This window comes from Lepisma saccharinum, chromosome 6 (genome assembly GCF_977018435.1).
Source record: "Lepisma saccharinum chromosome 6, izLepSacc3.1, whole genome shotgun sequence".
Lineage (NCBI taxonomy): Eukaryota > Metazoa > Arthropoda > Insecta > Zygentoma > Lepismatidae > Lepisma > Lepisma saccharinum.
The window spans coordinates 8,354,507-8,426,595 of NC_139234.1; the positions used below are offsets into that span (position 1 = coordinate 8,354,507).

The following is a 72,089-nucleotide window of genomic DNA, read 5'->3' on the forward strand; positions in this document are numbered from 1 at the left end:
CACTTGAGCAAAAAACTCATATGAACATGTTGAGCAAGTTTTAAGTGTAGCAAATCTGCTTGAGGGGAGCTCTTCCTTTCGTGAGTTTATCCCACCACAAATACAACTACTGAAATCAAATCCAAGTTGCAGACTTTGGAAGATACAATGACGAACCTACCATCGTCGGACGAACTGCAGGTCATCGGTAAAAGCGTCGCGAACATAAAAATTCAACTGGAGGCTTATCAAGATTTCGAACACATTCAAACCACCATCGCTACGCTTCAGGCGTCTCTGGAGTTGATTAACGAAGAAATTAAAAATATTCACGCTGAAGCAAGTGTGTTGACGAGTATTCAGGACACGTTAAGCACGGTTCAGCAGAAGATCCAATATTTGGAAAATTTGAACGTCGAATCCAATCTTACTCATTTTCATCACGTACTGGACAACATACAGGGTGACTTGGAATCGTTACGGACGAGCGTGCCTTCAAGCGAAGATTTGGAAAAATTGAAAACGGCGGTGACGGCACTATCCGATTCGAGTGACATCAAAAGTTCGTTGAGCGATCTCGAGAGTAAAGTGGCCAATCTCCCCACCTCCAAAGAATTACACGCTTTGAAAAGGAACATATCACGTATGCTGAAACGACTAGAAACGGAAACAGCGAACGTGGAACAGATTCGAGACGAACTTGCTTCGCTGGTGTCGACGCTGACCACTTCGCAGAGCGTTGCCGACCTTCACACGCAGTTTACAGAGATGCGAATCATCGTGAACGATCTTACCGAAAAGAGCTCGAAATTGAATCAAATCGAGAACCTTCAGAACATTGTCGTCAACATCAGAGATCAAGTTGGAGTGCTGGAATCAACGCAGGAATCGACGCTGGCCTCTTTCGGTGCCAAGTTGCAAGAACTCAACGAAAGCTACAAGCAGTTGAACGTGGAAGTGAAAATCAAACCGTCATTTTCTACCGTAACGGATACCATAGTCGAGCATTTGGTGCCCGTACAAAACACACTGGGTCAGCTTCACAGCAACCTTGTTAGCGTCGATACTAAATTCGCTAAACTGCATTCTCTGCAAGCCATCGAAATCAACAGCGTTCCCAATCAACAGAGAATCTCCACCTTCGTCGAAGGTAACAAACTGTACATGCTGCATCCTTATCATCCGTACTACAAGTTTCTCCTCGATGGCACGATTCAGATAAACGAATTTTCGTACTGGTCTCACGGCAGAAAAACTAGCGTTCCCACCATGACTTTGATATCGAATCGTGGTGTCCAGAAGGCAGGAAACATTCCTCTGGCGCGTTGGAACGAAACGCGCAACATATATGAAATACACGAAGACGAAGATCTCACCGTTTTCGACGTGAGTGCCGGCGATAAGCTGATCGTTCAAAACACGAGCGAAGTGCCACCCTCTTTGAATCCCATCACGCTTGTGCTTCTCTTGAAACGTAATCTCTAAGAAAAAATGTCAAGGCAAGCCATCGTCCAAGAATTGCATAAACCTGCACGCCGTAACTACGAACGTTTGGCTGTGGTAACCAAGGGAATCGACGACCTCTGGGAAAGCGACCTCGTCGAAATGAGTAGCGGCAAGTTAAAAAACGTACATAAATTGAACAAGGGCAACAAGTACCTCCTCACCGTCATAGACACATTTTCGAAATTCGCATGGGCTCTACCTTTGAAGGCGAAAACAGGAACGTGCGTCACGGAAGCATTCAAGACAATTTTTCGCGAAAGCGGCGGCAGACAACCTCGGTTTCTGCACACGGACAAAGGGAAGGAATTTTACAACGCCGTATTCCAAAAGTTTATTCGGAAACACAACGTTCAACATTACTCGACCTTCAGTGACGTCAAGGCCAGCATTGTGGAAAGATTCAATCGCACTCTGAAATCGCGCATGTGGTCACGCTTCACGCTTCAGGGAAGCTACAAGTGGGTCACTATTCTTCCGGAACTCGTTAACGACTATAATCACACACGGCACGGAACGATAGGCATGAAGCCAGCTGACGTTACCAAGTCTGACGAGCAACGTTTAATTTCTAGCGTTTACTGTCCAAAGTACACGCCCACGACAAAAAAAGCTAAATACAAAATTGGAGAACAGGTGAGGGTTAGTAAATTGAAGCGAACGTTCGACAGGGGTTTCACACGAAACTGGAGCACTGAACTTTTTACCGTGGTTCGAGTTCTACCCGGGAACCGTCACACGTATATAATAAAGGACAGTGGCGGTGAAATTTTATTGGGGCGCTTCTACGAGGAGGAACTCTCTAAAACTAAATACCCCGACACGTACCTTATCGAAAAAGTTTTGCGCAAGAGAGGCAACAAACTTTTGGTGAAATGGCTGGGACTTCCGGAAACAAGTTGGATCGATTCAAACGAAGTGATTCTATGAGTACGTGGAATGTTGTGAAACGTTTACCTGATTCGGAAAGTCAAACGAGAAAAAAAAAGAACGGCGAGTTGCTCCCCGACAACATCCGCTGTCTGATCGTAGGTCCTTCGGGGTGTGGGAAAACGACACTGCTCGTGGACAATTTTCTCCTCGCACCAAATTGGCTAGATTGGAAGAACAGGCACCTGTACGTGTTCTCGAAAAGTTTGGAGCAATCCAAATACCAGCAACTGATGAAACTGTACGATGGTCTGGACATTGCAACGTTCGCCTCGGAAATAAAACCACTCGACGATTGTCGTGAAAATTCGGTCGTTGTGTTCGACGATGTCATCCTGGAAAATCAAAATGAAATTCGCAACTTTTTCACGCAAGGTCGTCACAAAGGAATGGATTGCTTTTACCTAGCTCAAACGTTTTCCAAAATTCCAAAACAGTTAGTACGCGACAACGCTAATTTCATATGTTTGTTTCGTCAAGATCACACCAACCTCAAGCACGCGTACGATGACTACGTAGGCGGAGACATGAACTACAATCAATTTTTGGAATGCTGCTGCTCTACTTGCTGGAACGGTGACGATTTCGGATTCGCGACGATCGACATGACGAGGAAACCCAACGATGGAAAATACAGAAACAAAATCAACGACTTTCTAAACGTTGCAACGTTGTGAGAAACGACGTGTATAAATAACGTCATGACGAAACGAAAAATTGAAGACGAAAATCTCAAGCTTCGCGATTACCTCGCGAAACGCTTCAAAGGTTGGAAATCCGAGAATCGCGGATTCTACGAAGAGAAGAAACGTCAGGATCAACCTGTGATCGATGCCATCAGCGGTCTAGGTAAAGAAATTAAAAGTGTCACGGAACAAAATAAAAATTTGATTAATGAACTCGTACCGCTCGCAGCTAAAAGTTACGCCGTACCCACGCCCATTTCAAGCATTCCTTCGACGCCGTTCGAACTGAAGGATGCACCGGCACGACGTCGAGCCATAGGCAGCACGTCGTCGTCTTCGGATAAAATCGAGTTGGGACCTTTGGCACGAGACTACCTGAGTACAGGGAAATTCGACAAGGATGAAGTGTTCGGATTGTATCCCAGCATGGAAACCAGCGAAGGCGGCGGTGTGGTGTGGAAGATTGGGAAATCGAAGGTGACCTTCGAAGGCAACGACATTAAAGTCAATTTAGGCGACAAGGATAGTTGGAACAGGTATCCGGGTACGGTGGGACTGTGGGAACTCGTTGCCAAAAAGCAGCCGAAAGATTACACCGACGAAGATTACCAAAGTTACAAGGAAATTCTGATCATGACGGATGCCTTGTACCAGAACAACGACGCCTCGCAGAATAGGGTGAAATCGAGCAGCGGCGAGAAGTACAGGAATCTCATCAAACCGATTTGGAACCAGGTCAAAACAGGCAGCGGCGTCAAACGCTACAACACGTTACCCAAAGAATTCGTTTGGGTGGACGACGTGAGGAAACTCGTGGACCGATTGTTGGTGATAGCCGGCGAAGAGAATGCAGGCAACCGTAATTTCTACAACGAGAAGGTTGGCATCGTGGACATGATCAGCACGAAACTTTCCAACTTCATCGTTAACGACGACAAGGGCATAGGTTACCTAATCAAAATCATCAACACGCTGCCTCCGAAATTTTGGAACGTGGCCGAAGGAAAGGGACTTGTGAACGACATCATCAACAAGTTACCTTTCGAGATGCATCTACCTGGCTACCAGTACTGCGGACCGGGTACCAAACTCGAGAAAAGATTGGAGAGAGGAGACAAGGGTGTGAATCCGTTGGACGCCGCATGCAAAGATCACGACATCGCCTACAACACCACTCGCACGGATCTGGATGCACGTCACGAAGCAGACAGAAAGTTAGAGCACGCAGCTTTCGAAAGGTTCGTGAGCAGAGACGCATCGCTGGGTGAACGGGTCGCCGCACTGGGTACCACCATCGCCATGAACACGAAACAAAAATTGGGGTGGGGTATATAAATAACATACAGTAAAAAAAACAACATGGCTTGCATAACTGATTTGCCGCACGAACTACTATCTAAAATATTCAAAAAGGTAGTTAACGGAGATGTTAATAAACTTGTGATCATAGCTAAAACGACGCCGGCATTTCACATGGGATGCGAAATAGTTCTCAAGGACCATCTTCGGGAGATCAGCGGCCTGAGGTGCGGTGATCTCAACATTCTCCTTTTGGGCGCAGGGGAAAAATTAAACGATAGGTTAGATGAATTGCACGAGGCAAGGCAGGGAAGAAGACGGTACACAGTAGATTGGTGTAAGTCTAAGCAGGAGACGGAAGATATCATTACGCTCATCATTGCGTTTTCGGAAGCACGGACTTTCTTCCTCTAACACACACACAAAAATCTTCGATACAAAAATCTCATGAAAAAAAGTATATATAAATAACACACATCGTGAAAAAAAAAATTTCTCTCTAACACTCTGAAATTTTTCTTTGATATGACGACTGAAAAAATGAGTGATCTCCAAGCATTAAAACAAATGCTAAATTTGTCAGTCGAGTATGTAAAAATTCAGGAATTGGAAGTCGACAAACCTTACACGATAACTTCCGGTTCAATCGTTTCTACCCAGTATGGTCCCAAGGTATGCCTGTTGCTCAACGCACAATACAGTCTATTTTTACCAGATCGATACGCTAACATGTTATCCGACGAGAAGCTATCTATTTTAATCGAGAACAAAACTCGAATCGTGTACAAGGGGACAAAGGAACTTCTTGGCAAGAAAACGAAGCACATAATAGAATTTGTGTAACGACTGCGAGCCCTTAAAAATATATAAATAACATACCGTAAAAAACTACACAAGAAAAAATCTCAGAATATATATATAAATAACATACCGTGAAAATAACACATAGAGCATCAACATGAAGCCCAAGGGTGTCGTGTACCAGATACCATATTCGAATCTAAAAAATCTAGGTGCCCTCGATGGGTTACTCACCAAGAAACAACGCGAGAAGAAACGTTCTTGCTTGACGAAAGGACACGGAATGAAATTACTTCTCAGCACACCTCAATTGAAAAGATTGCAGCGTTCGCGGAAACAGCAAAAGATCGGAGGTTTCATATTCAGCATCCCCGCCATCCTGGCAGCATTGGGGGCCGTGGGAAGTTTGGCCGGTGGAAGTGCCGCCATCGCGAAAACCGTCATCGACTGGAAGAAGAACAAGGCCGAGTTGGAAGAACAGAAACGTCACAACCTGGCCATGGAGAAGAAAGGAGGAAAGGGCGTGATGAAGAAGTTTAAAAAAAAGAAACAGAAGCACTCACCAACCGAGACATTGAATCTCTGATCGAACCGTTACAAATCAAACACTTCAGAGGAGTTTTCATGTCCGACTCGTTACCTTCAAGCGTTAAAAGAAGAGAATGCGGAGTAGTCAACTTGGACGGTCAAGAAAATCCAGGCACGCATTGGATATGTTACCACAAAAACGACAATGATAAAGCATTCGTTTTCGATTCTTTCGGAGGTGTTCCACCTACAAATTTAATTCATTATCTGAAAACAAACAAAACCTCTATATACTACAACGACGAACGCATTCAAAATTTCGGAGACGTGAACTGCGGTCATCTCTGCCTCTCCGTGCTCGCGTTTCTCTCTAAAATAAATAACCCTACGATCGAGGATTTCCAGAAAGCATTGTGGAACCTCAAACAGCATCACTAGGATGGGCGTGTTCCATCTCACGAGCGAATCTTCAATCTTGAAACTCACGCTGCACGACGACATCGTCTATCCTAAATCCATGGCTCTGCGTGCATTCTACAGCATGTACCTCATACCTAACGTCACGCAGCACAACAACAAAATTAGCGTCGGAAGCGAACATATCGTCGTCACGCCAGGACAATACAATCTTTCCACTTTGCAAGCTCAGTTACCCAAAGGCACGTACCTTTCTCAAAATTCGGTCACGCACAGAGTGGAAATCCTGTCGGCGACGGAGACCGTGGACCTGGGCACCATAGGAGAACTTTTAGGTTTCGAGAACAACACAAAACTCGAAGCTGGCATCAAGCACGTAGCAACCAACATTCCTAAATTTTTGGCCATAGAGACTCTGAACGTACACTGCAACGTGGCGGAAGGTATGATCACGAAATCTTCGGACGGATTAGGAAGTCACAAGCAGACGGGAATCATAGCCACTTTCAAACCAAGTTCCGAATTCATGGAACCGATCATCTACACGCCCTCTTCGCCGATCTATTTTCCAGTATGTCGCAACCGCATAGACGACATAGAGTTGGTGGTGACGAACGAGAAAGGAGACGTGGTGGATTTCGCAGGTGCAACAACTACTGCCATCGTGGAGATCAACGTATAATAAATAACCATACATAGTGAAAATGGAGCAAATCGAAAGTTACGAATTGCAATCTTTCCCTCCCAACCGTCGCACGTTTGCCAATCTGAACGAAGCGAACAGGGAGATCGAATACGACGTGGACGTAGGCGACGGGTTCATTCATCCTCACAGAGCGGACCTCTACCTTCAATTCGACGTAGTGAAGAAAGAAAGCGGAGACGCGTTTCCCGCAGCAGCAAACTTGATACTCGTGGACAACTTCGTGCCTCACCTGTTCTCGCAGGTGGAGGTGAGGAAACACAACACCGTCATCGACAGAATAGATTATCCAGGCATCACGTCGACGGCAGTGGGAACTTTGAAATTATCCAAAACAGACGCAGCGTACTACCAGGCCGGGGGATTCGAAGCGGGGACCAAAATATCGACGAGAAGTCACACAGTGCTCTTTCCCATGCGTCTGCTGCCTGGTTTCTTCTCCGATTACAAGGAGATCATGTGGAAGGGAGGACTGAGAATCACGTTTCGAAGAGCGGCCAACGACAACGACGCACTGATGCGATACGCTACTTTGGGTCCGGACGGCACCACGCCGATAGCCAACACTTTACCCGAAGCAGCGAAATGCGTCATCCGGAGCATGGAATTGAGAATGCCGGTGGTGGAATACGAAACGAATTACGCCCTCAAGTACAAAGCGGAGATCTTGAAAAGTCCGCAGGTGCCGATTCACTTTCACGGTTACCAGTGCGTACAGAAGATGGCGTCCGGAAGTCGCATGGAATTCGACGTGACGACGCAGTTCAACAACATACAGTTCGATATGCCAGATTTCGTTGTAGTGCTCTTTCAGACCGGGAGGGACAAGAATCAGGAAAAAGATTCCAGCAAATTCGACGACTGCAAGATCAAGAACATTTATCTCAAGAACGGCAGGAACGAAGTGTTCCCGCGCGAGAATTACAACCTCGACATGACCAAAAACGATTATCTCAAACTTTACGAAGCGTTTTCGGCTTACAAACGCGTGACCGAGGGAAGTGTGGACATGTACTACACGCCCAGCGAATTCAAAGCCCGGAGACCCATGACCGTCATCAATACCACAAAAAGAAAGAAGGTGGTGGTCAACGATCGAACCAACATCAAGATCGTCTGCGAGTTCCACGATGCCTTGCCCGAGGACACCCTGTGTAGCGTCATCCTGATTGCAGAGAAGTCCTTCGCCTACGACCTGAAGAACGAGAGGGTCACAGAGCAGTTTTAACAAGTTTTTAACATCTTTTCTTGCACAATAAGAAATTTTTTGTACTAGCACAATCAGTTACAATGGCACAATACGAATTTCACTAGTTCAGATCAGTTACAAATGTCAATTTCATTAGTTATCAGTTACAATATCTTTTTTTTGCACTATAGCACGAGACAAATCAGAAAATTTGCACAAAAATATTTGTTGTTGTTTTTACACAAGAAAATTAACAATAAAATTTCTTTTTTTATCGTTTCAGATGCTGTCGAAACATCAAAAACACATACACACACTAGAAAAAAGCATGCAACTTTATTTGTAACACACACACATACATTCTCCATCTTCATCAAGAAAATATTAATAATAAACATAATTATTTTTATCTATATCTCACAATAAAACTCTATATCCAAAAATATCACAACATCAAAATAACACTAGAGTCGTTAGTACACGTTGCATGCATTACGGAGGTCCTCTGTAGGGTTTCATGGAAGTTTGGGGGGAAAAAAAAAACACGTGAAACTCTACAGAGGTGCGGTAATCTATAACCGCAGCCGTTAGAGAACCTTTTTTTACTTTTTGGTTGGGCACCACGCACCCTGGCGAGGTTATAGGGGCCAGGTATCCTAAAAAACAACAATTATTATTTTGTTTGTTTGTTTGTGTTACAATACGGAAATAATAAAAGGCATACGCGCACGCGCGCGCGTGTGTATATGCCACATCCTTCCCCCAAGAGAGAGGTTTACGAAGGTCACGATATATAAATATTTGTTCCCGTTGATTCCAGCACTCCAACTTCATCTCTAATGTTGACGACAATATTCTGAAGGTGGAGAGAATAAGAAGATGAGAGGATGAGAGGATGAGAAGATGAGAGGATGAGAGGATGAGAGGATGAGAGCTCATCTTTCACTCATCACTGCTTTTCTGCGCCCGTGAAACATCGTCAGCGCAATAAATGAGGCGCGGAACAGGGAGAGAAAATGATACACGCGCGCGCGTGTGTCTGTGTGTGCCACATCGTTCCCGAGAGAGAGGTTTACAAAGGTCACGATCTACAAACATTTGGTCCTTCAAAAATAAGAGAATAAGAAGATGAGAAGATGAGAGCTCATCTTTCACTCATCACTGCTTTTCTGCGCCCTGAAACATCACCAGCGCAATAAATGAGGCGCGGAACGTGGAGAGAAAATGAGTGTATGTGTGTATGTGTGTATGTGTGTATGTGTGTGTGTGTGTGGCACATCGTTCTCGAGAGAGAGGTTTACAAAGGTCACGATCTACAAACATTTTGGAGGATGAGAAGATGAGAAGATGAGAAGATGAGAAGATGAGAGGTTGAGAGGATGAGAGCTCATCTTTCACTCATCACTGCTTTTCTGCGCCCGTGAAACATCGTCAGCGCAATAAATAAGGCGCGGAACAGGGAGAGAAAGTGAGTTTTTCAACTTTTTGTGGTCGTTTGGTCAAGAAATCAAAACTGTGCTCAAAGGCATATTTACTATCTACTCAGGGTGTTTTGTAAGTTCCTTTACAACGCTTGGGAGGTGATTGTACGAGTGAAAATAAAGTGGAAAGTTCATGTAACGAAATTCCGGAAACGGCTTTGTTGCCGAGTTATTGACGTTTGAAAACGTGGGAAAATGATTTTCCGAAGTGAATAATGGCAAAACGGGTGGAGAGAAGTCGTCGGTGTTGGGCGGTCCACTAAGAAATTGGGTACGCTCTTGTCAAGAAATCACTCGGCAATGTTGTGCAATGTTGGGATTCCCCAAAGGACGCGAACGAAGATGTTGACGGGAGTGGGGTAGGTGTGCGTTCTGCGTGAGCTGGTATCGACGAAAATTGGCATGTGTTGAATGGCACCAAAAAACAAAGACAATTTCCTGAGCGAAGGGCACCATGACGTAAAAACGAAAAAAATGAACTGTCATAGGTTTCATACCATGAAGGGCAGATGGGTGTCCGTGTGATCTGACGTTAAGTACCACATTTCCCGCTAGGGGCGCCAAGAGTGTAGGTTTCCTCATGAAGGAGCGCACGTGGCTGTGCCATTCGTGCTTCAGGTGCTGTGCCAGCAGCAGGTTGTTAAACATTCACGGTTGAATGGAAAGACGTGAGGTTCTTGGACAGTAGTGTTGGGCAAACATTTGACCTAGCAGTGTAACGTGTTAATTCTTAGCCACAGCCCATCGTGTTTCTGTGAAGTGTACTAGTGTTAACGGCCATGAACACTTGTAGCCCGGTGTAAGGGATGGCTGCATACACGACCCAAGAGCTGGCGGACATGCATCTGATTTGTGGGGAGGCTGGAAATAATAGCCGTGCTGCAAGGCGTCTGTATGGGGCACGTTTTCCAAATAGGGTGTTACCACCCCACACCTTATTTCAAACTGTAGACACTCGACTTCGGGAAACAGGATCAGTGTTGCCACCTCGTCTCGAAGTTGGAAGACCGCGAAGTGTGCGAACACGACGGTTTGTGGAAGATGTGCTAACTGCAGTGATGGATCATACAGACACCAGTACGCGCGCACTAGCCCACGAACGAAACACCTCCCATGTGAATGTGTGGCGAGTCCTGGCAGAAGAGGGGATGCACCCGTACAAATTGGAGAAAGTGCAAGACCTTTTACCTCGGAACTTTGGCCCACGTGAGGACTTTTGCCAATGGTTTGTTCATCAAATTGAAACTATCCCCAATTTTCAGAATACGGTACTATGGACTGATGAGGCTATCTTCACGAAAACTGGTGTGTTCAATAGTTAAAACAGTCATGTGTGGGAACATGAAAATCCACATGCACTGCTAGTGGCAAATCATCAGCACAGATTTGCAGTGAATGTGTGGTGCGGGATACTGCATGACCATTTGATTGGACTGTACATTCTCCCTGTTCGCCTATGAGGACCCACTAATCAAGCATTTCTCAGTGAGGTTTTGCCTGAACTACATTGTACAAGATGGCGTGCCCTTCGCACTGAGACAAAGACTGTGGTTTCAACATGACGGTGCACCCCCACATTTCGATCGGAATGTGCGCCATTTCCTCAATACCGTATTCCACAACCAGTGCATTGGCAGGGGAGAGCCTGTGCCATGGCCACGTCGATCGCCTGATATTACGCCCCTGGATTTCTTCCTCTGGGGAGAGATGAAACGCCTCGTTTACGAAGCACCTGTCGTGTCAGCCGAGGACCTCGTTGCCCGTATCAATGTAGCTGCAGCATCGATAGCAGAAATGCCGGGGTTGTTGGGTCGCAATAGACAATCCTTGATTCGCCGTTGTCGCCTATGCTTGGAAGTACATGGTGGACACTTTGAAAACCGTCTGTGATGAGGTTCCCTTCACATCTCCATTAAGCATACTGTGTGCCCTTCAGGGTATGCAACCTATGACAGTTCATTTTTTTCGTTTTTACGTCATGGTGCCCTTCGCTCAGGAAATTTTCTTTGTTTTTTGGTGCCATTCAACACATGCCAATTTTCGTCGATACCAGTTCACGCAGAACGCACACCCACCCCACACCCGTCAACATCTTCGTTCGCGTCCTTTGGGGAATCCCAACATTGCACAACATTGCCGAGTGATTTTTTGACAAGAGCGTACCCAATTTCTTAGTGGACCGCCCAACACCGACGACTTCTCTCCACCCGTTTTGCCATTATTCACTTCGGAATATCATTTTCCCACGTTTTCAAACGTCAATAACTCGGCAACAAAGCCGTTTCCGGAATTTCGTTGCATGAACTTTCCACCTTATTTTCACTCGTACAATCACCTCCCAAGCGTTGTAAACGAACTTACGAAATACCCTGTATAGCGCTGTGGCTAAGGTGAAGATGACAATATTATTATCCGGGAATCCTTTATTTTCAATTTCATATGAACATCATTGGATTATTGAGATGGGTGATGCCGCCAAATCTAAGCGGTGAAAATTAGGAATAAATTGACATCACTTTAAAGCTAACGGTAATAGCAGCGCCCCCACACATCTGATACCTAAAATTACCCTAGGAGGCACTTTATGCAGCCTTCGTTAATCTCGCTCCTTGAAAGTCATCTTTAGCTCTATTAATGGTGAAATGTAGCTCTTTTATGCACATGAGGTTTGGCAACACTGCCAGGATGGCCGTATGAGGCAAGGAGAAATGCATTAGGTTTATGGGACCATTGTCCTCCTCCGTGACCGAGCGGTTTAAGGCACCTTGCTTTGGACGCCATGGGTTCGATCCCGGGTTCAGTCTCCGGGAATTTTCGGCCTGTGTATAGGGCCGGTGGCAACCCATCATCGTGAGGATATTGGGGAGCTCCGAGTGAGTGAGCGTAATCCGGTCGCGACGTCCTACAACGGCTGGGGGTTGGTCGGGCCGACCACCCGTCCCCCTAGTCTGGCTGCAGATCTCCACGCCCACTTGGTGGCCCGCGTGGGACGGAGGCCAGCAGTCGGTAGGTAAGCCAGGGCCCAATATTGGGCTGTAGCCCAATTACTTTATGGGACCATGATTTTATTCGTTCTCTCGGGAATATCGAACATCCAATGACGTAGAAAACTACATGGACGAAAAAGAACACGTTGAACTATGTCATAGTAGAAGGAAAAGTTGAAACTCTCATTTGATTAGCCGTATCTTGAAGTTGAAGTCGATCTCCCTTAAGGAATACATGGGATTCTGTAAATACTTATTAATCATATTTTTCAAACATCGTGTCTAGCTTACTAATCAACTTGAAAAATAGTTTCTACTTGCAACATGCAGAGAAATGCATACTCTCTTGCATTCTAAACCCTTTTTTAAATAGCAGTGCCCAATCCGACGATATTGAAATAAATGCACAACTGGTGCATAATTGTCCCTCCTCGCCTTAAGACGCCTCACCAATGGAACGCGATTCGAGGAATTAGAAGCATTTCGTTGGAACAATAACTCAGGGTATTTTAGTGGTAAATACACTCACACTTCATGTAAATGATACGATTATTATAATATTAGGCAACATGTAATGTGATAGTAACCCACCCTAAGCGCTGTATTGTTGACCCATTCTCTTATGTTAAGTTCTGGAAATAGGAATACGTTGTTCTTGATAGTTTCTTATAGTAAATATCGGAATAAAATTTAATGTGCAATATTGATTATAATAGTTAATTTCTGTTTGTAAATATAACTCACAGTAATTTATGTTTGACTAGATTCACAATCCCCTGGCGATATATTCTACTCTTCGTGTTCAAGATCGTTGTTTTATCACGATGTGCAAATAGACATTGTAATGATTTCCAATCACTGCAAGCGAAATACTGTGGCATGTATGGGAACTACTCAGAGGCTGCAATTGCTGCGATGGGATATCCTTGTGCCACAATAGGAAAGTAAGTGGAGTTAAAACTGTTTTAGTACAGTGGGATCCGTTAGTGTAATCGTGCAAATTGTCCATGACTATTTTCATAAATTTTTCTCTTACATCCTATGTGTTTTTAAGCGATGGATTCTTATGTATGCTGGTGCAGAAGTTGTCAATAGCTTGTTTTGAGTTTTCGTTTAATTCTTGAAGCTCTTATTGGGTCAAATAAAGTGCACGAACATGGTGATGGACAATGTGCACGGTAATACTCATGGATCCCACTGTACGATTGATAAGTCTCTGGTTGTAAGAATTTTCACTTGTGCGATGCACAGTTATTTCTCGGCAAATTGTCCATGACTATTTTTATAAATTTTTCTCTTAAATCCTACACATTTTTAAGGACTTGATCTTTTACGTTTTCTGGTGTACATGTAGTCAGCTGCTTGTCTGGTGAATTGTTTCACTTCTTGAGGTCCTCGTTGGGCAAAACAAAGAAAATTAACATGGTGGTGGACAATTTGCTTGGCAATACTTATGCATGCCACTCTACACGTATGATTTGCTTCTGTGCATGTACTCTCACTCTCTCCTTTCTAGAGATGGTACCGAGATAAGGCATGTCTCGAACTTATCTCGAATTTCGAGACAACATCGATATCACTTTAAGATTTGTCGAGACTAGACCTAGACTTTAGTAAATTAGTCTGTGAAAATTCCATCGTAATCAAAATCGATTTACTATGAAACAATGCTGCTGTATGATTATTTATGGATAGGAAAGCTATACGTGCCCTTTGGTGTCGTGTCGTTTGCGCCGAGTCATTTGCGCCAAGGCTTCTTATCGGTTCATTTCCGCCGCGACTTCCTTGGTGGGTTTTCCCACAATCCAGAGTGTCATCACCGCCGCGCGCACATGTGTTTATGGCCACATGGTGCATAGTGCATAAAGTGGACTTAAAACATAAAATCAAACGTGTGTCTATGACGATGCACAGCTGTGTTTACACTAAAACACTAAAATGTTAAAACTATCCAGAGAGTCAAATATGACTTTTCTTTACTTATTTTAAAAGACGTTACACAGGAGTACTTGTATCAATTTTATTCCACAACAGAAAATACATAAATCAGTATCAGCCCATTAATTATTAATCATTTATGGTTAATCGTATAAAAAATTGTAAATACAGTATTGTTAAAATATTGAAAGCATTCTACAAGTACTATGTAAATGTACACTTTGGAAGCAACATAAATGTGCCAGCTTATTACACTTAATTATTATACACTACATAAAATCGTCAAACACATTATAAATACAGTGTAATTTTTGCAAACATTATAAGTAATAGCTACGTATATATAAACACAATATTTCGATACACTTGCACAACAACAATACAAACGTTATTTGAATTCTTGTAGGTATGCAAATGCTCGAAGGCGTTGTTTCTATCATTTCCATATTCTCAGCCATCTTGTCTCTCTCAAGTCTCAGTTTTACATAAATACTAATTTCCCAATGTATATCCCTCATATATACTTTCATCTTACATTCATTTAACAATCACCTTCCTTTTCAATCGAAGATAAACACAGCTGGAGCTGGGCAACGTCATAAACACACATGCGCGCGGCGGTAATGACACTCCGGATCGTGGGAAAACCCACCAAGGAAGGTCTTGACATATGTCGCGGCGGAAATGAACCGATAAAAAGCCTCGGCAGAAATGACTCGTGCCCTTTGTGCGAAAACTTAAGTTATTAGTATGTTTATATTACTGTACTTCTCAAAATTGTGTAATTTTTTTTTATACACGGTACGAAATCGAGGGTTTCCCTCGAGAACAAAAACTGCACTTCGTATATAGATACAGGACCGAGAATGAGACAAATGTTCTCCTTCGCAACACGTGATGAAACTGTAACAACTGTCGTCTCAATACCATCTATAATTTTGTTGTTATTTCTATCGCTATTATTATGTCGATGGTGTAGTGGTAACGTCGTCGCCTGTAATCAAGGAGTCCCGGGTTCGATACCCGGTAGAGGCGTATTGAAGTGTGGTTAGGATCCCAGTTTAAACTGTAGCTCCAATCCCGATTAGCCTAGCTGTGCATAAAGTGAACTTAAAGCAACATTTCAAACAAGCTATTATTGTGTCATTTGACGTGTTTTTGCTGCTATTTCATTTCTCCATATTCTTGTGTATTTGTCCCTTCAATCGGCAGTATGTTGGATCATTTTGTTCATAACATGTTATGTGTTTTGCTTTTAAAAAAATAGAAACGAGTTTAAAATTATGTGATAGACTTCATAAGATAAAATGATTTCCTTTTTTTCTGCTGACGGTGTACGTGTCCCGTACGTCTTCTATTTAGGTATCCGCGATGTGTGTTTGTACGCTATAACGAGACTATCAGTTAAAATCGGGTGGTTTCGAAAGTATTCGGCAGTGCGGGCACGCCCCAACGAACGGTCGGAATTAGAAGACAGAAAACTCACTTCGAGCGATTCGGTGTTGTGCCACGCATTACAAGTGGGTGAACGCTGAGCCGAACCGAGCCGAACTGCACCGAATAAGACCGATTTGTGCTGTTCCGAACCGCGTTGATCGTTCACGGATTTCCGCGGGGAAACATCGAAAAATCCGGCAACAGAACTTCTGTCGTCTGCTTCTATTGAAATCAAATGGCGTAACGCTTTCTACAGGGGAACGTGCGGAACCGAAGCACGGAATTTCCGGCTAGAATTCTGCAGGTTATCTTCAGGGTTAAGGCCCACTGAGACGACAGAAGCGAAACTGTTCCGTTGTGTTGCCGCGCTTCCGGCGTCTCGTGTGCGTCTCAGAGGATTCAGTCTGGAAGAGGCAACATATAAAGCCCGGTATCCACTTGTAGCAAACCAGCGTATCGCATCCCCGTCCCGTACCAATCATTGATACGATACGGATCCCGATTTGTCGCGTATCATCACTGCGTTCCGTATCATCCACCCTGTAGCATGATTGATACGGGAGTGCGATAAGGTTCACGGTCTGGTCTCAAATGACGATGAGTACACCGCAGCAAGTGGCAGCAGCCGCATATATTTTCATTAATTACGTTTTATCGAAAAAAAAACGAAAAACGCAAATCACCACGTTGGTGGATGACAAACATGTATGCGAACCGTGAACTGTATAGTGGAAGCAGCTTATTGGCAGACTTGCGGTTCCAGCAGATCAGCGGATTATACAGAAACTTTACTTTATATCAACAAATACAATAGGAATTTTCTTATCCCACTCCATAATAAAGAATTGACAACGGGACGTACTGTCATTCACAGAACTCACTACACACTGAAGGATGATGCAACAAGGCAACGGAACGCGCGCATGTCCGTCCACACTGCCCCTGCACCGCGTATCGTATCCTTCCTTTGATGTGACGTGGAAAAACCGCCAAATAAGCGATCGGGTCCGTTGCGTATGTTTTCTCACATTTTGAAACGGAGCGTTGCAAGTTTTCTCGAATAAATTGATACGGAACGGGGATACGTTACGCTGGTTTGCAACAAGTGGATACCAGGCTTAACGCCCCCCCCCCCTTTGCTCCTCCTTCCGGACGTCCGTAAGTCCATGTACGTACAATGGTTGCATTAACAGGAACTTGAAACTTAAAATACTTTAAAGCAAGACTTCAAATGATGCTCGAATACTTCCTACAAACAACTTAAAGAAAAGTTTTTTCTAAAAGTCTCATCTCTGCTTCCAGACATATTTTACAAAATGGCGGAAGCGCCGTGGATGCAGCAGTGGCGGCGACATTGTGCATGGGAGTTGTCGCCCCGGAGAGCATGGGGGTGGGAGGAGGATTCTTGATGACCGTATACATAAGGGACAGACGGAAGGCCTTTGTTCTCAACGCAAGAGAAATGGCACCCCTTGAAGCCAACGAAGCCCTTTATGGTAGCAACAAAGAGTTAGCTAGTAAAGGTACGTAATGTTTGCATTCTTCTCTGGGTTTCGCACTATATCATCCAAAACTTTCACAAAGAATGGGTGTGTGTGTGTGGGGGGGGGGGGTTGGCTCAAGACGAACAGTTACTTTTGTTAAGGAATTATATTTGCAACTAGCTACTTTTAAAAGTAAAAACTCTGTACCAGAGTTACTATTTTGCAATTGAAGTGACGTTATCAGCACTTAACTTTACAGTCACTTCCCGACACTTAAAATGCTAAGGTGAAAGGATTTTCGTCGAACCGCCTAACGCAAAAAAAGTTAGGCTTCGTTGTGTGCCAAGAAGCGGTTGCAAATGGAATTGATGCCACCACATGCACAGTCCCATGGCGGACATACAATTCATTATTCGAATTAAAATTATTAAAGTAAGTTTACCCCTTGTTCCATCATTTTATTTGTTGTAAAAATATAAATATATGAATACTAATATACCAGAAATAAATAAATGAAACACATGTAAGTCTCTATATATTGATTTTTTTAAAAATTAAAGATTATTGCTTGCGTGTAAATTGTCTGCAAGGATTGTCCAGTACAAAGCAACTGTAACTGTTTCTCAATTACTTTTAAAATGTAACCTTCCGAACAGTAGCACAAGTTCACGGTTGCCACTTACATGATTCACGGTTCCCTTTCAATAATGCATTTCTCAACAGGTGTAGACATCTAAAATTATATTTAATTTTCATCAAATTATCATTAGCCTCATAGATTTAAATATGAAAATATAGAGGTCCAAATCATTTGCCTGTAACAAATGTTTACATGAAAATTAATATTTTGATTAGAAGTAACAATAATTATGTTCATTTCTTGTAAAACGCACAGAAAAGTAACTCTCAAATTAACTCATAATTTAATTTTTCGATATCTGACAAAGAAGAGAGTCCCCACCGGGGAACGCATTTTCTTTTTCCAGTCAACATGTGAAAGCGGTTTCATTTCATGCTCTCTGATTGGCTGTTGGAAAGTTACGGTGCTGTGATTGTGAGAATATCTTGTTTGCGCTGTACGTTAGGTTAGGTTAGGTAACGTTAGATTAGATTAGTAAGCAGCAAATTTGCGTTAAAAATAGGAAATAAGACATTCTCACAATCACAGCACCGTAACTTTCCAACAGCCAATCAGAGAGCAAGAAATGAAACCGCATTCACAAGTTGACTGGAAAAAGAAAATTCACCACCAGGGAAGAGGGTGGACCCTAGCCCAGCTTCTGTCCATCCAGAACAATTTAGAGTAGAGCAAGAACCGGAGATAAAAAGAAAGAGAAAACAAAGTAGAGAGAAAAGGGAACAGGGTAACAGACAGAGAGAGAGAGAGACAGAGGAGGAGAAGGCAGAGAAAAAGAACGGCAGGAAAAGTGGCAGAGGGAAATATGAAAACAGGGAACAGGGTAAGAGAGAGAGAGAGAGAGAGAGAGAGAGAGAGAGGAGAAGGCAGAGAAAATGAACGGCAGGAAAAGTGGCAGAGGGAAATATGAAAAGATAGAATGTGAGATATATAGAAATGGTAGAAAAGAGAGAGAAAGAGAGAGAGAGATTGAAATAGGAAAATAAAGAGAAATAGAAAGATCGAAGTAGTGGAAGAAAGAGAGAGAGAAAGGGAAGAAGACAGGAAAACGTGGAAAAAAAGAATAAGAAAAACAGAGAAAGAGAAGCCTAGAGAATCAGATTGAAACTGTAAAGAAATGGTAAGAAAAATAAAAACGTTGAAAGAAAAGAGAGAAGGAAGGAAACTAGTAAGACAGATACCTGGGAAGAAAGAGATTAAGAAAGGAACCTGGAAAGAAAGAGAGAGAGGAAGATCGATAGAAAGGTGAAAGAGAAGAGAGAAAAACTAATCTCACCATTCATGACGACCGAAGCAGAACCTTATGTCAAAAATAGGAACACATGGTGCTGAAACATACCTCGTGCATGCAGCAGCATAAGTCGATGTAACTTATCCCTTTTCACAGGTGGACTTGCAGTTGGAATACCTGGGGAGCTAAAAGGCATGTGGGATGCACACAATCGATTCGGGACACTTCCATGGAACGATCTTGTCCAACCAAGCATCAAGCTCTGCAGAGAGGGGATTCTTGTCTCGGAACACCTTGCAAAATCTTTGAAAGAAGTTGAACGCGATGTTACGGGCAGCGAAACATTGAGGTAAGATCTACAGAGTCACGTCATTGCACTACTTGTTCCTTTGCTCTAATGTAGCTTCCCACTTCACGAACTCTCCCTCAGAGAGTGCCTGGACATAAAACACAAAACAAGGAAACTTTCCACACTGCAACTCCCAGGCTCTCACTCGTTCAAGGTTCTTTATTTCATGGGCTTCCTAATCAGTTTAACAACATCTCAAACCAAATAGATATTTTCAGCCGTCATTCGTCCTTTATCATCAACTTACAAAGAAATGTACATAAGTAATGCTAATTGTGAAACTGGTCTCTGTTTTTCTTGGTTCTGTTTTGTTTTGTCTGTTGTTGTTGTTATTCTCAGCATTAGTTTTACTCTTTTGTCTTTTACTATTCACTCTTTCCGGTTTAAAATGGCTTCTGCTGTACTGGAAATGTCTATGGTGGCCGAACTTCAAACCTTCCACTTCCATTATATAAATTATCATCACGTTTTCTAAAAGTAAGTTTGTTCGTTTGTTTGTTGGAAGTTCACTTTATGTTCAGATAGGCTAATCGGGACTGAATTCACAGTTTAAAGGGAATCCGAACCACAATGTGCCTCTACCGGAAACTAAACACTGGACTGTCTGCCACTGAGTTATACTATAGCAATTTACAACGTAACTCCGTTCGACTTGCATGTGTTAGGCCTGTCGTCAGCGTTCATTCTGAGCCAGGATTCCCTTCCCTGAACTTAAGAGGTGCCGGGTTCGATACATTTCAGTGGTTCATACTTCACCTTTAGCTCTAGGCCCAGCCCAATGTCGACACTCCCCCCCCCGAAATGTCAGCCAATACGTTACCCTACCGCCTTGCAAAGATGTCAGTACTTGATAATCAAATCAATATTGACCCTCAAAACACATTCTCTTTGCTTTTCAGGGAGATATTTCTGAATCCAAGTACGGGAAAAACATGGAAGGAAGGAGAAACAATGCTCCGACCAAAATTCGCCGAATTTCTCGAACGAGTGGCAGATGAAGGAGTAGATGTATTTTATAAAGGAGAATTGGGCAAACAGTTTGCGAACGATGTGCAGGAATTCGGTGGAATCATTACTGAGGAAGATTTGGCTAAGTATTGGTAATATATTCTTACATAGACTCACACACAAATTTATATGCAGGGTGTCCAAAAGCAACTTCACAACGGTTGGCTGCTGGTAGATATCATTAAAACAAGTAACTATTTCTTGTAAACATTATCTCGAAAGCGTTTAGTTTCTGCGATATAAGCGCTAAAAATCTAACCTGTATGTATGCAACCCAACACAGCGAACGACCGCTCTGGCGTTATTTCAAGAGGCGCCTGGCAGGGTTGCCACTAGCATCTTTTGTTAAGACAGAAAATGATATTTTAAACTTTTCTTTTAGTTATTGCTTTCATTATTCATCATAATAAATTCCTGTGTAAGAACGCATAGATGAAGCAATGTGTGACATTCCCCTAAAAAGAAACCTAAACGTTTCAATCACATACTCTTGCTATGTATTAGATCTTTACGTGTTCTTTACATGGAATAATCGATGAAGATTGTAGAACAGCGCATGGTTTTGAACTCATTACTGCGTAATTGTATTATCTTGTACTTCTAGGACAGACTGGCAAACACCGGTAACCACAAAGTTGGGAGATTTCACTTTGTATACAACTCCCCTTCCTGGGTCAGGCCTTATCTTGTCTTTCATGTTGAGAATTTTGCATGAAATAATCCCCGACGAAGACCCCGTCGTTATGTACCAGAGGATTGTGGAGACCATGAAATTCTCGTATGCTAAAAGATCTTTCCTGGCTGATGACGATTTCGCCGATGTCAGTGAGGTTAGTACAAAAGGTAAATACATGACTGATTGAGCACTGTGATTGGTAATTTTCGTGTGACGTAGTTAGAAATCATCATAAATGAACACAAAATGACGATTCTAGAGAGCCTTTTTCACAACTAAAATTTTACAGGGATAGCCTATATGATGTACATGCGAGATCATGATTGTAAAAAAATATAATTAATGATAGTACTTTTCTTCAGATAACACTGGTCAACAAGTTTTAATTTATTTTTTGCGACATGGATGAAAATTCACTTTTCTTTATCAATCCATGATGCTGAACACGAAACTGACAATGAAAATGCCACTCGACTTCCGGTTTAAGAATTATACGAGGTATTGTCGAAAAGTCGGGTTTCCCAATGTTCTAACGTAGTGGAATGACGTATGCTTGTGCATGTGACTTTTACGCTTGAACTGTATTATGCGAACAGTACAAAACGTGGGTACATTTCCATCTGCCTTTCCAAGTAAATTCATGAACCATAGTTTTTACATTAATCACAAAATAAATATTTTCTACTATACTACTGTACGGTGTGTTCTTTACTACTTACGTGGGATTAAATCTGCTTCCTCTTTGCTTCCCTGTTGTAGTGAAGTTCAGGATCATCCCTGGTTACTGTCCAGCAATAGTCGGCAAGCATTCATCTACTCCATTTCCCATGGTATCTTTTCTCCATTACAGATATTTGTTGGTGGAAATGCTCACTGTGTTCATCACTTACCTCCCCACAACTTTTCGGGAAGAAATTGAGATGAGAGTAGAAAATGCAATTTAAGGAACATATTGCAACCTATTTTTTGATACGATGAAACCAAATTATTTACAAGTTTTTCATAGTCTTCAGCACGTTTGATTGCCAAAAGATTGTTGGAGACGCTTCCGAAAGAACTCCATGTACGTTTCTCAACATCACTTAGCAGGTGTTCGAAGATCTCGTCCTGGTGAAGTTGACGAATTTGAGGGCCCACAAAAATTCCTTCCTTGATCTTCTATTCACTGATTTTTGGAAATTTGTTAAGTCGATATTTGAATACCAAAGAGTATCGAACCAACTTTTTGACAAAGTTTTTGATCAGTCCAAGCTTTATATGAAGTGCAGGAAGTATAATATTTTCAGATTCAACGAGAGGTTCATTATGTACATTCATATTTCCAGTTTCCATACTTTGACGTAATGGCCAATCCTTTTTAATAAAATGAGAAGCTCTGTCTCTGCTATTCCATTCGCAGAGGAAACAGCAATTTTTGGTATAGCCTTGTTGGAGTTCAGTTAAAATAGCAAATGACTTACAAATCTGCACATATTTTCCATAAGTATGTACCTAGTTGTTGTATTTAATTGATTTAAGGAGGAATTTTAGGCTATCATACGATTCCTTATTTTACACAGAATAACCAATAAGGATTGACGTCAATTGATTGCTGTTATGAAGCAGTACAGCTTTTAGACTTTATACCGATGCATCTATGAACAACCGCCACTCTTCGCAGATGTGCTTAATGCCCATAGCCCCCAATAAACCATTAATATCACTGCAGTATATCAGATCTCCTTCGGTAGAAAAGTATTCTTCCAACATTTTTTGACCGTCACGATAAAATGACACCTTCACATTACTAGCCAGAAAATTCCATTGTTGAACTCTGGAGGCTAATAGCTCTGCCTTGGCTAACCTTGTGCTGTTCTGTAAGTTTAACATCACCTGCAAAGTCCAGATCTGTAGATGTGGAAGGTTGTGGATCGTATGCTTCGTCTTGTGAGTCTACGGAATAAGATTCAGGGGGTGTTGGAACAGGTAGTTCATTACTATGCGCCACAGGACGAGAAGCAGAACGAATATTTGGAAATATTTAGTATTGGACATACGTTGTATTGATGGGACCATACAAAAAAATAAACAATCGTCTGTATGATTAGTGGGCTCCAGCCGAATCATGGGAATAGCAAATGACATCAATGGTCTTCTGTGATTCATCCAATCCAGCAGATTCGTGTAGCAGGTCTTACAACGGAAATGTTGAGCCCAAGTCTTATCTTCATCTCCGAATTTGAGTATTTACCGAAATATAGATTGTAGGCTGTTTTTACAGCAGGGGTAATATTTCTCCGCTGTCCAGAAAACACAATTTTACCACAAACATAACAGATATTGTTAGCATTGATAATGCATTCACGTGGCATTTTTTTACATCACTCAGCAATTTAATTAAATGTCAATCTTACCAGAAACGGACCACGTAATACGCAAACATGATATTTGATAAATGCACACACTCTACCTAGTTTTATAAAGCCACAATCACGTCTGCACAAATTAACACCTCACAAAACAATGAATAAAGAGGTTTTGTGGCTGATCTTGAACTGTTCCCCCTTTCCTTACAATAAATTAAAAAAATAAGATAAGAAAATAAAAACTCAACATTTACTTCTTACAGCTATGCAATACCATATATATAGGGAACTTCTCCAAATCAACAATGCCCTGTAACTCAATTATAATTAGTCAATTGCGATTTTTAATTACAGTTTCGTATTTAGGAGACCAATATTGACTAGAAATTGTATATATCACTCATGTCGCATTTTGGCTGTTGACCAGTGAAAACCAACACGTGATGACGTCATATGCCGGAAGTTGTCGAATATACCGGACTAGTCTACCTTTTGTGCGTGGAATATGGTTACTATATAAACAAAAAAATTCTTTGCAACAATGATTTATTCAATTCCTTGACTTACGAAACTTTTCACGGGTTCATGATAAGAAATAAAGTGACGCCAGGGGTCGAATCCCGGCCTGGGCAAGGATGTTTGTGAGTGTCCATTCACCAATTTCATCATATCACCACTCATCCCCATCTTCGCAAATTAGCCAAAAGTGTCACAAAAGCGAAGTAAAATAAAGCAGATCAATCAATCAATCTTTCAGAATTAGAGTAATTTGATGTGTGCATAGTAGTGTATATTAGTTGTTTCAAAGTAGTACTTAGTAGGTATCCTCTTTTTTTATCAATTGAATATCACTTTTTGACATATTTTGACAATTTTTTGTCGATGTTTTAGCGTTTAGCAATGTTTTTAGTACAATTTTTACTATACTCATTTTTCCCCCACTCGTACTTGGTAGGTATATTATGATCTTACGTGATACAACTTAACCTATCCTTTTTTTACGATTATTTAATTTTTTTTACGATCCTAAGTGATATAACTTAACCTATTATTTTTTTTATTTATGCACTGTTTGAACGTCATCATTTGAGGATCATATTTTGTAGGTATTTTTTTTTATCAATCGAATATAAGTTTTTGACATATTTTGACAATTTTTTGTCGATGTTATAGCGTTTAGCGATGTTTTAGTACAAATTTTTACTGCACTTATTTTTTTCCATTTATACTTGGTAGGTATATCACGATCTTACGTGATACAACTTAACCTATCTTTTTTTTTTTACGATTTTTTAATTTTTTTTACGATCCTAAGTGATATAACTTAACCTATCATTTTTTTTATTTACGCACCGAACTAACCTACAAGGGACTCTGTTTGTTTTAATATTTCAGTATTATAAGGTTTTCACAAATTTTATATAACCTAAAATGTGTTGGATGTTGATTTTTAGTATGTGGCAATTTTTTATGAATTTTAAAACTGCTCTGTGACCCTCTCGTTCTTCACGTCGTAGGCGAAGGACTTCTCTGCAATTAGGATGACACTGCATAGGGTATCCTCGGGCAAGGCATCGTGGAACTCGCAAACACCCACTCTACAAAAATTCTACTATATGATCTTTCACTGGCTAAGCTAACCTACAAATAGGAATTGGCAGCACTGACTTATAAACCCACCGGGTCTTCTTGGCATGTTTTTTCATGATGTGTTGCCAGGCTATTGGGCATCTTGGCGTATACAATGTATATATTTTGAGAGGGGGGTTATAGCTTTTTATGCTGTACGAATACTAAAAACTTGACAGTGACAACCAACAGAGTAAATAAACCTACATGCAGAAACTAACAACACTAGTTTCTGACAGTGAATTTGAAATAAAATATTAAACAAAATACATGAGTAAGCACTGTGATTACAAATAATACCAGTGTTATGCCCCCCCAACTCCAACTGGACAACTGGGGAAAATAATTGTACAACAATTTGTACCTAATTGTACAATACTTGTACCTAATTGTACAACATATACACAGACATAAAAAAAAGAGCCTTCCCGTAACTTACTTCATGCACAATTTATATGATTTTACAACTGTGAAAAGAAAGCATATGTGTTCTGTATGCACACATTCATTCTTATTTTTCGAAGTTGAATGGAAGCACATGTTTTTACGCTCTCGTAATACTGACCTTGCCCCAGTGATTTTAAATTGCTTCCATCCGTTTTTTTTTCTGTGTTATTTCCGCATGCACGCAACATTCGCTTTCAATAGTTTAATGAAATACAGAAGGAGTGTTAGTTTAGCAGGTTTTGAGTTTACAATTTATTAAATTAAACAATAATTTATGTAAGAATATACTTGTACTTACCGAACACAAAATAATAAAAAGCACATGTGAATCTTTGCGTGTGTTCATGTTATATGACGACTGAGTAAAAAAATAATGTTGACTCCCCGAAAGATAAAAGTTCCTGGTTCGACATCAGATGCATGCAAATTTTATGTTTTGCTCTCCAAAATCTTGATTTTTATGTTTGTGCTATTTGTCATACAGCAGAGGAGAAGAGGGGAGAGGGGAGGGGAGGGGGTACTATTAGCGCCATCTATTAGCAAACAATAGAAATAAAAAAGTAGGGTCAAACTTTTTCAACACCCAAAAATTTTAAACGTCCTCGTTTAGTAATACGATCAGCAGAAGACGTTTAAAGGAGTACTCTTAGTCGAGAAAGCTAATTGCTAGGGCCCATATATTGCTAAAATGTTCTTTGATTTGCATATTTCTCATACCGCCATATGTTGTTCTAGTTGACTTCTTCCAAAAAATTGCTAATTAGCGAGAGTTAATTAAGCAAGGCAAGTAAAAGAAGCAAATAGGGCAACATGTGCCGGCGTGAGAATATGTAAAAATTCGATTCAAAGGTGGATCGAATTAAAATTGGGGGATATTTTGCATTTTTTTCCTATAATGTACAAAACATTTACCGTACATAATCTTTTCCATTTACAACAGTATAAAATAAGAGGAATGTGTGACAATATCTATATTAATTAGGAATGTGTGTCGTATGCTAGGTTAGCTAATTGTGTCTTCTACAGCTTCACTGTTTAGAGGAAAGATGGAAAAAGAGAGCTCTACAAAAACTAACGCTCTTAACAATATTGTACGTCCGTGAAAATTATATATATAAATAAGACTTAAGCGTATTATCTGCTTTCATGTCAGATTTTGCCAACCTGTTAGCTGTAGTGTTTAGGTGACAAGCGACCTGCTCAAATATGATACTGTTGGTCAATCATTGTCGTGATTAAGGATTAAAAAAGAGGGGGCGGGTGAAGTCAGATTCAAAGAGAATGCCACGTGATCACTTTGATTCAATAGCTCAGACTAGTTCGCTGCACTTTTTGACTGCACTCATGCGTCTAGTTGGTTACACGGTGCATCCTACCTCGTTGATTTGGTGTCACGTAGTGTATTTGGTGTCTGCACCACGTCCTGGAGAGGTGTAATATGTGGTGTGGTGTATGACCACGTGGTGAGTGCTTAACTAATCAAATGAACGTTTAAAGCAGCGGACAGGCATTTGTTGAATCTTCTGAATTTGAACACTGCTATTCGTCTACTTGGTTGAATGTTATTTTCTTTCACCAGCCTGACACCGGGATACACCTGCACTGCATCTAATGTCAAAGAAGTGCAGCGTACTAGACGAGGATATTAAATTGCTCTGTTGTAAATGAGATGCATGATGTTCTCTCGCAAGTTGTTAATATGAATTGATGTTAGTGTGAAGAAACTGAAGGCAGAATAATGCTAATGCTATCTGGACTCGCTTAGTTAATTCAAGATAGTCGCGACAAACGTAAACGGGCTGTGCAGGACTTGGAAAATTTTTTCGATTGATGAAAATTTGGTTCTATGATGATGACCTATACTAAATTTTTGGTATGGGAGGACAGAGGATACCGAGACTCGACCAACACACTAAACCCCAGACCTCTCTATGGCTACATGTTCGGAAGTTACGAGTGATTAAAAGTTTTGGGAGGGTGTGTGCAAACATCCCTTACCCTTGAACTCAGGACCACCAAACTTTGGCATACATACGCTACATCCCCAAAATCGACAAGGGGTGGTGTTTGGGGGAGATTTTTCGATTTATTTTCGCGCAATATCTCACCGTTTTCGAGTTATTTGCAATTTTTAATGCCGGACTTGGAAAGTAAATAATTATCTACCTCATCAATAAATTGAAATATAAAGGAATAATCATACTACATCTACGAAATGTCAATATCATGCTGCTGCTTCAACTATGATAACCTATGTTTATTTTGTTAGGAGCCAATGCTAGTGCATGTCTCTACGATGATCCTATCGAAAAGAAATTGACAATTGGCCCACCCTTGACCTCCAAATTTCGTACACGTACTCTACATCACCAAAATCAACAAGGGGGTCGACCCTATCTTCTGCACAAGTCTGACGTGTACGTCCTGTTTCGCGAAGAGTCGACAACCTTCCACAGCTGTTTGTATTATATTACATCAGATATTATATTGCATGAGTGAGTTGGCTGTGTGTATAAAGACTAGTTTCAGACATGGACGCGAATATAATGCCATGATAATTAGCTGCTGTCCAAAGTTATTGCATAACTTAAAATATTTATATATAAAAAAGGATATTTATTGTACTGTGCTTTCTAGCGAAGGTATTATTGTAAACGATATTGTTTGTAAATGTGGAAAGTTAGAAGCTCAATCCCCGGCCTATCAATGATAAAAAATTTCATCACGGACAACAACCAAAAAAAAGGGTGTGCACGTCACAAAAGCATTGTCATATGGACTGACGATTATTATTTTTTTTAAAAAAAAACAGACCTAGTTATGATGGGTTATAACCTGTGATGTCTTGCAATTGTTTTTGCTTATTTCAATGTCAGCGAGCGTGATATGAAACATGCATGCGAAGAAGGGAGGGAGATCATAACAAAATAATTCACACTTCGATTTCATTACTTTCGCTAGTCATGTTTCACCTCCTATCTAGAAGGATACTGGATGCTATTTTATTTGAAGATGGCTAAAAGCGAGGGAAGGAGAGAAATGTTACTTTTTACTTTTTTGCCTGTGTGTGACGAAAATAGTTTTACATGCATACGGCTGTATCGTGATCTGCTTGAATCATCATCACATCTGTGAGTTTTCAGTATTGCTGAATATATTTACATATCAACTAACGGTTATGAATTACGTAGAAATTGGCTTTTGTTAACGGTCCAGTGGCGAAGTTGGAAACAGAGAGCGGTCACATCAGACAGGTGCTCCTGGTATCTAAAGAAATGCCCCCCTCTTACAGAAAAAAAATGGAGTGTTAGAAAGGAAAGATGTTATACCCGAATGAACGGGGAGTCTCGAGCATATTCCAATCCTCATCTTCGCGTTCAGCTAACGAGGAAAAAAAAGAAACTTTACATATGGGGGACTCAACAGCTGCTGTACGGTATTATCCATGGATGTTAAAACTTTTGTTTTTTTCTGAATAGACGGACATATCAGTGTTGCAATCTCCAGATGAGACCGGAGCTTATTATTATTATTATTATTATTATTTTGGACAAGGGGGATCAGATCAATGTATGGACTAAAACTTTTCTTTACATCAAAATAAAACAGAGGATTTTTTACTCCACTGCTTACTTATTATTGTAAAGAATGAGGTGCCGCGTCTTATTGTATAGTCTTCCAACAGCACACCTCGGGGCGTAAATTTCTGCTTCTTCATGTATGCAAAATGCACTTAACTTCTGTTGTGAAGCGAATGGAGAGTTTGTTTTGCTGCTGTGATTAAATACTAAACCAAAATCTTATTACATAATTTTGAAGTATATTTGTTAATACGATCTATATTATATGTCCTCCTCCGTAGTTGAGCGGGTTAAGGCGTTCACTCGTCTTGAGATCGTTCGCTGCGGGACGGCGTAGGTTCGAATCCGGCTCTGGTTGGAATTTATTCGGCCTATGTATAGGGCCGGTGGCAACCCACCATCGTGAGGAAATTGGGAAGCTCCGAGTGAGTGAGCGTAACCTGGTCAAGAAGACCTACAATAACGGCTGGGGGTTTGTCGGGCTGATCACTCGTCACCCCAACACTGGTCTGAGACCTCCACGCTATAACAGGTGACGGCGGAACAGTGTGGGAGGGAGACCAGCAGTCGGTAGGTAAGCCAAGGCCTGCCATGGTGCTGTAGAGCTGTAGGGTTATGTTATCTATATTATATCATCGCTATAGGTGGTCCATATTATGCGCAGGAGAATTTAAAAAATGTCTTGTTTCTCGAACCTGTGACCTGCAGATTTGCTTTTGCTGGCAACAGAAACAGAAAATGGCACTATGTTATTCTATACTGATACAGGTATACTGTAATCATAACAATTTTCTAGTAACAAAACAACAACTATGTCGGAAAGAAATGGTGGGGGGTTTGTCTGTGTGGGGTCTTATTAACTACTTCACATCTGTACCCGCACAACTCATCGACTACAAAGCAACAATGTTAGGAAGTATGTGCATGGCCCCAAAAATACAAATTTAAAATCACTAATGAGACATGAACTCCCTTCACTGGTGTATATTTGAATATGCGAAAATGAGGTACTTTGAATAACCACAAAAAAGCTTGCAACGGTATAGAGAAGGGTCACAACTTCAAATTTTAGACGATTTTTCGTTAATCTGCAAAAGGCCAGGGCATTCGAATTCAAGGACGGAAAATATGAACAGCGAATGAATGCTTTAGAGTAGATGTGATATTTAAAGGAGGTGATCATTTTTTTTACTTTCTCAATTCAAACAAAAATTCATGAATATTATTATCATTGAATGGTTGGTTAGGTGCTCGGTTTATTTTGTTCCTCCGAACGATAGATGGAATGTATACAAGCCTGTGCCTCCTAAGTTTATCGCGGCTATGAGGATGAATCGCGAAATGAAACGAACTGGAAACTTTCAATATATATATATATTTTTTATAACATGCTTCACTAAGGAGGTCAAATGACAAGTTGGATTGCTATCCTTTTTATAACTTGTTAATTTTATTACGAACGAAGAAAGAATGCATGGCACTTAATGCTGTAATGTTATTGATTAGATCATTGTTTATCTTGTCCGCATCGATTAATCTCCTTATGTTCTTCTTCTTCGTCTTGTCGTCGCGTCCATCTCTTCTGTTATCACAATCGAGACTTCTAGATTATCATTTCTTCTCCCTGAAATTTTAGAAATGTAATTTTTCATGATCATCCAGCGAACGCCTGAGACATTTCAGCAAAATGTCGATTATTCAATGGATGTTGTAAGGTTCCATGTTTTGTTTTTTTCACTATCTCTTGTTTGGTCGATTTTGAATTTGGGAGTTATTTTTTTTATTTTGCCTTTCGCGACATGTTCGACTAATCGTGACAATACGTTTCAACCTTTCTGCATAAACGTTGAAACGTTTCAACGAACGTTCGTTGAAACGTTTCAACGTTTATGCAGAAAGGTTGAAACGTATTGTCACGATTAGTCGAACATGTCGCGAAAGGCAAAATAAAAAAAATAACTCCCAAATTCAAAATCGACCAAACAAGAGATAGTGAAAAAAACAAAACATGGAACCTTACAACATCCATTGAATAATCGACATTTTGCTGAAATGTCTCAGGCGTTCGCTGGATGATCATGAAAAATTACATTTCTAAAATTTCAGGGAGAAGAAATGATAATCTAGAAGTCTCGATTGTGATAACAGAAGAGATGGACGCGACGACAAGACGAAGAAGAAGAACATAAGGAGATTAATCGATGCGGACAAGATAAACAATGATCTAATCAATAACATTACAGCATTAAGTGCCATGCATTCTTTCTTCGTTCGTAATAAAATTAACAAGTTATAAAAAGGATAGCAATCCAACTTGTCATTTGACCTCCTTAGTGAAGCATGTTATAAAAAATATATATATATATTGAAAGTTTCCAGTTCGTTTCATTTCGCGATTCATCCTCATAGCCGCGATAAACTTAGGAGGCACAGGCTTGTATACATTCCATCTATCGTTCGGAGGAACAAAATAAACCGAGCACCTAACCAACCATTCAATGATAATAATATTCATGAATTTTTGTTTGAATTGAGAAAGTAAAAAAAATGATCACCTCCTTTAAATATCACATCTACTCTAAAGCATTCATTCGCTGTTCATATTTTCCGTCCTTGAATTCGAATGCCCTGGCCTTTTGCAGATTAACGAAAAATCGTCTAAAATTTGAAGTTGTGACCCTTCTCTATACCGTTGCAAGCTTTTTTGTGGTTATTCAAAGTACCTCATTTTCGCATATTCAAATATACACCAGTGAAGGGAGTTCATGTCTCATTAGTGATTTTAAATTTGTATTTTTGGGGCCATGCACATACTTCCTAACATTGTTGCTTTGTAGTCGATGAGTTGTGCGGGTACAGATGTGAAGTAGTTAATAAGACCCCACACAGACAAACCCCCCACCATTTCTTTCCGACATAGTTGTTGTTTTGTTACTAGAAAATTGTTATGATTACAGTATACCTGTATCAGTATAGAATAACATAGTGCCATTTTCTGTTTCTGTTGCCAGCAAAAGCAAATCTGCAGGTCACAGGTTCGAGAAACAAGACATTTTTTAAATTCTCCTGCGCATAATATGGACCACCTATAGCGATGATATAATATAGATAACATAACCCTACAGCTCTACAGCACCATGGCAGGCCTTGGCTTACCTACCGACTGCTGGTCTCCCTCCCACACTGTTCCGCCGTCACCTGTTATAGCGTGGAGGTCTCAGACCAGTGTTGGGGTGACGAGTGATCAGTATTTGTAGGTCTTCTTGACCAGGTTACGCTCACTCACTCGGAGCTTCCCAATTTCCTCACGATGGTGGGTTGCCACCGGCCCTATACATAGGCCGAATAAATTCCAACCAGAGCCGGATTCGAACCTACGCCGTCCCGCAGCGAACGATCTCAAGACGAGTGAACGCCTTAACCCGCTCAACTACGGAGGAGGACATATAATATAGATCGTATTAACAAATATACTTCAAAATTATGTAATAAGATTTTGGTTTAGTATTTAATCACAGCAGCAAAACAAACTCTCCATTCGCTTCACAACAGAAGTTAAGTGCATTTTGCATACATGAAGAAGCAGAAATTTACGCCCCGAGGTGTGCTGTTGGAAGACTATACAATAAGACGCGGCACCTCATTCTTTACAATAATAAGTAAGCAGTGGAGTAAAAAATCCTCTGTTTTATTTTGATGTAAAGAAAAGTTTTAGTCCATACATTGATCTGATCCCCCTTGTCCAAAATAATAATAATAATAATAATAATAAGCTCCGGTCTCATCTGGAGATTGCAACACTGATATGTCCGTCTATTCAGAAAAAAACAAAAGTTTTAACATCCATGGACAATACCGTACAGCAGCTGTTGAGTCCCCCATATGTAAAGTTTCTTTTTTTTCCTCGTTAGCTGAACGCGAAGATGAGGATTGGAATATGCTCGAGACTCCCCGTTCATTCGGGTATAACATCTTTCCTTTCTAACACTCCATTTTTTTTCTGTAAGAGGGGGGCATTTCTTTAGATACCAGGAGCACCTGTCTGATGTGACCGCTCTCTGTTTCCAACTTCGCCACTGGACCGTTAACAAAAGCCAATTTCTACGTAATTCATAACCGTTAGTTGATATGTAAATATATTCAGCAATACTGAAAACTCACAGATGTGATGATGATTCAAGCAGATCACGATACAGCCGTATGCATGTAAAACTATTTTCGTCACACACAGGCAAAAAAGTAAAAAGTAACATTTCTCTCCTTCCCTCGCTTTTAGCCATCTTCAAATAAAATAGCATCCAGTATCCTTCTAGATAGGAGGTGAAACATGACTAGCGAAAGTAATGAAATCGAAGTGTGAATTATTTTGTTATGATCTCCCTCCCTTCTTCGCATGCATGTTTCATATCACGCTCGCTGACATTGAAATAAGCAAAAACAATTGCAAGACATCACAGGTTATAACCCATCATAACTAGGTCTGTTTTTTTTTTAAAAAAATAATAATCGTCAGTCCATATGACAATGCTTTTGTGACGTGCACACCCTTTTTTTTTGGTTGTTGTCCGTGATGAAATTTTTTATCATTGATAGGCCGGGGATTGAGCTTCTAACTTTCCACATTTACAAACAATATCGTTTACAATAATACCTTCGCTAGAAAGCACAGTACAATAAATATCCTTTTTTATATATAAATATTTTAAGTTATGCAATAACTTTGGACAGCAGCTAATTATCATGGCATTATATTCGCGTCCATGTCTGAAACTAGTCTTTATACACACAGCCAACTCACTCATGCAATATAATATCTGATGTAATATAATACAAACAGCTGTGGAAGGTTGTCGACTCTTCGCGAAACAGGACGTACACGTCAGACTTGTGCAGAAGATAGGGTCGACCCCCTTGTTGATTTTGGTGATGTAGAGTACGTGTACGAAATTTGGAGGTCAAGGGTGGGCCAATTGTCAATTTCTTTTCGATAGGATCATCGTAGAGACATGCACTAGCATTGGCTCCTAACAAAATAAACATAGGTTATCATAGTTGAAGCAGCAGCATGATATTGACATTTCGTAGATGTAGTATGATTATTCCTTTATATTTCAATTTATTGATGAGGTAGATAATTATTTACTTTCCAAGTCCGGCATTAAAAATTGCAAATAACTCGAAAACGGTGAGATATTGCGCGAAAATAAATCGAAAAATCTCCCCCAAACACCACCCCTTGTCGATTTTGGGGATGTAGCGTATGTATGCCAAAGTTTGGTGGTCCTGAGTTCAAGGGTAAGGGATGTTTGCACACACCCTCCCAAAACTTTTAATCACTCGTAACTTCCGAACATGTAGCCATAGAGAGGTCTGGGGTTTAGTGTGTTGGTCGAGTCTCGGTATCCTCTGTCCTCCCATACCAAAAATTTAGTATAGGTCATCATCATAGAACCAAATTTTCATCAATCGAAAAAATTTTCCAAGTCCTGCACAGCCCGTTTACGTTTGTCGCGACTATCTTGAATTAACTAAGCGAGTCCAGATAGCATTAGCATTATTCTGCCTTCAGTTTCTTCACACTAACATCAATTCATATTAACAACTTGCGAGAGAACATCATGCATCTCATTTACAACAGAGCAATTTAATATCCTCGTCTAGTACGCTGCACTTCTTTGACATTAGATGCAGTGCAGGTGTATCCCGGTGTCAGGCTGGTGAAAGAAAATAACATTCAACCAAGTAGACGAATAGCAGTGTTCAAATTCAGAAGATTCAACAAATGCCTGTCCGCTGCTTTAAACGTTCATTTGATTAGTTAAGCACTCACCACGTGGTCATACACCACACCACATATTACACCTCTCCAGGACGTGGTGCAGACACCAAATACACTACGTGACACCAAATCAACGAGGTAGGATGCACCGTGTAACCAACTAGACGCATGAGTGCAGTCAAAAAGTGCAGCGAACTAGTCTGAGCTATTGAATCAAAGTGATCACGTGGCATTCTCTTTGAATCTGACTTCACCCGCCCCCTCTTTTTTAATCCTTAATCACGACAATGATTGACCAACAGTATCATATTTGAGCAGGTCGCTTGTCACCTAAACACTACAGCTCACAGGTCGGGAAAATCTGACATGAAAGCAGATAATACGCTTATGCCTTATTTATATATAATTTTCACGGGGCGTACAATATTGTTAAGAGCGTTAGTTTTTGTAGAGCTCTCTTTTTCCATCTTTCCTCTATACAGTGAAGCTGTAGAAGACGCAATTAGCTAACCTAGCATACAACATACCTTCCTAATTAATATGGATATTGTCACACATTCCTCTTATTTTATACTGTTGTAAATAGAAAAAATTATGTACGGTAAATGTTTTGTACATTATAGGAAAAAAATGCAAAATATCCCCCAATTTTAATTCGATCCACCTCTGAATCGAATTTTTACATATTTCCACGCCGCCACATATTGTCCTATTTGCTTCTTTTACTTGCCTGGCTTAATTAACTCTCGCTAATTAGCATTTTTTTGGAAGAAGTCAACTAGAACAACATATGGCGGTATGAGAAATATGTAAATTAAAGAACATTTTAGCAATATATGGGCCCTAGCAATTAGCTTCGTCGACTAAGAGTACTCCTTCAAACATCTTCAGCTAGATCGTATTACTACGCGAGGACGTTTAAAATTTTTGGGTGTTGAAAAAGTTTGACCCTACTTTTTATTTCTATTGTTTGCTAATAGATGGCGCTAATAGTACGCCCTCCCCTCCCCTCTCCCCTCTTCTCCTCTGCTGTATGACAAATAGCACAAACATAAAAATCAAGATTTTGGAGAGCAAAACATAAAATTTGCATGCATCTGATGTCGAACCAGGAACTTTTATCTTTCGGGGAGTCAACATTATTTTTTTACTCAGTCGTCATATAACATGAACACACGCAAAGATTCACATGTGCTTTTTATTATTTTGTGTTCGGTAAGTACAAGTATATTCTTACATAAATTATTGTTTAATTTAATAAATTGTAAACTCAAAACCTGCTATACTAACACTCCTTCTGTCTATTGAAAGCGAATGTTGCGTGCATGCGGAAATAACACAGAAAAAAAAACGGATGGAAGCAATTTAAAATCACTGGGGCAAGGTCAGTATTACGAGAGCGTAAAAACATGTGCTTCCATTCAACTTCGAAAAATAAGAATAAATGTGTGCATACAGAACACATATGCTTTCTTTTCACAGTTGTAAAAACACTGGTACTATTTGTAATCACAGTGCTTACTCATGTATTTTGTTTAATATTTTATTTCAAATTCACTGTCAGAAACTAGTGTTGTTAGTTTCTGCATGTAGGTTTATTTACTCTGTTGGTTGTCACTGTCAAGTTTTTAGTATTCGTACAGCATAAAAAGCTATAACCCCCCTCTCAAAATATATACATTGTATACGCCAAGATGCCCAATAGCCTGGCAACACATCATGAAAAAACATGCCAAGAAGACCCAGTGGGTTTATAAGTCAGTGCTGCCAATTCCTATTTGTAGGTTAGCTTAGCCAGTGAAAGATCATATAGTAGAATTTTTGTAGAGTGGGTGTTTGCGAGTTCCCTATGAAAACCTTATAATACTGAAATATTAAAACAAACAGAGTCCCTTGTAGGTTAGTTCGGTGCGTAAATAAAAAAATAATAGGTTAAGTTATATCACTTAGGATCGTAAAAAAAATTAAAAAATCGTAAAAAAAAAAGATAGGTTAAGTTGTATCACGTAAGATCGTGATATACCTACCAAGTATAAATGGAAAAAATGAGTGCAGTAAAAATTTGTACTAAAACATCGCTAAACGCTATAACATCGACAAAAAATTGTCAAAATATGTCAAAAACTTATATTCGATTGATAAAAAAAAAATACCTACAAAATATGATCCTCAAATGATGACGTTCAAACAGTGCATAAATAAAAAAAATGATATGTTAAATTATATCACTTAGGATCGTAAAAAAAATTAAATAATCGTAAAAAAAGAATAGGTTAAGTTGTATCACGTAAGATCATAATATACCTACCAAGTACGAGTGGGGGAAAAATGAGTATAGTGAAAATTGTACTAAAAACATTGCTAAACGCTAAAACATCAACAAAAAATTGTCAAAATATGTCAAAAAGTGATATTCAATTGATAAAAAAAGAGGATACCTACTAAGTACTACTTTGAAACAACCCAATAGCACTACTGTGCATACATACATACATACATACATACATACACACGCACACGCACATACACGTAGCCAACGAAAAAGAAAAGGTATTTTTCGTTCGCTACGCACACACATATATGATATAAGGCATTGAACATATTTTTCGATTAAAAAGAGTAGCAATTTAATTTCATACAGAGGCAATAAATTCTTTTATCCTTAAAATTCAGATAAAAACAAGAATTAATGCATAAATTAATGTGATCACGTGTGCTGAAATCTTTGCTCTTTTAGCTTTAGTTCACACCAAACATCGTCAAAATCGGCCATTATCCTTCACACCTTTATATATAACTCTTATGACAGCTTGCTACGACGCCATGGCCGAGGGATCCAAAGGCGAATCTCGGCCTGGGAAAGGGTGTTCTTTATGGGTATCCCTTCATCAATTTCATCATATCATTACTCATCCTCATCGTCGAGACTAGCCAAAAGTGGCAGAAAAGCGACGGTAATTAACAAATTAAATTAAATGTGTGAAACGTTAATTCGCGTTTTGCCGATTTTCTTTTTTACGTGCAATAACTTCATAGCCTATATACTTGCCTTTCTTGGATTCCTAAATGCTATTTTCTAATTAATTTACCCAATATATTGAAGTAGCGAAATTGTAGTAAATGGAAGTAGATTGTCACTATGTTGAAGATGTTTCTAAGTTTAAATATAGAAAACTGAAATTCGGTGGGTGTAGTGTTCATGCTAAATAGAATATGTTCAAATAACGAACTACTAGAAAACTTAAATTAGACCGTCACCATTTTGAACTCTTAAAACTTTGAATATGGCGAACTGAAATTTAGTGTTGCCAATTCACATTGAGAACCCTTGTTCATTTCAGATTGTTGCCAACTTGACATCGTCTGACTTTATCAGAAGCATCATTAATGACATCAGTGACACGGAGACACATAACGACCCAAGTTTTTACGGAGTGTACTATAATGCAGAAGATCATGGGACAGGACATGTGTGCGTGCTTGCTCCAAATGGTGACGCGGTGTCCATCACAAGTACCATTAATCAGTTGTAAGTATCTGCAGTGTCGGGGCGTGGTGGGCCATTCGATGTCAAATCGACAAGGTCCTCAACCTTACATTTTTGGAAATTTGGTAAACTGAATGCCGATATAAATTAACTTAGGTTAGATATGGGTTTTATACTCTCCATGACTGAACCGATATGGATTGGTTTAGAAAAGGATATTACTTGCCTTACAAATAGATGAAGATTGTTTCTACACTTGTCCTCTCAAATGTCACTTGTCTGACCTCCCTGTCAGACATCGATCCAATCACACACCATCGTCCAATAATCGTTCTCCACTTTTCTCCTCTCTCACAATCCGCTCACCTTACTCTCTCTCGTATTCTTGCCAACTGATCACACCTCCTGACAATTCCAACACTCATGCCACATACCCTTCCAAGTCAATCACCTGACCTTTGCCTGATTACTTATTCAGCATTCCTTTCTCTGCTACCTGCTATTCTAAGACTTTATACTTCTTACCCAATATCTTGTGTACGATACGCTATCTATCTATTTCTCTCTATCTCTCACTCTTCCCTCTCTCTCTCTTCTCTCTCTCTATCTCTCTTTCTCTCTAACTTATATCTTTCCTCTGTTCGTGTGTGTGTGTGTGTGTGTGTAAGAAAGAGAAAGAAGGACATTCTCATCTTCGCCTTTCAACATCTTCTTTTTCCCAGCTCTCCCTTCACACTCTTCAGAACTCTCTTCCCAGTGTGTGTGTGTGTGTGTGTGAGAGAGAGAGACAGAGACAAACAGTAATTCTCTGACTTTCCCTTCCGTATTTGTTGGAAAGTAACTGCCTTACCGCAACAGAACAGCTCTCCCAAAAGTAACACACAAATCATGATTTATTGCCGAAAATACATAGGAGTAAATAGCTTAAACTGACCAACTGTAAAGTATTTGTGGATTTATATTGTGGATTTTACAAATTTTTCAGTCAAAAAGGATCTTTCATTCCAAACCTCTGACAAAGAAGAAATTTTTGGGCATCTTGTCGTAGAAGGATCTGAATCTGTTTTGCGATGGCTTCTCCAGCGGGTACCAACCAAATTTGATCAGCTCGACGGTCACTGTGATTATGTCTCCGGCACTGAAATTCAGAGGATCTGATAGTCGGAAGCGAGACTCGGACCCCCAGCGGCAACGCTCGTAAGTCGGGAACCAGGTCTGCACCGTGGCGTGGTTCTTCTTCAAGCTCAGGATGAGTGTTTCCTCGTAGGTGGACACGTCCTTGCCAGGACGCAGCTCGAGGAGAGCCTGGAACTTGACTTCCTGGTTGGGAAGAGTCACCGTTTCTATCTGTCCATCTTCGGAGGCCGTGAACTGTTCTTCGATTTCCTGGCTTCCACGTCTCGACTGATGAAATGGGGTTCCGACGTCCGGAAACATGGCAGCGATTTCCTCCAACTTGAAACCGAGGAATGCCTGGTTCGCGGGCTTACCTCTTTCGGTCTCGAGTTTGCAGATCTGCGCGTCTGGCTTACCCACGCCGGTCATTATGCTGCTGTAGATGCCGTTCAGTTCCTTGTCGGTCAGCAAGCCGTTCTGATCTGTGAGGGGCTGCATCTCTTCGCTTTGCAAAGTCAGGAATCTGATCTTCCTGATTCCCTCCCCGAGAACCATCCTCTGATTGTTTCTGTCGGGGTCCATTCCTCTCCTTCCGCACTCCTTCGAGCACCATCTAACCACCGCATTGTATATCTGCAATTCCGAGTCGATGTTCAGAGACTCCTGGTCCAGCAGTAGTTCCAGAACCGGGAGTGATACGCCTTCCATCTCACTACATTCCAAAAGCTCATTTGTTCTTTGCTGTACAATCTGCACGGAACGAAACATAAATCTCATCATGAATTACAATAAGACAACTTTATTGCGCTTTAAATTTTACATTCGACTTTTTTAATGCCCAGCATTGTAGTTTAATCTTTGAGGTCCACTTTGTGCACAGATGGACTAATGGGGACTGGATCTAAAGTGGGATCCGAACCACTGTGCAATGTGCCTTCACCACGTATCGAACCCGAAACCCTTTGATTACAAGGCGATGACGTTACCACTACGCCTTGGGGAGACCTATGTGTGTATGTGTGTGTGTGTGTGTGTGCATACCACATACACACAAGGTGTTGCAAAAGTCGGTATAGCTACACTTGCTACTTGGAAATAATGTGTAACTGCATACATACTTTTGCACCCCCTGTAAGTTCCTCTACATACAAACAAAAAACGAATGTCGAGATATACGTATTAAATAAGCTATACCCCGACATGACAGAATGAATTCATTTGCTAATGAAAGTCATAATATGTTTAAACCTCATTTTCCATCTTTACCTTAGATGTGAAATTAGTTATGTAATATTATAGTGTCACTGAAATGTAATTTTCGCCTAACATTCACTTTCAAAGGGGGAGGGGTCCCTCCTAATCCCCACTCTCCCACAAGTCAACACCTCTTAGTGTTTAGCGTTTTATTAGACAAAAAGGACTCATGGTTATGACGTAATAGCCTCCACTTTGGACAAACCAATGGCTTCACTGGCCATTTTAACCATTTAAAAACCTAGCAAATAAGCAATCATATCCATGATCCAAACCTGGAATCCATAACGTCGTGCAAACCTATAAAAAATATGGAGGGGAACTTAGATCCCCCCCTGCATCCTTAGAAAGTTTTCTTCGGGAACTCATGTTGACTATATACCTTCTCTGGGACCTGGAAACAGTTGTGAATCTACTTTCTCGCGCTGTTCGACGCCCCACGTGACAAACATGGACGCTAAGCCTAAGAACAAACATGGTCTCCTTAACACACAAAAGCATATAACAGCCTGAGGTAATTTCTTCACACAGTAAATAACCCAGCAGTGAGAACCCACAAAAAGAGTAAACTCAAGATTTTATACACAACGTGCACAACTGCCTAGTTCATAACCTTAACGTCTAAGTATCGTATCACTAATTACCTGCATCATTGGCTCAATTAATACTTTGTCCTCATAGGACACACCACATTGAAGAACTTTCCACACATCAGGCAGTTCTACATTTCGTAGAATGAATTCCACGCATATTGCCTTCAAAGCAGGAAGTTTAAGGCTGTCTGACAATTCGTAAACATCGATTGATTCTTTTATGGTTGAAAACTCGATTGCCTGATCATACACAAATCTGTAATGCACGTAAAATACAATTAAAATATATACATATATACTCAGCTTGCAGTCAGGATTTTATTTCGGGGGTGGGGACTCATCCCTTATCAGCACGGGCGTCGCGAGAAATATTTGGAGAAGGGGATCAAGTCATTGATGAAACTTGTTTAGTAGAAATAAAAATGAAAATAATAATTATTGCTACAGGTATATTTGTCATTTTACAACAATAACTATTATAAGTTATTGAAAATAAACCAATTTTAATCCACATTTATTATTATTATGCTGTTCGATCTGCCTTGTGAGTGAATAACCAACATAACTGTTGCCCACTATTTTCTTACATTTTGTGCAGTTTGTGTAATGAAATTCATAGTTATTGTATTTTGCTTTTAACTTTTACACATTCCATTAAAAAAAGGCTTTAGAAAGTGAGGGGCAAATTTTACTCATGAAATTTATTACCCCTCACAAAGAAAACTGTAAATTTTGGAAGCTGTGGATCCATTTTTCATTTGAATTAAATGGTAGAATATATACATATATATTTCACTCTATTATACACTACACGTTTTTCAATCTAATGTTTAATTCTGCTAAGGAAGTAAAATTAATTACCGATATATGATTATGGGAGTACGGTAGACTTATGGACTGGAGAGTTCTGCAAGCGAGTATGAGAACCTGATTTTATGCCTTTGCCTGGCTTCACTTCTAACCTTCTTGCATGTCTGACTACATGTGTAGATTAGAAAAATTGGGTTTGGTGACCCGTGTGTCCCGTTTCAGTGCTCCGCTCAAAACAAAATTTTGATCGATTGAAAATTATCCTAAATTAATACTATATATATATATATATATATATATATATATATATATATATATATATATATATATAAATTTTCCGGGAACAAGCTTGCTGTTCTGAAGAAAATCGTCAGAAGCAAATGTAGGACACCAAAATATCCACCCATTTCATTGCTTACCGGTTTGTAACAAAAAATCATGTAATCTGCCTTCCTTGAGTTTATTACCCTTGCCCTAAGTTGCTAAACCAGATATTCGAACCTCTTGTTGGAAATGACGCATATAATCAAAGTCTCTGCTGAGCTTGGTCGAGAGATACATTCGAGTTGCTGTAGGTGCGGCCAATGTATGTTTGTTCGTTCGTGGGAAGATTTCTTAAGTGCTTTAGTGCGTTTTCATTTTTAATGGATAAATTCCTATACTTTTGTGGTAATTTTTACATAAGAATCAATTATCTTGGACCTGGCAAAAATAAATCATACTAACGCTTATGCTTTTGTCCGTTAATATAGTAAAAGTAAATCGTTTCTAGTAACAATTCCATAGGAACAAATTTCAGATTTGCCCCCCAAACTGAATAACCTAATTACGTCCCTGAGATATAGTCTTACCATAATGAACTTTATGGTGTTACCTATCATGGACAGGTTCAAGCTGCGCATTAGATAAGAAATTCCCCCAACCGAGTTATAGGAGTAATTTGATTTGAAATATTCTAGGAAAACATTGCAACATTATACAACAATATCAAATCACCCTTAAATATAGACTGTTTCAATTACAACGTCCCAGGTTGTATCACAAATATGCGAGTTAATTATGATCCAATGACTTCTAGCACAAAGACAAGGAAGCATATATCAACAAAAGATATGCTCTACAGTGCGATGACATTTATCCTTGGGGGAAGCAGCCCCCATAAAAATTAATAAAGTAAAAAATCCTTAAGGTCTTTCTTTCTACAAAACGATGTTTAAATTAGTGGCTATTTGAAGGTGAAAAGTAGCCTTTCTCTGCCTTTGCATTAGTCATTTCTTGATAAAAGAAAATGTCCTTTGCTTTCAATGTTTGCAAGAGTTATTTTTGAATCGACCAACCCTCATGCATAACATATTAATCTTATTTCCATATTTGAAGAAAAATCATAGTTTTGTGTGTCTACTGTGCTCCAAAGCTTTTAATATATATTTTTAAGAATGCTTCGCTGATCTGTCTCAACGCTGGTAGCGTCCGAGTGCATTCGGTACATCTCCAGCTGACTGCGCGAGTCTAGCCAGCGAGTTTACGAGCAGTGTACAGCAAGAGCAATAGAGGTAGCTATAGGCTCAGAGTAGAGATGACGCCAGCGGTTCACTTCTTGATTGGAGGCGTCGGGAGTTATGACTCGCTCCCAAGGTGCAAGTGCAGAACGGCCAGAGCTGTTACGGAAATAATCTCACTCTAACAGCATTTTATACGGTACAGAAAATCCCTGTACGTAGATATTTAACCGTACAGTTTGCAACACTATAGATACAGCAGTAAACATTACTGATGTACTGCGACTGCATTTCAGCCCCTGCTGATTGGGGGGTAAATATATCGTGCATAGAAGCTAGCCTGTTGTGAAGTGGTGCAAGGTCACCATGTCCTGGGTCTGGGGTGTTGGACGAAATACACATTTTGTCATATTGCCACAAAGTGATGGCAAGTGTTTCCACCTCGAAAACGAACGGACTGGGAGTTCTTTTCAGATGGTAAAAATTAATATTATATAGAAAAGATAAAAGTAAAAGAAAAAGTGTTTTGCAACTGTAACGCTTTGGGCCAGCACTGTTGGTCTTGCTGTACTAAAATTCACGCTTGAGTTACTTTAGAATAACTATTTTCAGCAAAATAATTGTAACTCTAACTCAGCTACCATAAGAAATAACTTTTCGGAGCGGATTGTCTCATCTTTATTGATGATCATTCAAAATGAATTTTCATTAATTTTTGTCATAGACTTCATATGCTTAAAAATTAAAACATAGGAGTAAAAAATTCAAAGTAAACACTTATACTGTTCGGAAATTAGATACATAACGCAAATCAATCGCTCATAACAAATATGTACTGAATGAAGGTTACCATTTTCTTCATATACATTATTTTATCAAAACATAGTATTATTTATTAGTTATTACTATTGGAACGTCAATGTAAAAGTAACGAATAATTTCAATGCCTGTTACTTGAACAACATAACTGAGTTAAACTTACTCTTTTCAAAATGTATTTAATTAAAGTTACTGTTACTGCACAAAAAGTAACCGTTACTTGCAACTGCATTAAGAGTAACTAGTTGCTTCCAAGCACATTTATAAGAACAATCTTGTCACGTTGATACCTTCTGGTTGAGGGATCGTAACTAATACATGCAGGTCTAGGTCTATATAATATAATTTACCTGAGAAACTGCTCAAAGATATCCGGTTTTATCGTGTCTATTACAATTGGTCCGTCGCTTGGTTCCGGATTTGAAAGATACATTTCGAAAGCAGGACAAGTTGTCGTCAACAGCAGCTTGTGAGCTCTGAAGAGCTTCAGTTTTAAAAATAGAAAAAGAAAAAGTATCATTAGTTTTGTGGTCATTCTTGATTATCTTCAATCAATTTTGCTCCGATTATAGAACGTATAGGCCTGCTGTCCAATAACATTAAAGGGAGTGCAAGTGCATGTACAGTGGGATCCATGAGTATTACCGTGCAAATTGTCCATGACCATGTTGGTGCACTTTATTTGACCCACTAAGAGCTTCAAGAATTAAAAGAAAACTCAAAACAAGCTGTTGACAACTTTGCACCAGCAGACATAGAAATCCATCGCTTAAAAACACACAGGATGTACAGTGGGATCCATGAGTATTACCGTGCAAATTGTCCATGACTATTTTCATTAATTTTTCTCTTGTATCCTATGTGTTTTTAAGCGACAGATTTTTATGTATGCTGGTGCAGAAGTTGTCAACAGTTTGTTTTGAGTTTTCTTTAAATTCTTGAAGCTCTTATTGGGTCAAATAAAGAGCACGAACATGGTGATGGACAATTTGCAGGGTAATACTCATGGATCCCACTGTACGAGAAAAATTAATGAAAATAGTCATGGACAATTTGCACGGTAATACTAATGGATCCCACTGTACAATATTTCATATGTGGTACAAGTACAAACCAAAAGAAATCTTCTCATTGATTTGGTATATTTAACTTCGCTTTTCTGCCACTTTTGGCTAATCGCGAAGATGAGGATGAGATGAAAGAGATGAAGGGACGCTCACAAATGCCCAGGTCGGAATTTAAACCAGCCTCATAGCGCGCTGTGCTAACCACTCCGCCACGAAGATCGTCAGAAACCTTCTCATCGGAGTTCTAGAACATTTGGTAAAATGTTTAATCATGAACATTAAAAGATTTTGGTCCTACTTTTCCAAATAATCCGACTTTCGTTCAAACGTACAAAACCATTTAAATGTTAAAAAAGAAACACCTTTATGCACCATTTTAAATTTTAAAGACCAATTTTTTTTTAAGTTTTCAAAGGATCACCGCACAATGTTTTGCAGCTTGTAGAAGTCATTAAACAAATTTTCTAAATTATGTTTCTCTTTTTTGTTTCACGCTTCGTTTCGAGTTCTAAGTCTACTTTATGCACACATAGGCTAATTGAGTCTGGACCTACAGTTTAATGTTGGATCCATACCACTATGTGCCTCCATTGTGTATCGAAAATTGAACCCATTGAACAGAAAGTAACGACGTTGTAACTACGCCATCGGGAGGCTCTCGAGTTCTGGAATTCCTGAAAAATATAATCTTGTTCAGAATGTATCGATGTATATATTTGTATCTAATGAATTGACTGGCATTTACGATAAACAAAATATATGACTTACTTATGATTACTCAATCAGTAATACACTTGATAATCAAGGGGAATCGGGGTCAATTGCCGGTGGTGGTATGCACATTCCACAGTGGTTCGGATCCCACTTTAAACTTCCTATTAGCCTATCTGAACATAAAAAGTAGCCTTGAAACTTTTGCTTAGTATGTCTGTAATAAATGCGTAGAAATGTTCAAATATCATCATTATAGTTTACCAAAGTTTTTAACAAGATCGAGTGTTTCACATGATACGTCTCGTTTCGTTCAAATTTTACATAATATAACTGTCTCGTTCTCGGTCTGAACTTGTGAAAAGCTACTTTGGCGTCAGTTGTACAGTCACGGTTCTGGGTTGTAATGATACCATTGAAAGTCAATGGGATTATTACAATCCTGGAATTTCCGTGACTGTACGTACAACCCATGCACGAAGTTTCCAACGAATTGTAATCGCAGAGAACATGACCAGGCATAACAGCAATACAGTTGAGAAAACACAGGCAATAGGATTGGCACAGCAACTTAGCCTTCATAATCCTTATATATCCAACATGATGCAAACCTATCCAATGTGCATGTCATGTGAAATATCGAAGGCCTACAATTTGTCTGTTCAGTTGCGACCGAGTTGATGAAACTGCGCATGTGCCAACTGGGCGAGTCCAGCATCAAAATAGGGGTGACCACTGCAAGGGAATACAGACGGGGAAGCAGGTTCCGTGAAAACCGTCTGCTGCTGATACAGCATTGAATTTTCACACATAGTAACGTCGCCATAGCAAAGAGCGAGCGGTAATAAACAACTGAAGGCATACAAAGTACTGAGTGAGCTAAAATCGAAACAGCCTAGTTTCGCCTTTGTTTTTATTTACTTCCCCTTTCTCGTTTGGAATTATCCACTCGAGCTGGGATCATAATGCGGACAGTAGCTAATCGCTAACCTTTTGTTCACCATCGCTGTGTATAACGAAGCTACAGTCAGATAGTTTCTTGTTGTTGAATATATTTGTGAGGGTATTGAAATTCCTGGAGTCACCCGAAGGACTGGTTTCCTGCTCCTCATCCATTTCTCTGTGTAAGAAAGAAATTTTCATTCACTCTAAAGTGTACTTTACCACATACTGTTTTCTTTATAAATTAGATGTAATCTGAATTAATATTTCCTCGACCACTCAGGAAAAGATAAGCAACATTTCACTTTTGATTCATTTCACAGAAATATGTTTGGAAGGTTCAACTTTCATGTTTTGTTGTTACTGCCATTGTAATGCCACAATTTGTATTGAACTAGGCAGGTCATATAACAGCAGTTATACATTAGATAAATATATGGGAAAATTCTGACGTTTCCTCTTCCCCTATATTTTGTTCAATTTGAACAATATACACATTCACTTATTCATTTACAGACGTATCAGACACATAGATGCAGTCTTCGCTTGGCAACTTCTCAGTCAGGACGTGTGTCATTTATCGTATAGATTGACACAGCATCAGCGACCGAACATTCGTGTTCATCAATAACTTTACAAATTAGTCGGCCCCCATGAAAGAGTGGTAAGAAAAGAGCGCTACGATGCCAGGGGTCCAGGGTTTGAATCCCAGCCTGGGCATGGGTTTTCTTTGTGAGTGTCCCTTCATCAATTTCATCGTATCATCACTCGTCCTCATCTTCACGATTAACCAAAAGTGGCAGAAATGGAAAGTAAAATGAACCAAATAAATCAATCAATTTACATGAGAAAAATCATGAAGTAAATTCATAAATCAATGTCACTTACAACACCCGCCCTAGCAGATATTAATTTATTTGCATTATATTTATTATTATTAAATTTATTATTAATTGATCGATACTTAGCATCAGCATCTAATGCACTACAACTGGAAGTCAACCTTTCACTCTCCACAATTTTATCAATCTGGCCTAAAATAAAATGTACAATTCTTAAACAAATATTATGAAGAGATAACAAAATACTTGTAATGCAAAACTTTAAGTAATTTCGAATTATATTTTAAAGCACATTGTTTGTTACCTTCTTTTAACTTCAGAGTGAGACGTTTGTATTAATTTTGCCACTGGTTTCTAAGACAAGCTTATATGTTTGTTGACGTATTGTTAGTTTTGTGCATTGTTCACCAGCATCAAATTCTTGTAGTAATTGTGCGTGTGTGTCTAGAGGTACCAAATAGTTTGGTGAAAATTTCCAGATTTTTTATTATGGTTACAAAAGATCTTACAAAAATATTAGTTAGATTCTCTTGTCATTTTTATATTCAAGCAATTAATTGTATTTTATTGAAAATTAATTTAATTTTAGATTGATATTCGTGAAAAACAGCTTGCTTGCAGTTATGAGAGTTTTAATTCATCTAGAATAATGCAAATGTAAAAGTAACTTATAGTTGTGTACAAATAAACAGTAACTATAATGGAGTTATTTTTCAAAGGGACTAACTGAAACCACACATAACATTCCCAAATTTTTCACAAAGGCCTATTTTTGCTCTAAATTTATCCACCGGTGATAGAAAAGTGTTGTTAAACCTCTGAATGTAACTGTAAAGAATTTTGAGTGAACACTGAACTACAACTCTGTTACTTTTGAGAAGTAACTTTCCGCAACTGTTTCCGCCGTCTCATCTAAGGTACTTAAGTTCAAACCTTGACCAATTGTCGTACTTTTTTGTTTCTTCCGTAGTTTCGGCGCAAAGTTCCTATCCAGAAGCACGGGTATAATTCTGAACAACCATATGAGCGATTTTTCTTTCCCCAACTTCAAAAATGCTTTCGGAATCCCCGACTCGCCAGCGAACTCAATCGAGCCTTTGAAGCAACCCCTATCCTCCATGGTGCCGTCCATTTTGGTGGACGACGACGGAGATGTTAGACTGGTGGTAGGAGCAGCCGGAGGGTCAAGAATAATTAGTACTGTAGCTACGGTAGGTATTATGGAAGTTTTCCGGACCCTGTCTTGAAGTTTTTATAGAATAGAATGGAATGGTCTTTATTTAAGCAGGCGTGTTTCGGCCTCACGGGCCGTTCTTACAACCAACCCTTGTCAAAGATACAATAAATGAATAAAAACAAAAAGAAAGAAGAAAAACACATAATGATCATGATAATACAATAAAGATAATATAAAGATTATACAATGATAAAATAATACATTGGATAGATTAGTATATATACTGTTGAGTAAAGATAAGTAATAAGTCTTCGGTAGTTCAATGTGTATGCGGGGGGTAGGGGGAGCGTTGGTTAGGTATGCATTATATGATGTATAAGTGCAGGTGCAATTGTTAACATATGAAGGTTAATTAAGTTGTTGGGACAATAGTAAGTTCTTCAGATTTTTCTTAAAACTTTGATGGCAAATAATGTTAGTCAATGGTGCAGGCAGTTTGTTCCATTCCCTGATCCCTGTAACAATGATGGACTTGTTATATGTGGCGGTTTTATGTTTGGGGATTTTTAGATTGTGCTTGTTGCGGATATTATGTTCGGCTGATGTTCTACGAGAACAGATCTTATCGGATAAGTATTTTGGGGAGCCACTCTTAAGTATTTTGTACATCAAGGTGAGTGTTAAGTATTTTATTCTATTGTTAATGTTTAGGCAAGAAAGTTTCTTTAAATAGGGGGATACATGTTCCTTTCTGTTTAGGTTAAATATGAAACGTATACAACAATTCTGAATTTTTTGAAGTTTATAGTTTAGGCCCTGGGATATATTACTGTACACTGGAGCGCAATAGTCTAATGTGGATAGGACGAGTGATTGCATAAGACGATCTTTAACATTAGCGTCCAGAGCATGTTTTAAATGATACAAAGATTTAAGTTTCCCCATACAGTTTTTCACAATAAATTCGACTTGTGGCTCCCAATTTAAGTGTCTATCGAACACAATCCCCAAGTTTTTGCTTGTATCCACTTCCCTTAGCGGTATACTGCCAAGAGTTGGAGGAAAAGGTGCGTTTTTTTTTTAAGTTTCTTAAGAGTACCATGAGTTCCTATGGTCATGAAGCAAGATTTTGTTGGATTTAATTGAAGGGAGTTCCTCCGTGACCAATTTGTTATAGCATCAAGGTCGAATTGAAGTTTGGTCATCGCATTATCGTAGTTTTCTGTATTGCACTGAATATAGATTTGCGAATCGTCAGCATACTGATGGTAGTGGCAATATTGGACAGCGCGGTCGAAATCAGCTACGTAAATCATGTATAGTAGTGGACCCAATATACTTCCTTGAGGGACGCCTTGTTGAAAAACTAACCATTTAGAGTATGTGACTTCCGGTTCCCGATATTTCACACGTTGTTTCCTGTTGCCGAGATATGACCGAAACCAATTTAACGCGTTTCCGGTAACGCCATAGTGATACAGTTTAGCCAATAACAATTCATGATTGATCGAGTCGAACGCTCTTGAATAGTCCAACAAGACTAAAAGTGTAACTTCATTTTCATCTATTCCTTTACTTACATTGTCTACGATATCTACCAGCGCAGTGCAAGTACTATGCATTTTTCTGAAACCAGATTGAAAGTGTGGTAGGAAACCTTGAATATGTGAAAGTATTTGTTCATAAATTACTTTTTCAAAATACAATTTAATATGCGTACATATGCTTTACAGCTGACTTGGGCAACTCGCATGCACTTGTGAGGGCTGACGAGCGCTCTGTGCACGCAAGGTTCTAGCATATGCAATGCATCCCAAGGTCTTCTTCCTCCCTTCCTTCCTCGTCCCTCCTTTCCGCCCCTCTTGCAACACTGCATTAGCCTTGCTCACTCCAAAGGAAGAGAGTAAATGGGGAGAGAAGGGAAGAGATTGATTGTTTTGGCTAATTGCGAAGTTGAGGATGAACGCGAAGAGATGAAATAGATGAAAGGACAATCACAAACACACATCGACATAATACAGAACAAAATACAAGTCCCATAGATTATTATACTGGCCATGTAATCTGTGTTTTATTGTCAAGTTTTCGATCTAACGTAGTTTCTACTTCAGTTATTCCATTCTGAACTTTATTTATGTTGTTTGCCCATACAAGAAATAATTTCAAATTTAACCTTCCACTCTGCAACACACAGGCATATCAGTCGTCGTTTTCATATTTTGCTGCAAAAATATGGAGTGCCCTACCTAAGAACATGTCGAGCATATCTAAAATAGAATCTTTCCGAAATGAAGTAAAGAATTTGCTTTTGGCAGAGCAGAGATTGTGTTCAAATACTATGATGTAACTTGTATGTTTATGTTATGTATCTTGTCTACATCTTTTTTTTTAAAAAAAATATTTTTATTCATTTTATTTTATTTTTATGTTGTTGTCTTTTCACAATGTTTGTATCATTTTATTTATACATTTATTACAATTACTTTATCAATAGATCTTGTAACTAAATCATACAGTTTATTGTACACTGTATTAATACTGTAATAACAAAGAAATTTAAATTTAAATGTAAACGATGACACGGGTTAGGTGGCAGAACAGCCTCAGGCTGAACCTCGCCCACGCAAATAAAGAATTTGAATTTGAATTTGAATAAAAACAAGCTACCTGATTTTGTAACCTGAACGATGGCAATTTCGAAGGGGGTCGATGAACCTCCTTACGCCAAGGCTTTAAGCTGTGTGCAGCATTTAGAATAAAGCATTATCAAGCAATCAATATTACAAAGGTGGTCAAGTGATCACTTGGTCTTCCCCGTGGGTGTGACAATGTATTTAATTTCATTTCAGATTATCATCAATCATTTGTGGTTTAATCGGTCGCTGAAAGATGCTGTAAACACACCACGTCTCCATCATCAGTTGCTGCCCATGAAATTATTCTACGAGGAAGGATTCCCCAAGGTATGCTGTATGTTTTGAAGTATTATACGAGGGCAAGTCAATAATTACTGAGCCCGATTATGTTACGAAACAGTGTTCAAGGTAGAATTACATCAGATATAAATTTATGCAGACCAAGCCTTGAGAGAGATAAAGATAGAAAAAGAGAAGAGGCTATTGATTTTATGATCCAAAAATCACAGAAATATACAAAATACAAATACACTTGTGACACTAAAATTTGCATAAACATATAAAATTCATATTCTAGCAAAAATATGTCTTTAGAATTAATTTTCTCATGGGGTGAGCTATTGATATTTATGTAATAATATGTAAGAAGGATAACTTGTAAAAAAAAATTGAAGTTTGAAACTGTATATGGGCCTGTTTATTTTATTCCAAATATAACTATCATAATTGTTGCATCACGACCACATAGTAAGCATGAACACATGCACTGAGTAAATTCATAGACACACACAGACATATTACACACAAACTATACGAGGGAGATTTTTTTCATATGATGCTCACTTCCTTAGCACTTTTTCAGCTACCTTTCAAACAGCTGTTCATAAACACTTGTTCAGTTTTATTTGTACAGCCTATTCTAAGAAATTACAATATTTTATCTTGACCTACAGTTTTGTAGACGAAAATTTTTCCCCCCGTCAGAATTAGTAGCCGTGTTTCAAACTGCTTAATTACTAGCATACTTTTTTTTTTTCAGGAATATGTAGAAGGTTTAGAGAAGATTGGCCACAAAACAACAGAAGTCAAGCTCAACTCGATGACGTCAACTGGGACTTCGATTAGTCGAGAACAGGGTAAAGTCTATGCAATGGGAGATGCAAGGAGATTGGCACCCGGAGCTGTCGATGGTTTCTGAACCATACTTGTCGTCTGCTGAACGGAAATTCCCATATTTACGTATCCTGCCGCGATAGCGCTAGTGACGCCGCGAACGTGACGTCACACGATTTTGTCATACGTCTCAATAACTGTTACTGCAACAGCAACCTGCGTACAAACGTTGAAGCATGTTTTAAAAGATGACAAGTGACTGTATTGCATCTTTAAAATTTGAAGATAATATAAACGATCAGAAAAGCAATGATCCTCGTTATTTATTAAGTACCCATTGCTTCCATATGATAATATGCTTAAGATGGTTAAATTTTCTTGAGATAACCACCGCGTACCCAGGAAGGTAGACTGAACTGTTTTTTAGCAGTCCCGCATTCGATTTTTTTTTTAAGAAAGCTGCACGAAGGAATACGTCCCCACCAATACACCTTAGACACTACACTGACTAAATCAAGTACCTACATAAATACTCAGCTGGAAATAGTAATGATAATAGACAAGGGCGTCCGCAGAGTGGGGCCCAGGAGGGACACTTACCCTCCCCTTGAGATATTTGGAAAACGTTCACGTAATTCAAGTTTTGAAATCGTAGCGTTATTTTATTACAAAGAACATTGTTTTCTTCGATATAGCTACAGGCTGTAGTTACAGCAATTAATTGCCATGTCCAACAATATAACGAGAAAATGTTTTAACGAGAAACAGTGGAATCATGTTGAAACAGCCGTGCAAGGTGTAACAATATTATCAATACATTATCCATGAACAGCATGAGACTCTATAATGGTAAACAAATGACACTACTCAGATCAGGGAAAAACATTAATATTTGTAGTCAAAACAAAACTCAGAACTTAATGTTGGAAGTATAGATCCAGGAATATATTTCTTTATTTCGATTATGCAGTTAATTTTTTTTTTGGAACCAGTTCGGTATATTGGAAACACATTAAAATCGGATATTTTGTGTTTCGCATGGTTCGTACTTACCAATTGTGTATTGCGGAACATAGTTCAAGGTGCCATTATGCTTTTACACGAAAACAAACACAATTTTTCACATACGTAGTGATTTTTTTTTCCTTTCTTCGCTTCCGTAACACACATTATGGCGGCCACATCTTGACTCATGTTGTGGGTATGCAGTGTTTCCAACCTTCTTCACCGAAAAATACCTACTATCGTGTTCGTCACCGGTGGAAACTGTACATCATGCACGGGTAGCTGACGGATAGCCCCACGAACAGTGACGACGCCAGAGGGGCAGGGGGGCGGGCGCCCCCAAACTGAAGTTAATGAAATATAGAATAATAAGATAGTTCATTTCTAAGAGTATGACGATTTTCACTATTTCTAAGTGGTGTATTCTGCATGATATCACTTTTCCTGCTTATAATACCAACTTGACTAACAAATATTTATTTGTTTTAGTGTATGTATGACAAGAATCGATCCATCTGTGCTGTTTTTCTTCTCCGACGAGGCAACGATTCATGTGAGTGGTCGCATTAACAAACACAACTGTGTGATTTGGGCTACTGAACATCCACATGTAGTGAGGGAACCAGGCCCGTAGCTAGAGGGGGGCAGGGGTCAACTGCCCCCCTGAGAGCCTGCTTTGCCCCCCTTGCGAAAAATACAGAACATATATTCCTACTGGAATTATTACTAATCTTTACAATTATTATTATCTATTAGGCTACTCTAGCAACGTAACAAAGACACTTTTTGATTTTGTGATTTATTAACGTGTGTGGGATTCCGAATAACGTCGTACTAGGATTAGGTGGAGAAAATCCCTTCTTGATTCAGACTTTGAGAAATGATTTCATAATTTTCAGTACCTAGAACAGTTGTGACATTTTGAGAAGTCTTGTATGAAAGCTGCCTAATGTGTTTGGATGTTTTTCTTGGATGTGTTGTTATGAAGTTTGAACTGCTTTATCTTTTGTTTCCGAAGTCTACTTATTGGTAATAGTGATTCATGTGGGAGAGAGAGGGAATGGATGTTCGATTTTTGTTACTTAGCGTTGCCTCTCTGCCACTTCGAGCTAAACGTGACAATGAGTGATGACGTAAATTTGATGAAGAGACACTCACAAACATTGCTGCAACCACAGCAGGGGACAGGGGCATTATCACCCCCAATTGTAGTTGGAAGTCTAATCTACGGTGGGCAAACATTGAAGTAAAGAATCATGACAAGCAGAGTCTAAGAATAGCAGTACAAATGGATATTCAAGATGGAATCAGTTTTCAAGTTTTTCTTGCATTTTTCTTCCAGATGGCCAAGGGCAGTTGCAGGGGGCACAGAAGGGCAATGGCCCCTCCGCTTTCAAATTTTATACAAATAAAAGTACATTTCGTAAAATTTTCTTGCTCGCTTCGCTCGCAACTACAAGCTTTCCTATTCTTATAGTCCAAAGCCCTGGGAGCCAAAACGATCTAAATGATAAAAAAATGTTAAAGAGAATGCCATGGCACCCCGTGAAATTATTTGCAAATATTTGGATCTAAAGATTTTTCTGCTCGCTCCGATCCCAATATGATTTTTCTGTGTAATGCATTCTAAATTATCAGAGAGAGAAGTAAGTAAGTAAAAAAAAAAAAGTAAAGTGCTCCCCTGTGCTTAATACCACGCCATGCAGACGGATAGGGGGTGTGGGGTGTTACCCCCACACCTTCTTGATCCGGTCGTGAGTGGGGGTGATGTGATTAGCATCACGCCCCTGACCGCCTTTACCCCCCAGGTACCCATGTCATTCGACGCTGTGTGGCCGCCGGGGCCGCTTCCAACGTTCCAGAGAGAGAAGTAAGGTCATATATATACTTCAGATTGTTGCTGCTTAAATGCATGAACAATTCTTTTGAGAAAAAGGAGCGTGCACATTTGAGAGACAATTTGGCATATGAATTGATCATGTAATGTATTTTAATAATATATATATATATGTATATATATTAACAGTAGCGTACGCAGGATTTCATCAAGGGGGGGGGTTATATCTAAAACTTTCTCCAAATTCACATTACCATTGTTTTATTATACTTTAATTAAATAATACTCATAATTAATTAATAATACTTATAATTAATTAATTACTTGAATTACTACTAATAATACTACTAATACCACTACTACTATTAAGTAGTAGAGATCTACATAAATATAGTATTTATGAAAGCAATAAAACGGAATTAATTTCTAGTAATTCGATTTTTAACAAATTCCAGAGCATTTTTTCTTTCTTACGAAATAATTGTCTACTTAACGAGATGAGACATTTTAAGTGTGAAGAAAATCCATAAAAACTAGAAAATATATTAAAATACTTGTAAATTGAAATAATCAAAGTACGGAACTCATCCAAGAAGCTGCGGGGGTCTGGTCAGTAGGGCATCTAACAACCATGCGGGGGATCCGGATTCGATTCCCGGAATTGCTTGGAATTTTTCCGGTTTTGTCGCCGCATAAATATCCCCGATAATTCACATCTGGATTGTCTCACTGTTATTACCAACAAAACATTTTACAATAATTAAGCTAATTGTCGTTTGAATTCAGAAATTGAAACGTGCCGCGGGAAGGTGGACTGGTGACTGAGTTATTCTTGTCGGCCTAGCCTTTGTCTATACATTAGCCGCTTTCAACGAACCAAGAACTTTCTTTAGTTAATGCTCATTGTTCATACAAAAAAATAAATGATCATTGAACATTGTTGCAGCAGAAATACAAAACAACTTTTTTGCTCTTTAAAATCATAGTTGCCCTTATACATTATTTTCAAGAATTCGTGTTTATTTTCAAGGCATTCACTCTTAAAGACGCGTGTTTGGAATGCTGTGCTTTTCTCCGTGCTGCATGGGAATAATAATTAAAATTATATTATTATTATTATTATTATTATTAGTAGTAGTAGTAGTAGTAGTAGTAGTAGTAGTAGTACTGTCGCAGGTCCTTGACAGTGATAATTTGGTCATTTTTATTTTTTCCACAACATTTTTCATAATATTTCAAAAGCTCAAGGGGGGGGGTTAAACCCCGTAACCCCCCCTTGCGTACGCCACTGTATATTAAAGGAACTTTGAATACCTACACAATTTTGCGTTAACATGTTGCATATGCATTTTCTTATTTTACGTCGCTCCATGTTGCATATGTGTAAAATATACGTTGTACATGAAAGTTATACGTGTCATATGTAAAAAAAATAAGTTCGTGATGCATATTCTGTCTTTCAAAACTACAGTTTGTGTGCTTGTTTTCCATTATTAGCTAATATGAAATTGAACATGTTGGAAAAATACCGGGTGATCCGTTTGAGATGTTAGAAAAGTAAACCTTTATACACAAGAGGTTAATGTACGTATCTCCGAGCAACTTGTAATATATGCAGAAAGGATGCAAGTTTCGAATTCAGCCACATGGCGGCGCTAATGTGCATGGTAACAAAGGTGGTGATCACGTCACAACAGTGCACACAGTATGTCGTATGGTATGCGAAATTTTCGAGTATTACATGCATGCTACTGCCGCCAAGGAGCTGAAGTCCGTAAACCTCCACTCATTCGAAACTTACACCTTTTCTGCTTATAATACAACAAGCTGCTCGGAGATACGTACCTTAATCTCTTGTAATACAAAAAATGTATGACAAATGTTTACACAATTCATCAAAGTGTAGATGTAATGTAATCATTCTTATTTATTTAATTCGATTTTTCTTGCATAACACAACACAATGGTGGTGTTGGATTCTCGTTGGATTCCTTTGTGCGTAAAAATCTTGCATACTGGAAACTAGAGTACTACATTATGAAGCACGATTTATAAAGGACTTCCTTAATCAGTTCTGCAGAGAAGCCCAAAACTGTTGGTACATATTAATCGTCTATTAACCTTTTCGACCTGTAAATATAAAGTCGATACAGTCGCTATTTATGTTAAACTTTATCATTGTATACTTTGGTATTCCGAAGAGTCATTATCGAAATATTGTTATTTGACGTTGCTCGAACTTTTTTTGTTCATTGGAGTTTAAAGATATCATCTCTTTCCTGTTACATATCACTTTTGGAGGAGGGGGCAAGTGCCCCTCTGTACCCTGCTATATCTGCCAATGGAACACAATATATTAAAAAATTGCCCCCTCTAGGATTGAATTTGCCCCCCCCCCAATAACAATTCCTGACTACGGGCCTGGAGGGAACACATACGGGACTCCCCGAAGATAAACGTATGGTGTGGTGTTTCAAATTTGGGAATAGTGGGCCCTTATTTTTTTAACACTGCAACGGTCACTGGCTATGTTAGCCATTAGCCATTCTTGCACGTGGCTACTTTCAACAAGACGGATGTTCGTGGTTACCTCGACAGGACATTCGGTCAACGATGGATTGTTCAGGGTGGTCCACTACCATGGGCGGCAAGATCGCCAGACCTCAGCCCGTGCGATTTCTGGTTATGGGGGATGGTAAAGGAGCGTGTTTACGCAACAAAACCGCGGGACATACAACACCTTAAACAAAGAATTTCGACAGTGATGCGCTCTATACCGCAACACATGTGTTCAAGGGTCATGGACTCAATGGTTGACAGAATGCTCAAATGTATTAACATTTCTGGTTCACAGGTTGAAGGGGTATATTAAATGTGTATGTTTCCCTTTCGGTGGTAACATTTTTTTGCCCCACCCTGTACACATATAGATATGTGTGTGTGTGTGTGTGTGTTTGGACTTTTGTTCAAGATTCGAGCGCCGACCTGGCCGTAGGTCATTTCTCATTCATTTATGTCCTGTAATCGTCGCGATTAACCTAAGTTTTAACCAGTTTTAAGAACTGGGAAAAAGCGTTGAATGTGGATTGTTTTAAAACATCACGAACGTTCTGAGGACCACAAAACACATCTGTAGTACGGGCAATTAATCTAATCGTGGGTCGTTAGTGACAACGCTATTTAGTAAAATACATTCAAAGGTGATTCAAGATTTGGTTGGTTGGTTGATTTGGTGCTTTTAGTCCACTTTATGCACATTAAGGCTAATCGGGACTGGACCTACAGTTTAAAGTGCCTCCACCGGGTATCGAACGTGGGACCAAAAATGATCCAAGAAAGCCAACATTACATGTCAGTTGTTGTGGATGCCTCGCGGTTTCTTACTATTCAGGGACTTGATTTTCGAGATGATGAGTCTGAGGCAAATCTTACCAAAGGGAATTTCTTCTATACTCTTGAAGTTAATTTCAAAATGAGGGGATATTTTTCGGAAATGTATTGAACTTGAACCTTAAAATGCAAATTACGCTCAAAATTATATTCAAAACAAATTAATCTGCGTAATGTCCACACTTATTCTCAGCAAAATAAGCCAGGAAGTGGAAGAGGTGAGAGTATTCGCACAGATGTCAGATGAAACAAAATACATTGCGAGATAGGAATAAGAAAGATATTTGTATCGTGGGCAGGTAAAAGAACGCTTTTTAGGATTTGCCAATCTTCAATCATTAGAAGCAGGTTCGCTTAAAACCTTAGGCAATATCACACACTGAGACAGCGGTCTCAACAAGGATCTAGGGTTTGAGACCCGACAACAAGAAATCTAATAAATTCGTCCTCTCAGAGACCCTCAACAAGTGCCAGGGCGAAAACAAGTTGTATATAGAACGAGAGGACCGTGTTGTAACCTACATTAGTCCTCCACACAAACCACACCCCCAACGAGCACCAAGGAGAATCTAAGCAAAACACATGAGACATATATACACTTTATAGAGCAAATATGCAAAAGCGTGTGAAAACATTAATATACAATAACAAAATGTACAGAAGACACAGTGGCAGTACAAAATTAAATAACTCATTCTGCAAAAACTTTACCAGAAAACTATAAAAACTAAAAACGTGACGTCAGCAACAAGATTAATAAATGTAAGGTGGGACTGTGTACTTCAACAGGCTGACGTAACTCAAACATTTTCAAAATAAATAAAAAATAGAAATAAAGTGAAAGATACAGCATAAACACATCGTAAATTGTACAACAACACTACCATAGATTTTCGTGTGCTTAAAACTGTCCACGGGATTATCCTTTCGTTTTCACCGAGAACATGCACACGATTCCACAGTGAAACACCAAACACGTCACAAAATCTTCTGACGTCAAACTTCTTATTTAAAGTTATGTGTTCGTGTTAATCACATCCAGGGTGGGAAATCATTGAAAATTGGTGGGGGGGAGATAGTTCTTAATCTTCAGACCCCTCCCCCACAAACATATGTGTAATTTATACGATATATATATTTGAAATGTTATTAAAAATAAAAATAAATTACTCAATTTAAAATATATTATTATTATTAATTACATAAAGAAAATTAATTTGTTACTTTCATACCTATCAGATATTGTAAAGCAGCTAACTAATTCCTTTACAACTGGTTAAAGATGTTAATAAATTATGAAATAGTGAAGTGGTTTTATTTTGTGTAAGTTTTTGTTTAGTTTGTGTTTATGTTAATATAAATCAATTAGATTTCATAGTTATTAATTTTTGCATTCTTGTTTTACTTTTATTTGCGTATTGATGTAGATTTGTTAATGATCTCTTGAGAGAGAGAAAGCATTCAATACTCACAACTTAACAAATTTGTGTGTTTTCGATATTATTCTTAGTAAAGTATATTTGAAATTAAAAGTACAGTAGAGCGTCGATTATCCGAAGTAATTGGGGGACATGGGTGTTCGGAAAACTGGTTTGTTCGGATAATCGAACTGTACATGTTTATTTGCCAAAAAGAAGTACTGTACAGTAAATTTATTCATAAAAACAGGCATCTCTTTAAGTATGTATTACAAAGTAACGTACAAAGGCAACTTTAGTAGGAATATATAGTATGTGGTACAGTTTATTAAACAAAAATATGTACATATTACATACGCATTTTGCATGAACAATACACACAGTACACAAAATTAACGTTTAAAAAAATCCTCTATTTTGGTCTGTCTAAGCAAGCCTACACGCTTACGAGCAGCTAAGTCACGTACTTTTTTCATTACAGATATCTGAAAGTGAGCGAGTACACAGTTCGGTTAAGCGGTCGTTCGGTTGACCGACGTTCGGATAATCGACGCTCTACTGTAATTGCTTATCTTCTGTTTGCTATAACAAAAACTCTTCCCCCGGATATTTTTAATGGGGGGATTTTAGAGGACAAGATTATTGGTCCCCCAAGGATTTCGCACCCTGACACACCCAAATACGGCACCAACACAACAATTCGGCACAATCACAATGTGCAAGGGTAAACTTCTCCCAAACTTAAAAAATTACCAGTGTCGGCGATTGGGGGGGGGGCTTGCCATCTCCACACTTTTTGCTACTTTCGCCCCCGCACTATGCTAAACCTTATCTACCAAGGGCAAGAAAAGTGTCCTTGACCCCCCTAGTATTGGCACCTTACCTCCGCAGTTTTGGAACCCAATCGCTGCCACTGAAGAACACTGTTCACTTGTCTGTAATGGGAGAAGGAACTTGCTCTCGATCACGGCGCAACCACAAGGGAGTCCTAGGAAGGACATGTCTATGTTGACTGCCGTAACTACTAGGGGTGTGTCGGACGAGATTGGGAAGGAAACATTAATAATCCTGGTGAGGGTGAATGGTGAATTGTGATCAGTGGCGCAGCAAGGGGTGGGCGAAGTGGGCGACCGCCCGGGGCCTCGCGCCTAAAGTGGTCTCGCGTCCCATGGGGTTGACACGAAAAATACAATAAATTAAGTAAGAAAAATATGGAAAATGCTAATTTTTGTGGGCAATACAATTAAAACATTCTGTTTTTATCTGGTTAGTTAAAAGTTATTATTTGAATGAATACGTTAAATAAGGGGTGTGCAGGTGGAAGCTCAAGAAAAGTGCAAATTATCGTCGTATTTCTCATGTGAAACATTTCCGCAAAAATTCACGATAATTTGATTCGACATTTTTACACATTTAATCTTTTCTGGAACAAGATAACTTTTTATCTTGTATTTTCTTATTTCTCTTGACCTAACACTCCCGATTTTAGCGTTAACAATAAAGCATCTCCAACTGCCACGAACCAATGGTGAGACATTTAAATACTTGTGTTGTTTCCTTCCTTCCTTGAGCAGGTCCATACCCAGGATTTTTTTTTTTTTTTTGAAGGGGAATAGATCCGAAAATGCGGAACAAAAACAAGATCCGAAATACTATTGGATTGATTGAGCTATGTTATTTTACGTCGATTTTCTGACACTTTTGGCTAATCGCGACGATGAGGATGAGTGATAATACAATGAAGTTGAAAAAAGAAACAAAGAACATCCCGGGATTCAAACCGGGATCCATGGCGTCGAAGGGCGCCGTGCTAACACTTCGTCACGGTGGTCGGCGAAATGCTGTTGCAGTATTAGATTTGACCGCCAATGTTATGGTAGTATTGCAGCTTGCGCTAAGTGTACACACAACGGCAAAGTAATATGTCCATTACTATTTTCATTCAGTCTGTTTTCCACAGTGTGATGATAATGGGTTGAAATAAAAACGCCACTAAGCAGATGTTGACATCAGCTTCGCATCAACAGAATTTCATCCCTTAGATCAAAACACAAAATGTAGAGTAAAAACGGAATGAAAACAGTGATGAACAATTTGCCTACTATTATCTTTGCTATTGGCTGTACAATTGTAAAATTGCAATCATATGGTCCAAAGTAACGGAAAAATCAACTCACCGATAGACCCCCGTCCCCCGACCCGACAATCAGCAATACAATTGCTTACAGACAAATGTTGTCTCATGACGTACAGCTTGCTGCTTGTTGTTTACACTCAATTCTCAGACGTATCGAATTTTAATGTTTTTTGCCAATTAATATTGTTTGCATTTTTTAAGAATTTTCATACACCAGCACAATTGAACAGCCATGATGGTTAGACAATAAATTTGTAAATAAAACGATACGTATTAGTAGACTAATGATTACTAAAATGAAGAACAAGTCTAAATGTGAGTTAACCCAAAAAAAGAAACAATTTCGCAAGACATTAATAAGAATGGATTGTCCAGACTAAATCGGATATGTCTTGTCTTCTATACTTGCATCAATGGTTATAAAACAAAAAATACTGAATATTGCAGACTGCAGACTACTGGAACCTGCCTCTCTCTCTCCCCAAACAACCCTCTCATATATGCAAGGAAGAAATTGAAATTCTTGCACAATCTTTAAAATCGTCAACGTTATTTTCGTAGGTTTTTATATCTTCACATATTAATATTTCATAATTCGAGGGGGGGGGGGGGCATGGCCTATCCGCTGGGTACGGCCCTGTCCCACAGCTTCAGATTTCAACTCCCGGAAAACAGAGAAAGATATTATTTCGTCAGTAATTTATTATCATTATTTAAATACGAGAAATTGCTGACGTATCTCTAAAGATTTTGTATAGATTCACATTAAAATTTTAAATGTAAAGAAAGGATGGCGGCCTCGCATTCTCATCTCGCGATATGTTGCTACGCCACTGATGGGTGATACTTGTGTCACTATCCCAAGCTCTATAGAGCGTCTCAACCTTAAAAGTCAGCATGGGTTAAAAGGAGCGCGGCGTTGCCAGATCATCAAACGGAGTCGCATCGAGTCGCTGTTAATCGCTAATGATCGCGACAAATTTACTCCCTTAATATCGTATAGGAAATCATCAAAATCTATGTATTTGATGCATTTTGGAAGAAAAAAAACGATAGTTCTCAAGATTTGCATGTAAATGTTTATATTTCGACGTAACTATTTACCATTTTACATTTGCATTATATGTGTAATACACGACGCAACTATTGTTACTTCTTTCGTTGAATTTTGTATCCTTTACATAAACAGAATTAAATAAATGCAAAAACAAACATTAAGATACAATTTTTACGGAAAATAAAGCACACTGCACTTCCTACGAACCGGGCACCTGCCTGCAACTAAATTGTAACCTTGGTGGCGCGCAATGAATTTGATACGCGAGACAGCCCGCATAAACAAACTACGATTGCGGAATAAATAACGGTGCTGTGGAGTAACAATGCATTCTAAAAATAACTTCAAACAATGGTCAACACTTTTCTCGCTTGGTCTGCATGTGTATCGCGACAAACCGAAAAGTTTCTCGCTAACCAACTTTTTCATGTCACGGTCTGATGATTTATACAAAATATCCAATGTATATGTATATATATACACAGGGTGTCATTTTAATGGCGCCCACGGACCACAGATTCGTATAGAGGACATAAAAACAAACAACTTTTCCCAGTAACATTTTTCTCGTTGGTGCGTCGATTCGACGCTACAGCCGTTCAAAAAAGACCGTTTTGCCGCCTGGATGCTGGCAACCCAACACAACATTTGATCGTACCTGTGACGTCATATCCTGCAGCGAAACAGCGCACGGCAGTGTTGCAAGGAGCACACAAATTTTGTGAAAAATGACAAACTACCAACCACATTATTAGCTGTAAAACGAAGCGAGAAACGCGTCCAGCAGACCGAACACCATAGCCTACCAGCCTAAAGATCAGCAGTTATCTCAGGAGAAGGGGGAAGTGAACCAACGATATGAGAAATTGTAAAAAACGTATTCAAAATGAAATGTCAATGTCGGATTTTGTCTCAGCCTACATTTAAAATATCAACAACAATAAATTTTATACGATTTACAGGTTACACGTGGCTGTTTACGCCCAACTACATGTCAAATATTTGCAAATCTCGTTGCAAGGTTGATATCTACAGGTTTGTGTCCAGATGCTATGCGGTACTTTTGTGCTGATAACGGATGTATCCGAGGTTCATGTTGTTACATTACGGCTAAATCAAGTACAACCACAGTAACAATCTAGTGATGAATCAGTACCGAATATAGAGCTTGTACTTATATCCCTGTTTTTTCAACCATTTTTGTCACTTGCCTCATAATGCTCTGAATATACATTATATTATCTGTTGCTTACCTTTGGAATTTTGAGTTCTTTCATTTCTATTTTGTCATCTGTTCAGTGTGTCACAGACAACTAGTATCAGAAGGACGAAGTGGATAGACTAAATTGTAGATGCAAACTTGGTAACTAGATTTGAAAATATTTGACGTAAGCTGAGACAAAGTTCGATATGACCACTTTCACTTGAATTCTATTTTCTTTCTTTATTTATCGTATCGTTTGTTTACTTCCTGTTAGGTTACAGAACGTGTTTTCTCGTTTTGTGTTACGATACATAATGTGGCTGATTGTAGCTATGTCATTTTTCACAGAATATGAGTGTTCCTGGCAACCCTGGAACGCATCGCTTCACGACGGGATATAACGTCACAAATGCAATCAAATGTTGTGTGTGGTTGCCAGCATTTAGGCGGCAAAACTGACTTTTTTGAACGACTGTAGCGCCGAAACGACGCACCAACGAGAAAAATGTTACTGAGAAAAGTTGTTAGTTTTGATGTCCTCTATACGTTTCCGTGGTCCGTGGGCGCCATTAAAATGACACCCTGTATATATAACTCTCCTCGTAAGCAAATTAATTCACTCAGGCGAAGAATATCATATCTACAACATCATATATCCCGTAGAAAAACGTCGCCTTGTAATGAAAGGGTCCCGGGTTCTCGGTGGAGGCACATGGTGGTTCGGATCCCACTTTAAACTGTAGGTCCAGTCCCGATTAGCCTTACTGTGCATAAAGTGGACTTAAAACAACAAATCAAATCAAATCAAATCGTAGAAAAAAAAACTGGCGAAGTTGTTCAAGCCGTTTGATATTTATGGCTTTTGAAGTATTTACTAGAAAAAAATTAAGCGTTTTGCAAAATTGCATAATTATGAAAAATTCAGATTACATGAATTTATGACAGGTTATATAATGCCGTCAGTAAATAGAGCATAAAAACTCTACAGGATAATGATTTCACTGTTTGAAATTTTTGACATTTACATTTTTGTAACCGCGCAGCGGCGGCAGAGAAGGACAGAGCTATTGGCAAAACTCATGTATTAGAGAGAGAGGGAAGTACTCAATTTACTTCCATACTGACTTTTAAGGTTGAGACACTCTATAGAAAATAAACAGTTTTTTCTTTAAGGTCTTAGTTGTTGTTTCCTGCTAATATGATTTGGCAACAGTGAAATTTGTAGTGCTAAACAACGAGATGACTTGTATTTGAAACTGCAAAAATATTTTCTTAACAAGCTGATTACTTTTAATGAAACTAATAAGAATGGTAGCACAATTCTGAGTTGAAACATAATCCATTTAATAAAAGTATTGTCTTCATACTACGAATGGTGTTGTAATATTATTTTGTATCGTTGATGTTACCGGGCCGAGAAATTCGAGCGTGTCGTCTGCTGCTCCTGTAAGTGCGATGTAATCACGAATACGGTATGACGATGATTTGCTGTTATTTGGTATTTCAGTTTTTAATTGAAAAATATAAAGTAACCTGTACAAATATTAATTTGTTTTGCGTACTCAAAATTCGTATTTCACAGATTGAGAAAGCAGACAGTAACATTCTGATTGATTTCCTTTATTTTACTTCACTTTTCTGCCACTGCCAATCGCGAAGTGAAATAACTTTTTCATATGAAATGGTTTAAAATAATGTACTGAGCTTTCTGTTTTAAGCTACATTGATCATGTACTACATGCGTACACCCTGAGATATTCATATTCTGAACATATAACTGTTGATGTAGGAATGTTGCGATTTCTCTATAATAACTATGTTTTATTGTTGCAGTGTTTTCTTGCATTATTATTATTTTGTTACCAAATTATAATGTTCACTTTATGTAGGTTATGATATTGTTGATAGCAGCATGCAAAGAATGGATAAAAGTCCTTGTGTAGACAACCAGGAACTTCCAAATGAGAACTCCATGAAGAACTCAAGGTTGAGTGAATCCTTACACTCATGGGTCATCACACACAATCTCACATGTCTCCCCAAAATATCGGAAGAGGAAAGTAAGTACAGTGGAAAAATTGAGACTTGTAATTTATTTACTTTATTTCCATTTTTAACAAAACACGGCAGTGAGAGCAGCTGTTGAATATTGTATAGTATTATATTTTCTCTTTCTCTTCTTTATCACAACATTTAGGATGGATTGACAACACTGGCTTAAAATGAATGACTACTATGTTATACTAATTTATATATTTATGTAACATAATGATGTGTTCTATACTACCATAGATAGAAATATCGAGTATATAGTCCACAGGATGTGAATAAATTACAATTACCATTTCTTTCATTCCTGGCCCAGGATTGAAACCCATTAAATCTCTTTTGTGCTCATGTTGTGCTAATCACTGCATCACACAGAGAGGTTAGGTTTGGATTATGACTAGTTTTTTTTTTATTAAACTAAGGGTGCTTCATGAATTATATAATTTTTTAATATAATAGAGCATTTATTATTGCCAAGCTCTATGTTGCAGTGGTTAGGAAAGTCGAGGCATGTTGCAAAAAGAGAAATAAGAAGAAGAAAGTGAATGAATAATTGAGCCCTTAAAAAATTTACTTCTTGATCATTATAATCTCTCCTTTGGTTGCAGTCCTGAAGTGTATAGAAAAGAGATTTCTGTGTGAAGAATATTACACATGGGCTGGACCAAATCTTCTTGCTGTCAACCCATGCAAAGATGTTCCTCAGTTGTTTTCAGAAGAAGTGAAATCTGCTTTTTACAGTTGCTATGAGGTAAGTAGCATTATTTGTTGCAGAGTTTTATACTGATTGACTTGGATATGAGCGTCATTTTACTTTTATTCTTAACGTTTCAGAGACCTTATTGTGTGTCCATCTTCATAGATTCCAATAATCCTCCTAGGAAGTCGCAAATAGAAAAATACATCTCCAGTTTCTCATCAACTGCACATATCATTACATATCTCAATAGTCTTCCTTATTGATTTGGACAAGTGGAGCCGTGACAACCTTTGAATAAACCTCCTGGGTCTTCCTCTTTTGAAACCAATAAATGCATATTATACAAATGATTATATAACTTATAACAGTTCTCCGACTTTAACCACTCCTTTGCTTTTACTCTGACATTGTCGGAGAACTGTTCAGAGTCAACAACCAGTGCTCATTTGCAAAGAACATCTGCAATGTTTTGTAGTATTTGTCATAATTATGGAGTCCTTATCTCCTTGACTTACAAAGACCCCATTACCAATTTTTTATTGTTTTTACTCTGTTATAATCCTGCAATTTCTCCCTCGTTAATTCTAATTCCCTGCTTAACACTGTCTCCTTGTAATCAAGGGGTCCCAGTTTTGATACCCAGGTAATGCACATAGTGGTTTGGATGGATCCCATATTTAACTGTAGGTCCAGTAGCCCTATAGGCTATCTGTGCATAAAGTGGACTTAAGGCTCGGCAAGACTACAGGCTGACACCAGGGCAACTATTTTCAAAGTTTCCTCTCCTTTCAAAAAAGCACTACGATTTTCCGAAATCTTAAATATTGCATTGCTTAAATTCCTTCTAGAGCATTCACGCAAATCTTAGTTAGTATAAAATAAAATGTAGATACTTAAAGGTACTTACGATAGTGAGTATTGATTTTAATGAAAACTACGTTTCAGGATTCCACTGATCCCTTCATCAGGTTACCAAACTAGGCCAGTGAAACATAGTTTTCGTTAAAATCAGTACTCACTATCGTAAGTACCTTCAAGTATCTACATTTTATTGTATACTAACTTATTCAACGTGAGTAAATCGCACGAGCACTAAATATGAATGCACATGAATCTTTATGTGGTTTGCTTTCGCTATTGCATAGATATTCTCAATAGTTTCATGGCTACGTAAGTCTATTAAACTATTAATAATATCTAGATAACAGCAAAAGCAAGCCACACGAAGATTCACATGAATGCTCTAGAAGGAATTCTAAGTAGACGTAAGTTTTCAGATTTTGGAATATCTTAGCAGTTTTTCGAGAGAAGAAGAAAAATCGAAAAAAAGCTGCCTTGGCATTGACCAAACGGCCAACCAAGCCTTAAAGCAAGAATTGAATCACTCTCTCATTTCCTGCTCTTGACAAGGACACTTGTTTATGCATCAAAATGTCAAACAGAAGGTACATTTTGTACATTAGTTTTTAATATTAAAGGGGTTACATAGAGACAAGAAGCATTGAAGTTTATGAAATGAATAAATATTGTGATCATTTCAAAAAGTCCTTTTGTTTTCAGAAAGGTGGCTGGGATTTTCCTCCCCACATTTTTGCAGTGGCCATGCGAGCTCTCTACAGGATGACCCACAGAATGGGGAAAACGAACCAGGTTATGGTCATAAGTGGCGACAGCGGATCTGGTAAGGTAACAAAATCACATTGCCTGAATAGTTTATCCACAAATGCCTTTGTAACAGTTAAGAGTCTGACTGAATAAATACAAATACCAACAGAGGGTCCGAAAGATAATGAACCTTGAATTTGATCCTTAATTCACGTCATTATAAAACTGTCTCCATGGGATATTTTCTCATTCTCTACTCTATTTTTCAAAATAGGTATAAATAGTGAACTCAGAGCTTAATTTTCCCTCTAATTCTAGTAAGTCACAGGCCCATTATAGATTCAGTCCCCGCCACTAGCAATAACAAATTTCATATCTTGTGGGTGTGCGAATTACTCACAATTACAGAATAATAAGCATTCTTAAAAATATTTAAAAAGTACTAAACTTACGTATTTTACATATGATTAATGAGTATGTACTATTTCCAAACAATGTTTCAGGAATCACGTGTTCCCTTCATCAGGTTCTTTCTTGACTAGCGAGATCGCTTCATAGCCACGTCAAATTGAATTAAAAACAAGGAAAAAGGATATAGGAATAACTATGATAGAAAATAAATTCTAAAAACGTGCCCAATCCTGTTAAAACTTCCATCCCCACTACCACCCTTTCGTAAAACCACATGAGTTAAAAAGTAAATGTTAAAAGAACATTTCGACTTGAAAAGTTAAAAGACGCATGCCAATTCACTTTCGCCCGTGAGGGATCCGGATTGCTTTCTCGCAGAATGCAAATTTGTTCACCTAAAGATGAGAATAGTTGGTGATATGTAGTGAGAGAATATGTAATAGAGAAAGGGTACAAATAATGACAATGGATAATATTCAAATAAGATTGTATGGTAGTAATATTCATTGTCACTAACATTCAGATGATTGATAGGAGTGGTGTATTCTGAAAGTATGACCTGATTTACCGCAAGAATTCTTATTTATAGTATGTATTTATTATACATTTATTAGATATAATATAAATAAAACATTAATGGAGGAATGCAGTAAAACAAAAACTGAAGTCTGACAACTTCAAATTTTCCTGTAATTTCTACGTATTTGAAAAAGATTTGTTTACCGACGGTAAACCAGTTAACACTGAATGATAGTGATTATGTGTCTGACGTGAAAAATAAAATATCAAGCCTGGAGACCGTTGAAGTCTAGAAAGTTGGTCAACATGTGCACATTTATGTGTATTGACACTATAGTTGAGTGAAATATGAAAAACAAAAGTACAATTTCATCACTTGAAGTAGGTATTATTTTCAATAAAATATTGGTGAGAATACAGTTTTCATTTCATTAACACCATAAGCATTGTTACATTCCAGTTATTGTTGAGAGTGGGTGGGGATATTATGTTAATTATAGCCAGGAATTTTTTTGGAAATTTCTATTTGAAAACCTTGATTTATACTTGTTCTTGATCTTGAGACTAGCCACTGTAGTATTGTTACTGTGCATTGCTTGTATGTAAAATATGAAATGGTCTAGAATATGAAATGGGTGGGTAGTTCCCATATTGCACTGTACAGTAAGTGCATATGTAAACTACATTTTGTAAATAACATATGCGTTGTTCTTATTTACAGACATACTCCGCCTGGCACATATTAAGCTTCCTTGCTGATCAAAGACGTGCCCAGAGTTATTCTGGGAAGTCCGAGATTCCTGAAATAAAAAAGATTTGCTGCTCCGACACCATTCTGTGTGCATTTGGGAATGCCCAGACCATTTGCAATGGGAACAGTTCGAGATTTGGGAAACTCCTCGAGCTGCACTACAGCAAGCGAAGGCTCGTCGGCGCCTTCGTCAAGACTTACCTGCTGGAGAAGACACGAGTGGCATGCCTTGGAAGCTGTGAAAGAAATTTCCACATATTCTACCAAGTGAGTGAATTGTATTGTATTTCATGTTGATTTCACGTTGCTTTTGGCTAATCACGATGGGGATGATTAGATGAAACTAATGAGGGGACACTCGTCAAGAGCACCTATGCTCAGGCCAAGACTTCAATCTGGGAATTTTGGTTGCAAAATAGAAAGTCGACCACTTAAATAACCATATCATTGTTATTATTCATTCTCAGCACTGAAGGTTCAGATTTCAAGTCCTGGCGTAAGCATGGAGTTAGTATCCATTCATCAATTTAATATAAACCGTCATTCATTTCAACCTCATCATGATAATTAGCCTAAAATAATTTATGCATAATAAGATAAAGTAATTAATGACATAAGTCGTTTGGAAGACTCTTTAACTCGATACACCAGATGAGCAAATGTGTCTCATAACTGTGCTTTTTTATCATCTTTGTTTTTTCTTGGATTTTAAACTGTTAATACACTGAAATCTCATACTCATTATATTTTGTGGAACGAGAGATCAAATGTATATAGAAATTTTAGTCACAATCTTTATGTGATCTCTCCCATATAATTCCAGTTCTTTTAAATAATTTGGAATGTTGTATAATGATTATGTGTTACGTTGCTGTCAGGTTATCTTCCCGGGTCCT

At 38.8% G+C, this 72,089-nt stretch overlaps 3 protein-coding genes across 3 annotated transcripts in view; 2 read left to right on the forward strand and 1 right to left on the reverse strand.

Moving 5' to 3' along the window:
* Positions 1–13,279: 13,279 nt before the first annotated feature.
* Positions 13,280–53,412, forward strand: LOC145989221 (scoloptoxin SSD14-like). Its single transcript, XM_083124528.1, has 9 exons — positions 13,280–13,447; positions 17,181–17,401; positions 19,387–19,579; positions 20,479–20,679; positions 21,192–21,417; positions 38,386–38,573; positions 49,155–49,395; positions 52,211–52,324; positions 53,037–53,412. The coding sequence occupies exons 1-9, from the start codon at positions 13,383–13,385 to the stop codon at positions 53,193–53,195; spliced, it is 1,608 nt and encodes a 535-aa protein (XP_082980654.1). The 5' UTR covers positions 13,280–13,382; the 3' UTR covers positions 53,196–53,412.
* Positions 39,455–48,524, reverse strand: LOC145989220 (BTB/POZ domain-containing protein 6-A-like). The gene is made up of 5 exons (XM_083124527.1): positions 48,489–48,524; positions 47,391–47,520; positions 44,973–45,106; positions 41,546–41,750; positions 39,455–40,397 (listed from the first exon to the last, which is right to left on the reverse strand). Exons 2-5 carry the CDS (start codon positions 47,514–47,516, stop codon positions 39,531–39,533), a joined length of 1,332 nt encoding a protein of 443 aa, XP_082980653.1. The 5' UTR covers positions 47,517–47,520; positions 48,489–48,524; the 3' UTR covers positions 39,455–39,530.
* Positions 53,413–66,378: 12,966 nt separating the features above from the next.
* The window catches only part of LOC145989222 (unconventional myosin-XIX-like), a 52,340-nt gene continuing 46,629 nt past the window's right edge, over positions 66,379–72,089 (forward strand). Inside the window, exons 1-5 of the mRNA XM_083124529.1 lie at positions 66,379–66,630; positions 67,048–67,218; positions 67,816–67,958; positions 69,468–69,593; positions 71,164–71,460. Coding sequence (XP_082980655.1) covers positions 67,071–67,218; positions 67,816–67,958; positions 69,468–69,593; positions 71,164–71,460 — 714 coding nt within the window. The 5' untranslated portion in view covers positions 66,379–66,630; positions 67,048–67,070. The remainder of the gene's footprint in view (positions 66,631–67,047; positions 67,219–67,815; positions 67,959–69,467; positions 69,594–71,163; positions 71,461–72,089) is intronic.

What these genes read in the sequence shown, in the direction of transcription:
- LOC145989221 (XM_083124528.1), top strand. Translation starts at nt 13,383, where the DNA reads ATGTATGGGAACTACTCAGAGGCTGCAATTGCTGCGATGGGATATCCT. An exon ending in CAAAGAGTTAGCTAGTAAAG is followed by an intron (nt 17,402 to 19,386) that starts GTACGTAATGTT and finishes CCCTTTTCACAG; the next exon opens with GTGGACTTGCAGTTGGAATA. An exon ending in TAATTAGTACTGTAGCTACG is followed by an intron (nt 49,396 to 52,210) that starts GTAGGTATTATG and finishes ATTTCATTTCAG; the next exon opens with ATTATCATCAATCATTTGTG.
- LOC145989220 (XM_083124527.1), bottom strand. Translation starts at nt 47,516, where the DNA reads ATGGATGAGGAGCAGGAAACCAGTCCTTCGGGTGACTCCAGGAATTTC. An exon ending in ATCTTTGAGCAGTTTCTCAG is followed by an intron (nt 41,751 to 44,972) that starts GTAAATTATATT and finishes CGTGCATTACAG; the next exon opens with ATTTGTGTATGATCAGGCAA. An exon ending in TAATTGAGCCAATGATGCAG is followed by an intron (nt 40,398 to 41,545) that starts GTAATTAGTGAT and finishes CGTTCCGTGCAG; the next exon opens with ATTGTACAGCAAAGAACAAA.